The 72089-nt window shown below is 45.9% G+C and overlaps 1 protein-coding gene across 1 annotated transcript; it reads right to left on the bottom strand.

The window, feature by feature from the left end:
* Nucleotides 1-18793: 18793 nt before the first annotated feature.
* On the bottom strand, nucleotides 18794-21794 carry LOC123075196 (TBC1 domain family member 13). Its single transcript, XM_044497858.1, has 9 exons — nucleotides 21658-21794; nucleotides 21459-21551; nucleotides 20985-21089; nucleotides 20702-20854; nucleotides 20048-20146; nucleotides 19846-19974; nucleotides 19514-19693; nucleotides 19090-19206; nucleotides 18794-19016 (listed from the first exon to the last, which is right to left on the bottom strand). Exons 1-9 carry the CDS (start codon nucleotides 21727-21729, stop codon nucleotides 18867-18869), a joined length of 1098 nt encoding a protein of 365 aa, XP_044353793.1. The 5' UTR covers nucleotides 21730-21794; the 3' UTR covers nucleotides 18794-18866.
* Between the last annotated feature and the right edge of the window lie 50295 nt (nucleotides 21795-72089).

Raw genomic sequence — 72089 nt, 5'->3', positions numbered from 1 at the left:
GATACTCTCCGCTGATAACCCGAGAACTTGTGTTCATCGCTTTTGCAATTCCCTTTCATCGATAAACTCCTATGGATAACCACGTATACTCGCCATTCATACAATGTTTCCCAGTTGATCTTGTTATTACAAGATACCTCGAAATTCTCTCTGTTGTTCCGAGAATCCTTTGAGCTTACTACCTTGCTGTTCTTTGTCACCTGAATACCCCTACGGATAATTCTCGCACTTACCGAGTATCTGCTCATCCCCAGTTGATTCAAGTATTTCACAAAAGTGTTCAAAATACCATTCGATCTTCCGAAAATCCTCAGGAGCCTTTTGCTCTTGAAATTCTTGCTTACTTGCATTATGATTAATCTTAAGTCTCGTAATCTTATTGGCATCTCTTGTCATTATCATTTTGAGTCCGTTGATTCAATTTGTTGTGAATGCTCGCAATCCTCAATCAGAGCCTAGAATTCATCCTTCCGGCTCAGACGTCATTTGAAACGTGAACTGGTTATCGACCAATCAAATTGTCGTCGATTGTACCCCTAAGTCTATTCAACTTATCCATTCTTAATCAGACCATTGGCTTCTGATCCCTTGATTTGGAAATGATAATTCCTTTGCATTTGAGCTTTGAATTACTCAGTTGTTTTTATAGTGCGATGCCCTTTCGTTCCTTCTTCCTCTGATAGAGTACCGATACTCGCATTAGCTCCGTTGTAGACCACAAGACCCTTGTTGGGTTATTATCTGACAGTGTCCTTCATATTCAATAACCTTGTGATCATTTCCATGGATATATAATGCCTTTGGTAATTTGTATCCTCTGTTTGATAACCATACTCTACTTTTGAGCTGGTGATTTTACTCTTGAAGTTTGAGGTATATGTTTCTAAGATGCCCCGATGGATTGAACCTATACCTTCCCTAAAAACCGTATGAACCCGAAGGTTTTCACAAGCCATACCCTTCTGGTATTTTACCAGATAATTTTCTACCATACAACTTCATCGAATGCGAGAAGTGAATGAAAGGTTATGCATTGTAGAAGTGGGAGTCGACCTCGAACTTTGTGTTCATGCCCATGGACACAATGTAGATCTTATCATTAAAAGCTTCTCTTAAATTAAGTATTCCCTTGGTATAAGTTCATCTTATATCTGGGATCTGGCCTTTTGCAATCGTGGTTCCGACCATGTTCTCCTTTAAATACCATTTCTCGTACAAGTTGAGCACTTGTCTTCTGTAGAGCAATACCCCAGTCCAACCTCTACTTTGGTTTGTCGTCGAGTATTACCCCCCTGGTATCTCGAGATTATCATGGAACAGCATAACTTCTTATGAGTTCTTCATCAAGTACTACATTCTCACTGATTATAATTTTTCACGGGCTTCGAGTTATTAAACACTCAAGGACATCGATAACTGAATCGAGTCCGCATCGCGGTTAAACAACTCTTAGTAATCTTCTTTACTTGCAAGTTTGTACTCGATCACGTCATTCCTAGCCTGATTGGCTATATCATTATCGTGCTAAATTTTAACTGTGTTACCGGGTCCTTCTTCCCGGAGCACAATTTTCGACGATGAGCTAATCTTACGTCGATCTTCCTCGTCATACCATTTGTCCTTGAACAGCAAGCTTGATTTCGAGTTTGTGTCGTACTCGTGGTTCCAATAACCTTTCGCTTCATCATTCCTTTGACTTGATGTCATCACCGATTGATTACATCTTCATGAAATCTCTCGACAATTGTGTCGTGATCATCATCAACATTCTGAGCTCTTACAGGATATCAATCGAATTCATGATGAGAAATACCATCCTTATCCCTCGGTAATTTTTATTATCATCGACAACACCCTTGACTTCCTTTCATCGCGAACTTGTCCACATTATAAATACAACTTGCTCTCCAGCTAGTGTTGTGTTCTGCCTTGAAGTATTACTTTCTTTTCTGTCGAGAATGTTGTGGGGATTGCTCCACCTCTTAGAAATTCTCGGTATGATGATACTTCTCACCATCACCATTCTTTCTTGGTTCTCGTGTTGATTCCAACCGGGCTATCAACAAGTGAACGACGATGTTTGGATTCAGTACTTCTTGTAACCCTATTGCTTTGAAGTTAATGATCAATAGTTCATTTTAGCCTATCAGTTATTAAATCACCATTCTAACAATTGATCAGGCTACCTATGCCCATATTTCGGGCACACCTTTCAAGCAATGTTTAATTGTGTATGTTTTCCTCGAACATACATCATTATATCTTTCGATCCGACAAATGTTATCTCCTTGTTCACATAATTGTGGAAAACCATCTTTTGGAAATCACGATGAATTGTCCTTAGCCCATCAGCCACCTCCTTGTCCTCTCCTTGGGTTAATGATGAACTCTTGTTGACGAAAATCACTTCATAGTTCATTTCCTGAGAATCTTACAGTATCATCCCGTCAATTTGTCTGGCACCTTTTCTTCTCAAGCATCCTGAGTCTGAGGTTTCCTAACACCAATCAGATCTGAATCTCAGTCAGCTATGATGGTTGGAGCATATTTTCAAGAGTTATAACATTGGTCTTTATATGACCCGGTAAGGTGATGTCATGCCTAGCACACTTGACCGGAGGACCTATTGTTATAGTTCTTCCTTTCAGCAAGGTTATCCATTCTTCCATGAGGAAATTGTAAGACTTATTCTACAAGTTATTCCTGATGCATCCATTGAGTATCCAAAGTCCGACCCTTGCTTGAAGACCATGTCAATGCTATCCCGAAGCATGTCTGTGGTACTCCGATTTTCGACAAGAACATTTGAAGCCCAATGCTAAATGTTTTCTTGCTCAATTATCCAAACACCGTTGTATGGGTAATGTCATGAAATTTCTCTCCCCTTACCTAAAGAGTTTTCTACATTATATCATGTCATGGATATCATGCTCTGCTTGTCCTTGGGAAGGATATACCCTTGAAATATGTGTTTAAACACATTTTCCTTTCCATTGTTCTACTTAAACCTGATAATCATATTTTCCTTTCCATTTTTTGGTTTAGCCTTTCTTGTGATCTGTATGACCTAAGCAGTAATATTCTCCTGCTATTGTAAACACCTCAGTGTACAATTCTGTCAGAAAGACCCTGTTACTTTTGATTGATGACATTCCGGTAACCACCGATGGACGAGAACTTTGCCTATTGGTACGCCTCGTTCAACGAGCAGGAAGATGGTTCTCTTCGTCCCTCGCCCTTGGTACCGACGTTGTTGCCGACATAACTGACAGGCTATCCGCTGACATGTGTTGCCTACATGGTCATACAAGACGTCACCGCCCTTCCTACTTTTAACCCACATGGTGGGCCCATAACCCACAGTTCCACAGGATCGAAACCTGGCTCTCCTATACACCCCTGTTGCTAAAGTTATTTCTCGCGTTTGGCTTCGTATGTAAATCGCGAGCCAACTTCCTAGTGATCCATTCCGGTATCAGACACAATACTTATTCTCGTTGCTCTGGACCCCTTTCACACTTTGTTTCAGGCATCGAACGATTGCCTGCCCGCTCGAAACTTCCCATGATACCTCCTTGCCTTGCTCTCGATATTTTCATAAGTTTCAATTCGAGAGTTACTTTCGCCACCTTCCTCGATGTTATCGACCAGATAGTCGACCTTGCAGAGTTCTGTTCTCCCTGTATGCCCACCCTTTATTCTTTCGTAAGTACGATGGAGTTCCGGAAGAAAGGACGCCGACTTCATCATGATGACCTGAAGCGGAGAAATGAAGACATCAATGTATTGGACCGGCCTCTTCGAGAAGAGCAAGCCCTGATAAGAAGAACCGCTAGATTCGTTACCAAACCTTTCCCCCTTTCACTACCTCTTAAATCTCGGGACGAGATTTCTTGTAGTGGAGGAGAATTGTGACGCCTGGATAATTAGGCTACAGTAATCCAACGTTAACGATGCCACGTCACCACGGTTACTGTTGTTAATCTCGCGTTAGTTCAAAACTGATTTGAAATTCAAATTCAAAAATAGGCAAAACAACAAAAGTTTTCAAATATTAAAACTAAATTGTTCGGGTTGTGTCAAATAATGCATAGGTAATTATGATGGAGAAACCACAATTTTATAAAAGGTTTAAATGCACTTAAGTAACTAAAATAGCAGGTAAAACAATTAAATAAATGCGTTTTGGATTTTATAAAATACTATACTATTTTGTTCAGGGATAAAACCTTTTGTGGTAGTAGTTATAATTGTAACTCTATTTTAGGTAGGGTTTCACTTTTTGTAAAACTATAAAATATAAAACAGTAAAAGAAGGATAAATAAAATAATGAAGAAACAAAATAAATAAAAGGAGAAAAGTAAAGTAAAACAAAAATAAAGAAAAGGAATCCCCCTGCGCCACTGGGCCTGGGCCCACCAAGCCAACCCCAGGCCGGCCCGCCCCCACCACTCAACCCCCCACACCCCGAAACCCTAACCCCTCACCGCCCCCACTCGCCCCCTCGCACGACACCCCCTCACTACTCCCACTCCCCCCCTGATCTGGATCGGGGATCCACCCCGACGACCGCGCCCCGCGCTCCCCCCACGATGCCGGCGCCCGTTCCCGGCGCTGCCCCGCCGCCGCTGCGGCTCACGGCCTCGACACGCCGGGCCTCATCGCCGTCGTCTCCCCGCCTCGCCCCCGACACCCGCGGCGCACAAAGGCCGACGTCGCCGCGCGGAGCCCCCCCCCCCCCCCCCCGCTGGACTGCCTCCCCGCCGTCCTCTACGTCGTCGCCTCCTTCCCTGCGCCGGCCGTCCCCGTCCTCTTCCACAACTGCTCCCTCGAGCCTCGCCGCCACCCCTCCTCTTCAACGCCGGTGAGGGCCTTGCCCTCCCCCTTCCCTTCCTCTGCTCCGTGCCGGCCGCGCCGCTCGCTCCCTGCGCCGGCGTTGCACGTCTCCGCCCGCGCCCGCGAGTTTGCTTGCGCTCGTTGCGCTCACCATGGCCCTGCACCGTGGTCGCCGTGCCGACTGCGCCCTCCGCGCGCCCCTCGCGCGTCCGGGCCGCGCCCTGCCACCGCGCGCATGCGCACGCGCACCAACCCCCGCGTCGCCCCATTGCTCCCGCACGCACCCCGTCCAGCCGGCTCGTCGCCGCACCACCGCGGGCGACCGCACCTGCCCGCGCCCTCCGTCGCCTCCGTGCGGGTGCGCGGCGCCCGCACCCGATAACACCCGTCGCCCGAACCCACTATGGCCCTTAGGGCCTATGATAGCTGGGCCCCGCCCCCTATGACAATGACATGTGGGGCCCATGCCCAGAACGTTCTCCACCTACAGAACAACTTGGCATTAAGGGACTGAAATCAAGTCTGGATGCAATGCAATGCAAACGCTCTCCACCTACAGATTCATGCTCAGAATATGATCCTAACAGTGATTCTGAGCTAGAGGGAGACCTAAGTCAATGTAGCTCCCTAGTGGAGCAGTCAGAGGAAGATGCCCTATCTTATTCACCCATCAAGGTACTTGCTCTAACTTTCCAAGGTTACATTGCTCGCACATATCTTGCAACTGATGCTTTGCATTGCTTCTACTTTGTTGAACTGCCATTAGCATAGTTTACACATCGTGTATGTGAATACGCCCTGCCTATCCATTTTCAGTACATATTCCATCTGTCATCATACCATATTTATCCATTCAAATGTTGTTCTTGTGTATCAGACGTTCAAAAGGAAGAGGGTGATTGCTGATCATGGAGGAGCACAAGCAAAGTATTTGGAAAAGGTAGTGGCACCTGATAAATCAAATAGCCCATTAGGTGTAGTTGCAATATCACCTGACCCACAAAATACCCCAACTCTAGCAGACTCTAGCCCTACTACACTGGTCATTTCTAATGCCCCAACTCAACAGACCCCAACTGCAGCAAACAGTATGATTATGCCAGTTGACATAGCACCAGCTGTACGACGCAAAACCCCCATTCCAGCAAAGAGTACACCAAATCCAGTTGCCAAATCCCTTTTCGAACCAGAGAGAGCCCCAATTGCAGCAAATAGGACCCCTGTTCCATTTCTTCCCAGTTTAGAAGACGAAGCTTATGTTGTTGTCAGGAACTTTGTGCGCATCTTTCCTTCATGGAAAGATTATACCGCAGACACAGAACAATTTCCAGTCTTCCTCCGCAACTTACGCGTAAGTAATGTACTAATGTTATTCCTGGTCATTACTGCATATGTTTCTGCTGACAGAAGACACAAGATTTCATTCTTTTAAATAGGCGAGGAGCAAACTGGATTGTGATGACGAGCAAGGGTTGGTTGCACTTTTCAAGCACTCGTTGATGAAGTATCGTTCCTACCTGAGGCAAGCGCACTTCGATGGCAAGCCTCTGAACGAAATTTCTGTAAAGTCTCCGGTGCTACATTTATCCGACGGTGACTGGAATAATCTTGTTACACATTGGTCTCGGCTGCAGCGTAAGGTACTGTCTATGATATCACATCACAATTTGAACTACATTTCTGCATTTGCCTTAATGTCTCACTTCTACGAAAACTGTTAGCAGAAGAACATTCGTTCTCAAGGGACCACAGAATCTCGCAACTATACTGCACACTGCATTGCTCTTGTGAGTACCTCTTGCCCTGTATGACCATACTTACTTTCATAGTTGTTTGATTATGTAGCATCACTGCACATGTTAGCCTCGTAATCGTCCATTTGGTGGACATTATAAGATCCGTATGGACTCTTACATAAATTTAGAATCAACCCAATGCTTTTGAAGAGGTTTGGCTCTGTAGTCCTCTTGTAAGGACTGAACGTGGTCTATCACTGTACTTACATTAACAGCTACTCCCTCCGTCCCATAATATAAGAACGTTTTGTACAGTACACCAGTGTTCAAAACACTCTTGTATTATGGGAAGAGGGATTGGTTCATTTTGTAGCATTCTGCATCTTATCTCCCTCGCCCACCATTTACTAAAAAAGATCAGATCTATATTTAATCTTACCAACAAGTAGAATACACAGACAATGCGAGTGCAGAAGTGTAGCCCATTGCTCTTGTCAGTACATTTTGTCCTGTAACGCTTGTACTTCAAGGGATTGGTAGTTGATTATGTAGCATCAATCTGCATCTTATCTTCATTATCCTCTATCCCTTCCAGTATTATCATATCTATAATTACTCTCTACAAAATGTAGAGTACAGGCAATGCTTATGAAGAAGATTCTGTGTTGGAATTCTTGAGTTATCCTTCCCTTGACATGGAGAAGGGCATTATAAAGCCGGTGTTAACTGTTAATGTAAGTCAGTCCTTCTAAAGCCTTTATCCTCAACTCCTGTTTAATTTGCTCATACTCCCTATCGTTTACTGCTGTTTAGTTTGCTGTTTCTACCAAAATGCATGTTCGTAAGAACCGTAAGTTCTAAGTTTTACTTGTAAAACCAAATTCCTTATTCATACCATGCACATTACTTAATACTCCCTATATGTATGCTTGTTTTTGTGGATCTATAATCCAGTGTGTGGTGAAGCAGCCCACGTTTGCACCTTGTCATCTCCTGTTTTATCTTACTGATGTGGCTGATGATATGAACAACATGCCATGCACATTTTCCAAAATAGATACAATGATTTTCTTTGCCCTTCATCTATGCTTGTTATGTTGACATGGTAATCCAGTAGTGTGGTGAAGCTCCCCTCATTATGAACAATGCCAAATTATGCTATTGATATTTTGAACTTAATCTTTATTTTCTAATTTGAAATTGGATAGAATTGACAAAACAGTTATCATCTTTGTTTATACACGTGCAAAACCTGTCATCTCTCTGCTTTGTTTCTAGGTGATATGCCTGATGGCATGCACAAGTCTGCTGAAGGCTGTGAGACAAACCCAACATATATTGCAGCAAAGAAGGCAAAACATCTTGAAGATAGCGAGACAACCCCAAAGTCTTGTCTTGATGCAGTGTTCAAGTTACTTGAGACTAACAGTCAGACAAGCTCATAGAATTCGTTGTCTGAATCAGTTCGACTTCTTCAATCCCAAGTTCTAGCAGAAAGGCATTCTGCAACTCAACTTCGACTTGAAGTCCTATCTCTAAGAAAGATTGCGGAGAACACCAATGAGAACCTCATCGCTAAACAGCTACACCTGGAAGCTATGACCGACATGCTAGGCCGGTCTCACAGCCTTGCTCAGCAGCTTGCGCAGCAGTTCCCCTGCAAGGCTAACCTTTCTTGAACTGTCTTGGAAGTGGTCTCGGTTCAGTATTATTTTGTTACGTTGCAATGGTGCCCAGTTTTTGTAATCTGCTTCTTCGCTGCGCTTTATGATCACTGGTGGCGAACTTCGATGCCCAGTGGATGTAATATACCTTAAATCCTTTATTGTATAGTGTAGGTTTATTCTTAGTTACTATGCCGTAATTTCTTTATTGTATAGAGTAGGTTTGTTCTTAATTCCTACTAGTTACTGCCATCATTCGCTATCTGAAAAAAAATCAGATGTAGTCGACCGGACCAAAACATTCGACTCTAACGGGCCAGGTTTTTAGCGGGCCACAATTGGGCCGGCCTGCGTCTTTCTTGGGCCCGAATGATTGGGGCCTTCACACATTGCGCCAGGCCCAAACTTACACTGGCCTATATTTTAGTTGGGCCTTTTGTCGACCCAGCGCTTAGTTTGGCCCAGGTAGCGTTGGGCCATTAACAGGCTGAATATTATACTGGCCTATTACGGCCGAGATGAAACCACGGGCCTTTAGCAGGCCAAAATGCATGTTGGGCCTCAATTTTCACTAGTCGTCGACGGGCCTTCAGCAGGCCGAAATGTAGACCGGGCCGTTTTGGGCCCAGTTAGCTCACGGGCCGTTACCAGGCCGAAACATATCTCGGGACTTAGTTGGCCCACTGATATCATGGGCCTTTAAGAGGCCGAAAGCTTAGCACAGGCATCAACGGGCCGAATTATGCGACAGGCCTTTAACAGGCCCAAAGTCACGTTGGCCTTAACTGTTGCCACCTTTAGCACGGGCCCTTAGTGGGCCCGATGTCCCGTCGGACCATATATGGCCCATGGGCAGCACGGGCCATTCCCAGGCCGAAAGTCACACCAGGCTGAAATGGGCCCATGTCTACATCAAACCTCTAACATGCCGAAAGTCACTTGGCTGTAGTTGGGCCCAAATATTCGGCAAACAATTAACGGGCCAGATCTGGCTTCGGGCCGCAAATGGGCCCAAATATTGGGCGAACAATTAACAGGCCAGATCTGGCTTCGGGCCGTAAATGGTCCCAAATATTGGGCGAACAATTAACGGGCCAGATCTGGCTTCGGGCCGTAAATGGGCCTTTATTAAGTAGGCCGTTATTGGGCTAGCCCACTAGTACTTGATTAAGTTCTACGGGCCTTTGACTGGGCCGGCCTTTTTAACCTATATGGGCCTCTGTTGGGCCCAGCCACGTGTCGACGTATCATAGGCATGTCTCCTCCAATGGACGGGCGACGTCTGGCCCACTGACGAGCTGACAGGTGTTCCCTTCGGCCAATCAGAATTTTACACATGGAAATTTCCCATTGGTCAGGGCTGTTAACGGGTTATCGGATCCAAAATCCGACCCGATAGCTTAACGGCGTTCCGTTACGGTGGATGCCACGTGTCGGTCACCCTTGACGAAAGCACTTCTGTGACGCGCGATTTATCGTCATGGAAGTGGACACTTCCGTGATGATAATTTTGGTAATGTCATGGAACACTTCTACGACAGCACAGGTATGACTATCTTGATTCTGTCATAAATTTGTCACGGATGTACATGCATGACAAAAAACGCGACCTACTGTGACAAACACGTATCATCACGGAAGTGTTTTTTTTTGTAGTGTTATGACCGTTTTCGGTTTTTTTGTTGGTCGCTTCTCAATCTATTTGCTAGCCTTCATTTGTACTAAGCGGGAATGCTGCTTGTGCATCCAAATCTTTAAACCAAAGTTGTGCCAAAGCAGTCCACCATACCTACCTATATGCGGTATTTCCATGTCATTCCAAGTAAATTTGTACTCCCTCCATTCCTTTATGTAAGGTGTATTATTTTCAGCACGGTGACCAAGGCACATAATTCTACACATGTTAGGATGAAATTAACCTTGTCTAAATCATTGGTTAGCGGAAACTAAATCATTTATGCTAGGAAAGTAAGAGATGCACACAATCAAAAGAGAGATACTTTCCTTTTTTCTTTAGAAGAAGAGATGCATGCAATCAGGGAAGATATACTTTCTTTTATTTGAAGGGATGATGACGGAATTATGAGGAATTAGAAGAAATGCACCTTACATTGTGGAAATTTTTTCAAAAAACAAATACACTTTATATAAGGAACAGAGGGAGTATGTGCCAACTCTAATATTCAAAATTAATTTCCGTTTTCTGTGCCCGTGCCACTCATAAAGCGGCAAGGGGTGGCCAATATTTTCCATGATAGGTATGTTATTCTCAAGATGAGTGTTTATTCACTTGTCATTGCACGAGAGTGTGGTAGGTAACCGGGATGCCCAGTCCCGAAATGAAAAAAATTATATATGTTATTCATAATAAATTCCTTGGGAAGTGTTGGTATGGAAGGCACCCGTGGATACGGCTAGCCATGGATTGTGAAAGAATGGTGGAAAGGAAATAAACTTTATTTTATGTTTGGGAACCGCCTATGATTTATCTAGCATGGAAGATATTGGGAATTCTTCGTCTTTTTTGTTGACAGGAAAAGCATGCCTCTCAAAATATTTTTATCTCTCAATTTAAGCTATGATCTCTGGCACCTCTACAAATCTCTGATTCCCTCTGCGAAGGGCCATTCTATTTACTTTTATGCAATTTTTATTTTTATTTTGAGTCTCCATCTTCTCTTATAAAGCACCAACTAGGGAACACTAGTGTCATACTTGTGCATTGGATGTAGCTAATATTTGAGTGTGTTTCATGAATGGATCAATGACTGAGCATAATGGGCTAGGGATAAATTTCTTTAGTGTTGATATTTTGAAACATGGTTGCTTGTTGATATGCTTGAGTATTGAGGTCTTCATGTAAAATTATAGACTATTGCTTTGAATCATTTAAAGTCCAAATATCCATGCCACAAAAGAAAAGAATATGTGATGAACATGTTAGGTAGCATTCCACATCAAAAAAATCCATTTTTATCATTTACCTACTCGAGGACGAGCAAGAATTAAGCTTGGGGATGCTTGATATGTCTCCAACTTATCTATATTTTTTTTATTGTTCCATGCTATTGAAGTATCAATCTTGGATGTTTTATATACATTTACAAGTAACTTTATATCCTTTTTGGGACTAACTATTAACTCAGTGTCGAGTGTCAGTTGTTTTTTTGCTTGTTTTTGATTTCACAGAATATCAGTACCAAATGAAGTCCAAATGCCATGAAACTTTTTGGAGCTTTTTTTATGGACATAAGGGACACTAGAAGCTTCGGGAGAAGACCAGACATGGGATCATGGGCCCACCACCCACCAGGGCACGCCCTGATGGGTGGTGGGGCCCACGTGGCTCTGTTTGACCTAACTCCGCCTATATAAATACCCTAAAATCAGGAAACCCTCGGGGGAGTCCACAAAATACTTTTTCCGCCACGGCAAGCCTCTGTTCTCGAGAGATCCCATCTAGAGGCCTTCTTCGGTACTCCGCCGGAAGGGAACTCGATCACGGAGGGGTTCTTCATCAACCTTGTTGCCCCTCCGATGATGCATCAGTAGTTTACCACAGACCTACAGGTCCATAGTTAGTAGCTAGATGGCTTTTCTCTCTCGATGTTCTTAAATACAATGTTCTCCTTGATGTTCTTGGAGTTCTATCTGATGTAATTCTTTTTTTGCAGTGTGTTTGTTGAGATCCGATGAATTGTGAGTTTATGATCAGACTATCCATGAATATTATTTGAGTTTTCTCTGAACTCTTTTATGCATGATTAATATAGCCTTGTATTTCTTCTCCGATTTATTGGTTTGGTTTGGCCAACTAGATTGATTTATCTTTCCATGGGAAGAGGTGCTTTGTGATGGATTGATCTTGCGGTGCTCAATCCCAGTGACAGAAAGGGACATGACACATATGTATCGTTACCATTAAGTGTAAAAATATGGGGTTTATTCATACGTGAGTTTATCTTGTCTACATCATGTCATCTTGCTTAATGCATTACTCCGTTTTCCCATTAACTTAATACACTAGATGCATGCTGGATAGTGGTCGGTGTGTGGAGTAATGGTAGTAGATGCAGAATCATTTTGGTCTACTAATCTTGGACGTGATGCCTATATGTTTGATCATTGCCTTGGATATTGTCATAATTATTTGATTTTCTATCAATTTCTCAATAGTAAGTTGTTTACCCACCGTATGCTATTTTCTCCAGAGAAGCCTCTAGTAAAAACTCTGGCCCACGGGTCTATCTTTTATCATATAAAAATCCTAAAAGTACCTTGCTATAATTTTCTTTATCTTTTTTATTTTGTAGTTTTGTTAGATCTATTTATCAAATCCTGTACAATTTAATCATGCTCGTAACCGTTAAGGGATTGACAACCCCTTTACGCGTTGGGTTGCAAGTATTTATTGTTTGTGTGCAGGTGTTGTTTACATATTGTTGCTTGGTTCTCCTACTGGATTGATAAGCTTGGTTTCATAACTGAGGGAAATACTTATCTCTACTGTACTGCATCATCCTCTCCTCTTCGGGGAAATCACAACGCAGCTCACAAATAGCAGCATGTCAAAGTCAAAGATACTCACATGCATAGCAGGTTGAATCACGTCGCGCATGCATAGAAGGTTGAATCACGTCGCCCAAGTAGAGCAGGATGAGCAGGCTGAATCATCGAACCATGGCGCATTCGTCCTATGCATCCCAAATCCAACAAGCGAGAAAAAAAAGTTCGATGTGGCCCACTAGTCAGCAGTTAACGGTCAAACCATTGATCCAATGGCAACGTCCAATTTGAGCATTTGTCAGGGTTTCAGAGAAGCGAGTGGGGAATAGTGAGGAAAAGTTTAGAGCGTGGGAAAAACTGAGCACAAGGAACCAGGGGCTCAAAAATAGAAAACTCTTAAAAGGTTAGGATATTGATCATTACCGACTCTGAGTAGCAGAGGAAGTAGACAAATCGGTTTAGATCGTACCTGGAGTCCCTCGAACCATAGATCAACAATCCCACGAACCGTTCACGAACAATCCCTCGAACGAAAGACCGAAAGCACGGCCTCTCCACAGATTGCATGCGTACGGTATTCACGATCCGGCAGTGCTTCCCATCCAGAGCTAACCGTCGCCGGAGCATTAGAGGGAGGATATTGGAACCACAACGGGATTTTAATTATGAGGATTAGAGGATCTAGTTCAAGCTCTAATTGATCAACTAGGACCAACTAGAACTAGAACTAGAACTAGAGAACTAGAGGAGGCTCCAAAACTTGTGTGTTCAAATGTGCCCAAAGCCTCTAGTATATATAGGTTGAAGGGGGGAGGACTCCCCTCCCCTTGTGCTAGCTAGGGAGGAAGGAGGATTCCTTCCCCCACACTAATTCGGCCTCCCAAAGGGGGAAGGGGGGCGCCACACCTATTTGGCCTAGGTGGCCCAATTCTCCCTCCACCTCTTGGCCTTTTAAGGCCCATTGATATTAAATTAAATATAAAAGCCTCCTCAAAATTACTAGAGCCTTTTTTGTTAATTTAACAACATCGAAAAACATTTTTCACCTATATATAATTTATCGGTAATACCCGATAAACTCCGAAACCCTTCTAGTGACCCCGAAACGTTTCCGGTTCCTCTCGAAATTATTTCAAATATTAATGAAACAATTCAACAAATAAATCCTCGATACTCTTTCCCTACTAACATTCAGCAGGTTGTATTTACCTTAAGCTTGTGACTCTATGGGTTCGGTAAAACATAGACATGAACGAAACCCCTCGTTCAATGACCGATGGCGAAACCATGGACGTCAATATCGATCACTATGATTACACAAATGGCATTCGAGTGAACTTTTGGTTACCATGTGATGTTCCATTTGCTTCATGATACTTTACAAAACACGAGGTGAGATGTGTCGGTATCCTCTTGAGTCATACCCATGCTCACTATAGCGGTCTCCTTGTTGTCGGTTTTGTTCTTCTTTCTCGTTGGCATTTTCTGGCATCCCCGTGACGTAGTCACATATGTCTGGCCAGACGATGATGGACGTCGTCACCCTTGGAATATCTCTCCATCGCCAGAGGAAACAATTCCACTCTCGAGCTATCAAGTCCCTTGCAAACTTTCTGATGAACCTGTATGTTGTCGTCATGATCACCGTGTTACAGATGATGTCTGAGCAACCCCAAAGCTCATCGTATGGTATGAAGTGACTAAAATACTCTCATGGTCTAGGGAACTAAAACACATGCTAACACTCCGTGTTATAATAATTGACTTGTGACGGTATCATCTCAAAGTATAACAAACAAGTTTGGGTCGATTCAATATGATCGTTCTTCTAACGTCATACTCTCAATGTTGTAATAGGACTATTGTTACACTTAATGATATCTCAAGATCCGGAAAACGTGATCATAAACAACACTTGAGCCAGTCTTAAATGTGAGATTGGGAATCTTATTTTACCATTTATCGTTCCACACGTGCATATGAGTTTTCCACTGAATCATATATTCCAGGATAATAGCAGTTACAATATAGAATATAAACTCTTAATTATAAACACGGAAATATATTAATACAGTATTATTTCCTCTAGGGAATATTTCCAACAGATGGAGATTACCAACAAAGGTAAGGAGAGGGTGGATGGCGTAAATAATACCAATGACGTGGATGGAAAATGTGTAACCTGGCAGCCCCCCGATTCAGATTTCATCACGATCAATGTTAATGCAAGTTTTGTGGAGGCCATTAGTGCTGCCAGTGTAGGAATGGTGGCCAGAAAACATACTAGTGAAGTCATCATTTCTTCTTGGGACTATATTGGGGTTTGCAATAGCGTGGATGAAGCGGAACTGAGAGCGACACTTGCAGGGCTTTATACCAGTATTACCCTTCATAAACCCATCATCCAACAAGCTCACACATTTACCATATCCAGCAAGCTCCACCACATCTCATGTACTCAACTAGAGGCTGACGTGCACTTCGCGTCTTCGCCGCACCATTCTTTCCTCCTGGGATTAAGTCTTATTTCTCTCCCAATTGAATGCGTTTGGTTGTGTTTTTTTTGTTTTATCTGTGGGTGTTCAGCTTGGGTCTTAAAGTATGTTCTGATGGTGTTTTTTAGTTCGTATATCACGTTGAAAAGCTGCTAGAGATGGTATTTGTTTGGAGAGTAGAGTGAAGTTATTCGGTGCGTGGTTAAGGTGCCTTTAAACATTTCATCTTGGGTGTTAGTTGGTGGTCACTGTGTCAGCTCCTTGGGAGCTATCGTTCCACGCTGAAATCGTGGAACTCACATGAGTCGGCCCACGAAGCTCTCACCCACTCAGCTCAGCTCCTTCCTCCACTTGCTCGCTTTTTCTGCTCGCTCCACTAATATCTTATAAAATAGCCGGCTATCTTTTTTTACTTGAAAATTTTTGTTAAATAAAACATGTTCTAGGATTTTAAAAGAGTATTAAAATTTTAAATTGTTGTAAAATCGAAACACGATGCATATTAAAAAAAGTTAAAGAATTTTACAAATGATGGACTTCAAAAAATATTCACGATCTATTTAAGAAATAAATAAATATTCATGAAATTTCAAAATATTCAATAATTTTAAACATGTTCTTGGATTTTAAAAGAATCTTGGATTAAAAAAATGTTGCAAATTAAATAACCATGTAATTGGAAAAGTTTTGAGAACTTAAAAATATTCATGGATTCCCAAAAATAATATTAAAATTGAATTAAAATTGACAATAAAGCGATTGTGAACTTTTAAAACATTCATAGTTTTTAAAATCTTTATCAATTTGAAAACTATTTGGGATTTTAAAAATATTTACAAATTTTATTAATGTTCATGAATTAAAATAATAAAATATATATTTAGAAATGAAAAGATAACAAAAGTAAAAAGTAAAAAATAAACAAGAACCCTCAAGCAACGACACACTCCCTTCCAGGTAGCCCCCCGCGAGCCCATAGCCCCCGATGCCCTGGGGGCTTTGAATCTATGGAGCTTAATATCTTAATTAATAAATTAATAGCAAGAACAATAAATTTTTTGTGAAAAAATTGCATGATATAGAAGGCATGGCTTTATCATGCCATGATGCATCCATCCTACCAGAACTACACCATAGCACATATCATAAAAAAATTCCACGGCCCATGGCCTTGAATCTCGGTAGTTAGCTCGATTGGCGCACGGTCTGCGACACCTTGGTGATGAAGTGATTCACAAAATTTTGCAGAAGCATAATTTGCCTGCAAACCCTATACCTCACTTATAGAAGAGTACCTTTTATCTCGCTTGAAGTTTTTGTGTGTTGTACAGTACTGGGCCGGCCCGTTCTTAGCACTCGCTCGTTCTTTTTTTTCATTAGTTTTTTAGTTTTTCTTCCGGTTTTTTGTTTCTCCACGGTTTTCTTTTGGTTTTTTCACCATTTTTCTTGTTTTTATTCCCGATTTGTACTGGTTTATTTTTTCTTCATTTTTAGCTGGTTTTTCTTGTTTTCCTGTCCTTTTGGCACTAGTTTTCTCTGGGTTTTTTTTTTCTGGTTTTCGTTTTTTCTTCGTTATGCTTCAGGTTTCTTTTGTTTTCCCTCTATTTTCTTCCTTTTCTTTAGGTCTCTTTCTTGGTTTTCATCATTTTTTTATTTTTCTTCAACTCATGCCTATTTTTTTGCATTGCTTAGTGTACACGTGAAACACTTTTTTGATACGCATTGTACATTTTTATTGAAAATATGCTATGAACACTTTTTTAATACATTATCAACCTTTTTCAAAATACACGTTGGATATTTTTTATCATAATATTTTTTCCTAAACTGTGCATACTTTTTTAATACGTGATTACATTTTTTGCAAACATATATTTTTGATATCTACATCTTCTATCCACTAGGAACATTTTCTATACACATTTAGCATTTGCTTAAATACACAATCAAATTATTTCATACACGTTGTATATTGTTTCATATACATGAAAAATATTTTTTCTACACATTTACAATTTTTAGATGCTTGATTAACATTTTTTAAATAGATGGTCAACATTTTTAGAATGCATGATTAACATTTTTCAAATACATAATCAACTTTTTTTCACACACATTGTATAGTTTTTGTATACATTTTTCACATACATGAAAACATATTTTCTACACACATTTTACACTTTCAGAATGATTGATCAAAAAATTTAAATACCTGATCAATTTAAAAGAATACATGATAAACCTTTTTCATACACATTATAGTTTTTGTGTATACATACACATTTTACATTTTACAAATTCTTGATTAACATTTTTTGAATGCTTTATGCAGTGTTTTTAATAATATGTACATTTATATTTTTTTAAAGCATAAGCAAAAGTACAAAAAGAAAGCAAAAAGCAAAAGCAAAGAACGTGAAAAAACGAGAAAAAAAGGAGGCCCTGGCCTTTGCGTGCTGGGCCGGCCCAGTCTGGGGTTCCCTTCAGGCGAGGTTGCCGTACGTCTCGCTATAAGCGAGACATAGGTGCGCTCTAATTTGCCGAGCTGTGCAGAATACGGTTGGATGGATTTGGATTTGGGGCAAGGTGACGGGATCCTCGGTACTGAGACTATCTCGCTTCGCTGGCATGAGATTTTTCAGTTCCAAACTGGGCCTGGCTCGTTTCTGGCGAGCTGAAGTTCCTTCTCTACGTATTTTCTTCCTCGCCTAGGAAAATGCGTCCATCTGCTTGACTTAATCGCAGTGGTTTCCATCCATCGGCTGTTGGATAACGCCCGGATTGACGCGTGCAGTGCATCGATCACGAAAGCCAGCGGCAGTAGTGAAAATGGACGAAACTAGCCCCTTTGTAAAACTTCAACACAAAATAACCCAAATCTGAAAAAAATTCTAAAATGATCCTTTTTTGCATGACACCTGTTGCTGGGGTGTCATGGTAGCAACATGTAGGATGGCTCCCTGGACTAGGGCGTCATGCCAAAGGGTCAATTTTGTGAAATATTTTTAGATTGGGATCATTTCATGTTGAAGTTTTGAATAAGGGCCAATTCCGTTCATTTCCACGCGGCAGTAGCTGCTGCTGTAACTACTCTCACTCGTAGCTACAGGGAGCCTGCGCCCACGGCACCCCTGGTACGTCCCCTCGAAGTAGTAATCTCTTCTGTCTGTATATATTCTGCTGCAGAGATCGCGAATCCCTGCGCCTGACGCAGCCACCCGCTCCGTCGCTGCTGTAGACATCAGAGCATAGACCTCTCCCTCCCCTACGCCCCTACCCTGCTCCGCCACGGCCATGGACGACGTGCTCCGTTTCAATTCAGGGCCGTTGAGAAAATATATCGATCGTAACCGCGGGCATCAGTCTGTCACTCACTTTCGTTAGCCCGGTGCGGATTGCCCATCAGGGAGACTGTTTCGGAAACCAGGGGAAGGTGGAAAGAGCAGGTGTAGCCTTTCGGGCACCGGCGAAGCTTCTCCAAACTGTTCTACGCTTGGCCGGCCAGCATATATGGATTGCCCATCCATATATTATTAATGAACTTGGATGGATGTATGATAAAAAGCAATAACAGAAGTTCAGTTTTGCGGCGCCGAGTACGGTTACAGATTCCACTGAAGAAACATGTTCACTGCAACTTGTTTGCAACGTAGAGGAGGTGGCCGATGTTCGTCGGAGGGTAGCTCTGCAGAAGCTTCAGGTTGGAGCTGAAATCGCCGGCAAGGAGCCGTTTCCGGACCAGGATCAGCATTGCGCAGCATATTCTCAGCAAGGTTTCCTGCAGGCACATCCTCAGGCATCTGCCAAGAACCATTTGCAGAACAAACCATAGTGTGTTGCTTGTTTGTTACCTGAGGACCATCTGGGTCACTTAACAGAGTGTCCCATATATGAATAATATCGGCAAAGTTGAATTCCTGGGTTAACAGCAGTGTTATCCACCTGAACGCATAGAACTGGGGATTAACCTGCAGCAACCATGCTTCTGTTAGTTGTACTGCAGGCACTTTCTTCACTACTATAAGCATGGCATATCAGTAGTGTGCTACTGTCATAATGTTCCACACATCCAAACATTATAATAGAGCTACTGTAAAAATGTAGAACAGTGGAAGGTTCAGCTCAGATGAAGCATACATAATGTCACCGATAGCAATTGGCGTAGCAAGTCAAAGGACAACCCTACACACAGCACTAAAGATCTTGCAGTTTAGTACTCCATTTGACCAAAAAACTTCTTATATTTTGATACAGAGGGAGTACGTGAAGACTTACTTCCGTAGTTATTTCCAAGTGGTGCTGAAGTTCTCCATCATACTTCTTTAGCAGTTGTGATAGTTTGGAGAGCGTCCCTCGAATGCCGACAGCACTGTTGTCTAGCTTCTGGCAGAAGTTGTCTCTAAGCCCACTAAGTAACTCCACGAAGCAAAAGAAAGAATCGGCTTCGGCGAAGTTCTGCAAAGGATTCCAGGTACCAGCATCACGATATAGATAGTCTCAAAGTCATGACTCATGAGTATACAAAATAAGAACTGTCCCAACAGTCAACAGTCTGCTCTACAACAAATGGTATGACACATATGTCAAAATAATCGCTTACTCCATACAGCATTTTTATAATCTGGATCATTCCGAAATACAAAGAAGAGAGGCGCCAAAATTTCATTCATTCCTTGCACGTATCTTATCCCAGCATTCAGCTTGGCAAAGATAATTAATATATTTCTCAGAGAATCCTGGTCAGAATAACAAATGATCAGCCATGTATCCTAGCAGAACACTGTTTACACTTAGATACTGGAGATTTACCTGATTGGACTTTGCAAAAGAAGAGTCTCCACAGAAGAAATGTATGTCAGGGTGAGTGCGTTTTACATCACGGTCAACCTGCTCGATCATCTCCGAATGCTATATGAAAGATATATTCAAAGAAAAAAATACCAATGTTAGAGTCATGTGAAATGGTGAAATGACTCACCCGTGCACTCGACACCATATGCATTCGCAAACATTGAGAGCACACATATATACATACACTAGAAAAGGTTAATTCTTCCGAAACTGAAAGGTAAATCCACATGTTTTAATTTTGACAACAATTGCTTCAAACGGTTCACCAGATTTTTTGCAATTTAAATTCTTAAAACATGCCAATCGATGTCCTTCTTACGAAAATAAAACAAAAACGAGCATAAATACAATGCAGATATAATGATATAAGTGGTTTAAATTTCTTGCACTTGATCCTTATGTTTGTCAAAGCATAAATGCTCTAAATTGATGCTAATGCCTGTTTGAAGCTCTCAAAAACAGAAGCACAACCTCCAGTGCGAGCAGCACAGACTAGTACCAATATCCAAAAAATGAAACACTACCTGCAATATGTGTCCAGAATCTCTAAGTACGCCAAAACAACGTGTGCAACGCAGCCAGATCATAAAATCCAAATGCACTAGAGCATACCTCAGCGACCTGATTCCATTGGCTGGTCTTCCCAAGGCTCAAAGGATGATCATCTTGGGCTATCTCCGACCTGTCAAGAAACCCATTCTCAACATGCTCTGCATTTCCGTCACTGTGGCCTTCTGATCCCCCAGGCGTGCTACTTCCACCTACCTAGCAAAATTAGGATTCAGGATCTCTGTCTCCTAGTGAGGATCTACACTAGGTACAAATGTGATGTGAATCTATTAATTCGTAGAATCAAGCCAAAAAAACAGTCTAATCTGAGCGTGAAGTGACATACAGTGTTGGGAAGGAATTCGTCTTTGAAGGCTTCATATTGTGACCTCTTTTTTGCCAACTCCTGCTCCCACAGTGCACGATCCTTGGGCAGATAGCCCAGTAGCAGCTGCGCAACCAACACATGTACAGTGGGAGTGAGTCTGTGACCGAAGAGGGCAAAAATCAACACTTTTTGACTGCATCTTTCCCCTCACACTGACCATATAGGGACAACTGATCAAAAAAAGGTTAACAGTAGCACGTGGATGAACACAAGGGGACAAAAGGCAGAGGATTTCTAATCTGACATTGGCATCAAAAGGAAAAATAAACAAACTAAGCACATGCACGCACATTGACCAGAAACATCAGCTGCGCATACAGTAAATCAGTCGTCTGTCTGAACTTCTAAATTAAGGCAAGATACTAAATCTTCAGCTTGAGACTACAGAACAAATCTCGAAAGAACAGAAGGACGAGCCTGCCAATCGGGTACCTTCCACACAGTAGACCGGACGCCGGCGCCGTCGGGGACGCCCTGCGCAGCGAGCATCCGGAGCTCATCGAGATCTATCACCTTCTTCGACAGCTGCAGAGCTCACCGTCCGCCCCAAGAACAACGCATCAGGACGACACGATGGGCCAGAGGCCAAGGAGCAAAAGCTAGGGGGTGAGAAGGCAGAAGGTAGGCTCACCGCCGCGAGGATACGGGACTGCCGCGAGATCTCCAGCTCCGCCGGCTGCGGGGATCGCGGCGAGCTCGCCATGGATTTGGGATATCACAAGACGGGTACACACTCTGACACTGGTCCGTGGGTTCGGAACTGTTTGGGTCGCGTTGGGACATTATGTGATCTGCCCGCAACCGTCGATTTGCTAGGACCATCGAAATGGACGTCCCAGATTATGCACCGACTTTTCAGGCTCTATAACTAGAACCCGCATGTCTTTCACTGAGCTTTTGATCAATGGTCAACATTAGGGCCTCTTTCATTTATGGATTTTTCATAGAAATTTTGAAGGATTAAATTCAATATGAATTTCACATATATCTCTCTGGTACAAATTGGTTTGTTAGGTCATCACTAACTCACATCATGAGAAAGTCCTAAGTACTTCCATTCATGATCTCTCCAATAGCATTAGCACCATGGCACATGATAAACTGAATCATGCCCCATCCACATCGATCTAGACCATGTTCATGTCGGGGCGCAAACTCACTTCGCATATCTTTTCCTTAGAGGGCCCACTTGATTTATCTTCTTTTTTTAATTAGGAGACATATATTTAATCACAATATTTATGGATGCACAATAATTATAATGTAAGGGTTGATATAAACCACATGACGCTCCACGTCTCGGTGGGGAGATGCTTTTGTCAAAGTGTGGGCTTCAAAATTCATCTCTCCCCATTCATGCTCGGAGATCACCATGCCAAATTTGTGTTGCTTCATGTTGATTTTGTTCCGACTCACACTCTATGGGGTAAAGAGCCCAAGCAAGTGTTCTTCATTGGTGTGGAAAACCAAATGATACATGCCCAATTTACGTGAAGATAGGGTGTTCATGACAACGTTCACTATGGGCAAGAACTTTCAAAGTAGCTAGATGTGACATTCCGTTGTTTATTCTTACCGGATATCCATGATAAACGCCACATTCATCGCGACATATAGGACAAATTATTTTCGGCTTTTGTAGCAGATTCCCTGTCTACAGAAGGAAACTATAAAAGGAACTCGTCTCGCCCATATACTTTTCAAAAACTGTGAAAGAACATGCGGTGCCCCCATGTTTGGTTTTGGTAATTGATGACAATCTCTATGGACTAATGGTTGCCTTGAGTTATATTTGAAGATTTGTCCATAGGCGTTTCTTGGATTCCATGTGTTGGTTTCAAGGAGTTTATGTGATGACCAAAGTGTTTTTCAAGAAATTATCCAAAGATTGCTCATTGTATCGACCCGACCTCAGACGGTCAAGTCTCTGTGCTTCAGTGTCATCCCTAGATCGGTAATGCTGACACACACAGTACTCGAATGGATTTATAACAGAATAGCAATCACACAATTATTACATCGATAGTCTCAAGAGAAACTTAATACAATAAATATGGCTTAAGGCCATCTAATTAAGATAACAGCGGAAGGCTTGGAAGATAAAGTGAGTCCATCAACTCCAACGACATAGCTGGGTGCACGACAATGACCTAGCGCACCTTACTCTTCGTTTGAAAAGTCTGCAACATGATATGTTGCAGCCCGAAACGGGTTAGCACATAGAATATGCTGGCAATATAACACAATAGAGCAACGAACAGAATAAATGCTATCACTACATGCATATAAGGCTGGTGGAGGCTCTATGGTTATATTGTTTTGCAAAAAGCCGATTTTTCCCTACAACAAAGGAATATATTTTATTTAACTATCATGGTGGTTGAAACATTGAGAAGGTTCCTCCAATTCAATCCCAATTAAAAGTAATTAACAAACCCAACAAATTAATTTAGAGTGATGAGATCAAATCAATAATTCAAGTACCAGATACTCAAGATGTCCATAACCGGGGACACGGCTAACCATGATTAGTTTGTACACTCTGCAGAGGTTTGCGCACTTTTCCCCACAAGACTCGATCTCCTCCGTTGGATTTCTTGCACTGCATGGTGTTTGAGAAACGGATGACCGAGACACAGTCTTTCGGAAACATTAACTCTTTACTCTTGGTGGACACTTACACCTACTTTCCCCTACATCTGCTAGCCCACCACTGAAAGAGGTCATGCATCATACTCAACTATGCTAGAGCCCATTATAGCTTGTGGCTGCACACGGAAGTTTCTAGCATGAATAATCTTATGATCCCTTTGAGCCTGGGTGGCGAACCATAGGATGATCACACGGGTACTCCGGGATATCCTAGGACAACACTGGATTCTCCAGGTGCCCGCAACCAATCCACCCAGATGTGTATTTAAGTAGCCACCTTAAGTTAACCATTAATTATCAATCTCACATCTGTCATGGAGTACACTCAAACCCAATCCACGTCTACGAGCATAGCATGGCAATATAAGCATAACGTAGAAGTAACTCCCAAGGATTTGATAATAAAAGGCAATAGGTTCTACCTCATCAACTACTTCCCAAACCCACATGTTAAGAGATCCTACTCATGCAATGTTTGAGGGGTGTAACTAATGCATAAAAACTGGGTATGAAAAGATTATGATCAATGTGTTACTTGCCTTGCTGACTTCCGCAAATCCTAGAGACTCGTAGTAGCACGCTTCGCACTCCGGGAATTCTATCGCAAACAAACAATAGCATACATAAGCACGCAAGCAATGATGCAAGGGTAAAACTCAAATAAGAAGATCAAATCTGAAATTTCAACTGAAGAGATTCGATCTGCAAAAGGAATCAATCGAATCGGAGCTACGGAACTGAAACTATGGTCAAAAGAACTTTGAAAAAAAATCTGCTTGAAACCAAATTTTAAATTGTCAAAACCTTGTTCAAGTTGATTAAACAGAAAGAGGGGTTCAAGACGAAGATTTTGGCATTTGTTTCACTGGATTTGGACAAACGGTTTAGAAACGGCGAGGTTTTGAAGATCAGGGGCTAATTTGCGATAAAAATAATTGCGGATAGGTCCCTGGCCGAAAATAAAATAAAAAGAAAAGACTAACGAACGAACGTTCGCTGTCTGAACCTAACCGGCGAACAACGTTCGTTAAAACGAACGATCGGACGAACGTCCGCTAAATAAATAAACCGACGAAAAACCGATCTAAGAAATAAACCGGCAAACTAAAAAAACCGGGGTTAACCGAGAGAAAACCGACCGGTCAACGGGGTCAACGGCGGCGGCTCCGGCGAGATCCGGCGCGGCGGCGGCGGGATGCGTGGGCGGCACGGGACGGCGGCGGCGGCGCCGCGGCGCGGCTAGGGTTAGGGTTAGGGCGGCGGCAGGTGGGCTGGGGCGGCCTCGGGCCTCGCCTTATAAAGGCCTGGCCGGACGGAGTCCGGCTCGGGCACGGCCCGTAAGTCGGTCCGTTTTTTTAAACAGACGGAGTAAAATAAATAAAAGAAATAGCAAACGAAGTCCAAAAATCCTAAAATAAATTTTCACGGTCCTCTAATAATATTTCGGACAAAGTGAACATTTATTTGGGCTAAGAATGCAATTATGTAAAGTGCATATTTTACCTAATTCAAATAAAATAGCAATAAAATCCAAATAAAAATATTTATTTGATTTTAACATTTCCCCCCCAATATTTCATTTATTTTTGAGAAGTCATATTATCTCCTCTCATATATTTTAATTTGATATAGTTTTGGAGAGAAAAATAATTAAAATCAAAATGATCCATGTTTCAATATTTGAGAAAATTGAAATATGAAAAATAATAAAATCCCCAACTCTCTCCGTGGGTCCTTGAGTTGCTTAGGATTTTTAGGATCACACCCAAAATGCAAATAAAATATGATATGCATATGATGACCTATGTATAACATTCCAAATTGAAAATTTGGGATGTTACAAACCTACCCCCCTTAAGATGAATCTCGTCCTTGAGATTCGGGTTGGCTAGAAAATAGGTGTGGGTGGTCTTTCCGTAGATCATCCGCCGTGCCACGCCGCTCGACGCGACCGCGCCCGCCGCCGCCGTCCCGCGCCGCCCGCCGCCGCCGCGCCAGATCTCGCCGGAGTCGCCGCCGTTGACCGGTCGGTTTTCTCTCGGTTAACCCCGGTTTTTTTAGTTTGCCTGTTTATTTTCTTAGATCAGTTTTTCGTCGGTTTATTTATTTAGCGAACGTTCGTCCGATCGTTGTTTTAACGAACGTTGTTCGCCGGTTAGGTTCAGACAGCGAACGATCGTTCGTTAGTCTTTTCTTTTTATTTTATTTTCGGCCAGGGACCTATCCATAATTATTTTTATCACAGATTAGCCCCTGATCTTCAAACCCTCGCCGTTTCTTAACCGTTTGTCCAAATCCAGTGAAACCAATGCCAAAATCTTCGTCTCGAACCCCTCTTTCTGTTTAATCAACTTGAGCAAGATTTTGACAATTTAAAATTTGGTTTTAAGCAAATTTGTTTTCGAAGTTCTTTTGACCGTAGTTTCAGTTCCGTAGCTCCGATTCGATTGATTCTTTTTGCAGATCGAATCTCTTCAGTTGAACTTTCAGATTTGATCTTATTATTTGAGTTTTACCCTTGAATCATTGCTTGCGTGCTTATGTATGCTATTGTTTGTTTGCGATAGAATTCCCGGAGTGCAAAGCGTGGTACTACGAGTCTCTAGGATTTGCGGATCGTCAGCAAGGCAAGTAACACATTGATCATACTCTTTTCATACCCAGTTTTTATGCATTAGTTACACCCCTCAAACATTGCATGATTAGGATCTCTTAACATGTGGGTTTGGGAAGTAGTTGATGAGATAGAACCTATTGCCTTTTATTATCAAATCCTTGGGAGTTACTTCTACGTTATGCTTATATTGCCATGCTATGCTCGTAGACGTGGATTGGGTTTGAGTGTACTCCATGACAGATGTGAGATTAATAATTAATGGCTAACTTAAGGTGGCTACTTAAATACACATCTGGGTGGATTGGTTGTGGGCACCTGGAGAATCCAGTGTTGTCCTAGGATATCCCGAAGTACCCGTGTGATCATCCTATGGTTCGCCACCCAGGCTCAAAGGGATCATAAGATTATTCATGCTAGAAACTTCCGTGTGCAGCCACAAGCTACTATGGGCTCTAGCATAGTTGAGTATGATGCATGACCTCTTTCAGTGGTGGGCTAGCAGATGTAGGGGAAAGTAGGTGTAACTGTCCACCCAGAGTAAAAAGTTAATGTTTTTGAAAGACCGTGTCTCGGTCATCGGTTTCTCAAACACCATGTAATGCGAGAAATCCAACGGAGGAGATCGAGTCTTGTGGGGAAAAGTGTGCAAACCTCTGCAGAGTGTACATACTAATCATGGTTAGTCGTGTCCCCGGTTATGGATAAGGATGGCAATGGGTCGGGTTCGGCTCGGGTTGAACAATATCAAATCCATATCCAAATCCATGAAGACATTATGTGCCCGTCCACGAAAAAATCCATGGGCGAAAAATTATGTCCATGTCCAAACCCGATGAATAGCCACTGGGTATGGATATCCATCGGGTTCTCTTAGCACATATACATCAGACGAAGCACAACATTCACATAAGTTCTCAAATTCTCACAAAATGATGTAGCACAAGTTCATAACATCAAACAAGCTCTTAGATTCTCACAAAATGACATAGACAAGTCCACATCACCAAATAAGCTCTCAGATTCTCACAAAATGACATAACATCAAATAAACGTAAGTACACAATTCTCTATCCTCACAGAATGTCATATTAAGAACACAACATCATTTCTCAATCTCGATTTCTCACAAAATGGCATAGCACAACATCAAGTAAGCACATGTACAACCATGCGTCACCTCCCATTCTCCACCCCAATGTTCTAGGCTTCTGTTATGTTGAGCTACCAGCAGAGTGAACATTTCTAGGGCTAACTGCAACAGGGCCCTTTGCTCCATCATGAGAAGATATTGAATTGTACATGCAAAAAAAAGACAATCTCCAATTTCAGTTAAAGTGAGCCAAGTACATAATGTCTAAACTGTACAGATTTGAAAATATTGTGTTATCTAAATTGTAATTAATGGTAACTACCAACCTAAAATATTTTTTCTATCTTTCCTCTTTTAGGGAATATAAGATAGAATTGCCCAGATTACAAGTAAAATTCTAATGAATCTTAGACATTCACAACCCTGTAGGTTAAAATACACTGACGTGGTAAAACATAATTGCTAATTAACATGCATAGATACAGATCGCGCCATGTATCCCAATATGATATGTGCTCATTTGGTAACCAACGAAAATTACCTAACTCTATAAATATCTTCCAATTTGTACTGTGAATTGCAAGAAATACTTAATTTGCAAACATACAGGAAAGGTATTCAGGGAACACAAAAATTACTGCTGCTCCAATTACTGCTGTAAACCAAAAGAAACACTTAATTTTAGACAATCATGGGAGGGATTTTCAGGGAACAAAAATACTAATACTACTCCAATTACTACTATAAACTGAAAGAAATACTTAATTTGCAGACTTACATGAGAGGGATTCACGAACAAAAAAAGATCACAACTGCTCCAAATACTACTCTAAACTAAAAGAAATACTTAATTTGCAGACATGGTGAGAAGGATTCAGGGAACAAGCACATGTTGCACAACCACGTACAGGAACACCAGAATATGTGAGAGAGATTCATCAGCAAACAAGAAAACCTTACCCTGAATGATGTCTGTTTGGTGTGTTCATCACCTCCTCGGCACGGTCATGGTCATCTACTTGGTCTGCACCCGTATCCCTGCACCCCCGTGCTCCTGGTCCTGCACGCAGCAACGATTTTGTATGTCGTGCCTTTCCGCATAGGTGTGCTCTCCATCGCAGGTCGGAGACTTGCATCAGCCCGCCGCAGTACGCCTACGTGCGAGGAGAAGCCGATGGAGGGGTCCAGAGGATTTGGAGTTGGGCTAGGTGGCGCTGGATGCTGAAGTGTTGCACGCCTACACTGCACCATATGTAGAGGTAAAGGCTAGCGACACCGGCGGCTGCATCTTGGGCTGCGGGAGGAGCAAGTCGAGGAGACGGAGATTATGCTTAATGGTGAGACGTTTAACGAGGAGATAGAGGAATGAGAAGAGGCAGAGTAAGTTACGGTGGGGAGTGCACAATTTCTTTTCACTTTTTATAAAGAAAAAATACATTGGAAGATGGAATAGTGGGAATCACCAAATTTTGCCACACAAGTCATACTATCGGGTTGGGTTTGGGTATATCCACGGATACATAATTATATACATGCCCTACCCGGGAGTAAGCGGGTCGGGTATGGATGCTGCCCATGGGCGTATAAATGTACCCAAACCCTGTCCATTCGGGTCGGGTATCCATGTCCATGGATAAAATTTCCATCCTTGGTTATGGACATCTTGAGTATCTGGTACTTGAATTATTGATTTGATCTCATCACTCTAAATTAATTTGTTGGGTTTGTTAATTACTTTTAATTGGGATTGAGTTGGAGGAACCTTCTCAATGTTTCAACCACCATGATAGTTAAGTAAAACATTTTCCTTTGTTGTAGGAAAAAATCAGCTTTTTGCAAAACAATATAACCATAGAGCCTCCACCAGCCTTATATGCATGTAGTGATAGCATTTATTCTATTCGTTGCTCTATTGTGTTATATTGCCAGCATATTCCATGTGCTGACCCGTTTCGGGCTGCAACATATGATGTTGCAGACTTTTCAGACGAAGAGTAAGGTGCGCTAGGTCGTTGTCGTGCACTCAGCTATGCCGTTGGAGTTGATGGACTCACTTTATCTTTCAAGCCTTCCGTTGTTATCTTACTTAGATGGCCTTAAGCCATATTTATTGTATTAAATTCTCTCTTGAGACTATCGATGTAATAAGTGTGTGATTGCTACTCTGTTATAAATCCATTCGAGTATTGTGTGTGTCAGCATTACCGATCCAGGGATGACATTGAAGCACAGAGACTTGACCGTCTCAGGTCGGGTCGCTACAGGATGGTATCAGAGCACACGCTGAATGTAGGACACGACCACTAAGATGAGCCATAGGTTACTCTTCTCTACTTATTTCTGACTCCTCTCCATTTTCTACTCTTTAGGATGGCGGACTCAAGGAACAAGTTTGCACAACCGGATGAAGACACACCCTTTGGACGACACTTGAAGGAAGTCACTAGGTACCTGAACATCGGAATACCAAGCTTCACCGGGACCTACACCACCACTTTACCATAAGAGGAGCGTTGGATGATTCAAGTTCAAGTTCCAGGAAGGACGTTCACGCCAGTCACTGAGCCCATAGAGTTTTCCTTTGATGTACCAACCTGGAGTCTAGGTAAGAGCATGGCAGCCCACGTCGCCATGGGACGCATTGGCAAAGTTTACCACAAGGATCTTAAGGACACTATCTACCAGATATGTGGGCGCCGAGACGAGCAATGGGAGGTGATCAGCACCAGGAGGGACAGGTCCATTGCAGCTTTCATCCAGGAGTTAAACCAGCACATTCGTCGCCAGAAGAACCAGATGTGCGCAAGCATGATAGATTTGAAGAAGGCGATGACCAGGAACACGGAGCTAGAAGAGGAAATCAAGACTACACGTGACGGATATGAGGAGGAAATCGCAATACTTGTGGAGAAGAATGACAACCTGACAAGGAAGCTAGGAGTATTCATGGGAGACCCCGCGCCAGGAGGAGATGACGACTGATGTCTACTACACAACCTTCTTCTTGTAGACGTTGTTGGGCCTCCAAGTGCAGAGGTTTGTAGGACAGTAGCAAATTTCCCTCAAGTGGATGACCTAAGGTTTATCAATCCGTGGGACGCGTAGGTTGAAGATGGTCTCTCTCAAACAACCCTGCAACCAAATAACAAAGAGTCTCTTGTGTCCCCAACACACCCAATACAATGGTAAATTGTATAGGTGCACTAGTTCGGCGAAGAGATGGTGATACAAGTGCAATATGGATGGTAGATATAGGTTTTTGTAATCTGAAAATATAAAAACAGCAAGGTAACTAATGATAAAAGTGAGCGTAAACGGTATTGCAATGCTAGGAAACAAGGCCTAGGGTTCATACTTTCACTACTGCAAGTTCTCTCAACAATAATAACATAATTGGATCATATAACTATCCCTCAACATGCAACAAAGAGTCACTCCAAAGTCACTAATAGCGGAGAACAAACGAAGAGATTATGGTAGGGTACGAAACCACCTCAAAGTTATTCTTTCCAATCAATCCATTGGGCTATTCCTATAAGTGTCACAAACAGCCCTAGAGTTCGTACTAGAATAACACCTTAAGACACAAATCAACCAAAACCCTAATGTCACCTAGATACTCCAATGTCACCTCAAGTATCCGTGGGTATGATTATACGATATGCATCACACAATCTCAGATTCATCTATTCAACCAACACATAGAACCTCAAAGAGTGCCCCAAAGTTTCTACCGGAGAATCACGACAAAAACGTGTGCCAACCCCTATGCATAGGTTCATGGGCGGAACCCGCAAGTTGATCACCAAAACATACATCAAGTGAATCACGTGATATCCCATTGTCACCACAGATACGCATGGCAAGACATACATCAAGTGTTCTCAAATCATTAAAGACTCAGTCCGATAAGATTACATCAAAGGGAAAACTCAATCCATTACAAGAGAGTAGAGGGGGAGAAGAAACATAAGATCCAACTATAATAGCAAAGCTCACGATACATCAAGATCGTGCCAAATCAAGAACACGAGAGAGAGAGAGATCAAATACATAGCTACTGGTACATACCCTCAGCCCCGAGGGTGAACTACTCCCTCCTCATCATGGAGAGCGCCGGGATGATGAAGATGGCCACCGGTGAGGGATCCCCCCTCCGGCAGGGTGCCGGAACAGGGTCCCGATTGGTTTTTGGTGGCTACAGAGGCTTGCGGCGGCGGAACTCCAGATCTATTCTGTTCCCCGATCGTTTTAGGGTATATTGATATATATGAGGCGGAAGAAATATGTCAGGGGAGCCATGAGGGGCCCACGAGGGTTGAGGGCACGCCTAGGGGGGTGGGCGCGCCCCCCTGCCTCGTGCCTCCCTCGTTGCTTCCTTGACGTGGACTCCAAGTCTCCCGGGTTGCTTTCCTTCCAAAAATAACTTCTCCAGAAGGTTTCATTCCGTTTTGACTCCGTTTGATATTCCTTTTCTTTGAAACACTAAAACAAGGAAAAAACAGGAACTGGCACTGGGCTCTGGGTCAATAGGTTAGTCCCAAAAATAATATAAAAGTGCATATTAAAGCCCATAAACATCCAAAACAGATAATATAATAGCATGGAACAATAAAAAATTATAGATACGTTGGAGACGTATCAACGACCATCCAGAGGACTACATCATCATCGACGACACTGACTCCGACCCCGACGATAGTGATGATGATTATGAAGACGAAGCTGGAGCGGATATCATGGAGTATTCCACCGATCAAAATTTCTAGTAGACCACCATATGATTAGTAGTATTCCCCCATGTATATAGTAGTAGTCCGAGCACTTTTGTAACGATAGTTCTAGACCGATTGTATGCCCTTGCTTGAATTGATTTTGGTGTGATATGATTGTGTTTGTCTCATGTGCATATGGGTAGTGCTTTCTCACTAGACCTCACTCTATTCTAATATCTCCCCTCTAAACCCCTCAGATGCCTCTGAGACGTGACCCCGGATTTGTCTTCCCACCGGAGCTCACTCAGTTGATCCAGCAGCAAAATGCCTTGATGTAGCTACTAGTCCAGAACCAAGGCAACAACAACAACAACAACCCACCGCCACCACCTCCAGTTGACAACTTAGCCCGTTTTCTGAGGTTGCAGCCGCCGGTGTTTTCCAGTAGCACCAAGCCGATAGTTGCTGATGACTGGCTACGCAGGATAGGAAGGGAGTTGACCACCGTAGGTTGCACAGATGCTAAGAAGGTGCGTTTTGCCGCACATCAATTGGATGGACCGCAGCCTCATGGTGGGAGAATTACACAGCCACCTTCCCTATAGCCAATATCACTTGGGATCAGTTTCAGCAAGCATTTCGCACTACACATGTCTCAACTGGAGCTATGAGCATGAAGAAGCATGAGTTTCGCAACTTACGCCAAGGAAACCGTACTGTGGGGCAGTACATGGATGAGTTCAGCAAGTTAGCTCGCTATGCCCCAGACGATGTGGCCACTGATGCCGCGAAGCAGGAGAAGTTCATGGAAGGGCTGAATGATGAGCTGATCATGCAGTTGATGGTAGCGACATTCGCTAACTACCAGGAGTTGGTAGACAGAGCTCTTATGATTGAAGGGAAGGAGTAGCAAATTGAGAGCCGCAAGAGGAAGTATGGACAAGGGAAGTACAATTCAGGAGCCCAGCAGAAGCCTCGATATACCCCGAACTCGGGAGGATATACCCATAACCATGGAGGCCATACCCACAATGGAGGAAGTGCACACAACCACAGTGGCCCCATGAGTGGAAACGGGAATGGAGCAGGCAGCAATCAGAACCGTTCTAACCTAGCCACACCCGCCAAGAAGGATCTAAGTCACATTACTTGTTTCAAGTGCGGGAAGACTGGACATTACGCCACCGAGTGTTCTGTAGCAAAGAATGGTAACGGCAATGGAAGCTCTGGAAAGAAGCCCAACCCTTTCAACATGGGACAAGTGAACCACGTGAACGTGGAGGAGGTTGAAGAGTAGCCAGATGGAGTTATCGGTAAGTTTTTGGTTAAGTCATTTACTGCAATCGTTCTTTTTGATACTGGTGCATCGCATTCATACATTTCAAGGGGATTTGTGGATAAATATAAGTTGCCCACCAAAGTTCTTAGGACACCTATGTTAGTAAGCTCGCCAGGAGCAGAGTATATGGCAAGCCAAGGATGTTTTCAGATGCCATTGACCATAGGTAGGCATGTTTTCCCCTCAGACTTGATAATTTTGGAGTCACAAGGATTGGATGTGATACTAGGCATGGATTGGCTATCGATGTATGGGGGAAACATCGATTGCGCCAGTAGGTCAATTTTACTCACTACACCGGAGGGAAAAAGGATCAAGTATGTATCCAGGCATGCGCCAAGGAGAACCCAAGTAAATTCCCTCTCATGAGTTGTTCAGGAGGAAGTGCCTGTAGTGAAGGATTACCCAGATGTATTTCCAAAGGAGTTACCAAGCATGCCGCCAGATTGAGACATTGAGTTTTTGATAGAGCTGTTGTCAGGCACCGGACCGATATCGAAGAGACCATACCGGATGCCCGCAAATGATCTGGAGGAGATTAAGAAGCAGATTAAGGAGTTATTGGAGAAAGGTTACATTCGACGAAGTTCGTCACCGTGGGGAGCCCCAGTCCTCTTGGTTGAGAAGAAGGATGGAGCGTTGAGAATGGTTGTTGATTATCGGGCGTTGAATGAAGTGACGATCAAGAACAAGTACCCACTGCCAATGATCAATGACTTGTTTGACCAGTTGCAAGGAGCTAAAGTATTCTCTAAGATCGATCTTTGATTGGGATACCACCAGCTGAAGATCCGAGAACAGGATATACCAAAGACAGCTTTCACCACAAGGTACGGGCTATATGAATACACGGTTATGTCATTTGGATTGAATAATGCCCCTTCCTATTTCATGAGTATGATGAATAAGGTGTTCATGGAGTTCTTGGATAAGTTTGTCATGGTATTCATTGATGATATCTTGGTATACTCGAAGAATGAAGAGGAACACAAGGAGCATTTGCGTTTAGTTCTCGAGAACCTCAGAGAACATCAGTTATATGCCAAGTTCAGCAAATGTGAGTTCTGGTTGAAGGAAGTTGGATTTCTTGGACATGTTATATTAGGAGAAGGTATAGCAGTGGATCCTACCAAGGTTCAGTCAGTCACTGAGTGGTTGGCACCCACCTCAGTTGGAGAGATCCGTAGTTTTCTTGGACTCGCAGGATACTATCGAAGATTCATTGAGAATCTTTCCAAGATTGCGAAACCAATGACGGCGTTGGTGAAGAAGGATACCAAGTTCAAATGGACAGAAGAATGTGAAGCAAGTTTCCAGGAGTTGAAGAAACGTTTGGTTACAGCCCTAGTGCTAATTCTGCCGGATGTACGCAAAGATTTCCAAGTGTATTGCGACGCTTCTCGCTTAGGACTTGGAGGAGTACTTATGCAAGACGGAAGAGTTGTTTCATATGCCTCACGACAACTTCGACCGCATGATTTGAATTATGCCACACATGATTTGGAGTTAGCAGCCATAGTGCATGCACTCAAGACCTGGAGACATTTTCTTATTGGAAATCGTTGTGATGTGTACACGGATCATAAGAGTTTGAAGTGCATTTTCACACAAAAGGAGCTGAATCTCAGGCAGAGGAGATGGTTGGAGCTTATAAAGGATTATGATATGAAGCTGCACTATCATCCAGGCAAGGCCAATGTCATAGCAGACGCTTTGAGCCGGAAGAGTTATGCCAATACCCTCATAAGCGGAGGATTGCCTAAGGAGTTAGCCGACGATCTCAGGGAGCTTCATTTGGAGATAGTTCCTAGAGGTTATGTTGCAGCATTAGAGGTTCAGTCAACATTATTGGGAAAGATTCGAGAAGCTCAGAAGGATGAGACGGAAATTGCCGAGATAAAAGGGAGAATGAGCAAAGGAAAAGCCAAAGGTTTTCGTGAGGATGAGCACGACACCTTGTAGTTTGAGGACCGTGCTTATGTGCCCAATAATACCGAGATCAGGAAGTTGATACTTCAGGAAGCTCATGACTCGCCGTACTCGATACACCCCGGAAACACCAAGATGTATTTGGATTTGAAGGAGCATTTCTGGTGGACCGGTATGAAGAAGGATATTGCCGAGTACGTAGCCGTATGTGATGTATGTCAGAGAGTGAAGGCAGAAACATCAGAAGCCAGCAGGATTACTGTAGCCTATGCCTATACCCGAATGGAAGTGGAACAAGCTTGGCATGGATTTTATCACCGGATTACCCAAGACCCGATCGGGATACGATTCTATCTGGGTAGTAGTGGATCGTCTGACCAAAGTAGCTCACTTTACCCCAGTAAAGACCACCTATACAAGTGCGAAGTTGGCCAAGATATATATGACCAGGATCGTATGTCTGCACAGAGTTTCGAGGACCATCGTATCAGATAGAGGAACACAGTTTACTTCAAATTTTTGGCATCAGCTGCACCAGACTTTGGGTACCAGGCTAGAGTTCAGTACAGCTTTTCATCCGCAGACAGATGGACAGACCAAGAGAGTCAATCAGATTCTGGAGGACATGTTGAGAGCTTGTGCGCTAGATTATGGATCTAGTTGGGATGATAACTTGCCCTACGCGGAGTTCTCATACAACAACAGCTACCAGGCCAGTTTGAAGATGGCACCTTTTGAAGCCCTGTATGGAAGGAGATGCAGAACACCATTAATGTGGGATGAAGTCGGAGACCGTCAGTTGTTTGGACCGGATTTGATTAAAGAGTCGGAAGAGAAGGTTAGGTTGATTCGAGATAGACTGAAGGTAGCTCAGTCCAGGCAGAAGAGTTATGCCGATTCAGAACGCAAGGAGGTAGTCTACGAAATCGGAGACAGAGCATATCTTCGTGTATCACCTCAACGAGGAGTTAAACGTTTTGGAGTCAAGGGAAAGTTAGCCCCGAGATTTGTAGGACCATACCGAGTTTTGGAACGTATGGGAGAAGTGGCCTACAAGTTGGAGTTACCCGAAGGACTGTCAGGAGTTCATGATGTATTTCACGTTTCTCAGTTGAAGAAGTGCCATCCTGAGATGGCCGGTATTCCTCTGAGAGATACAGTACCTCTGGAAGCAATTCAGCTGGATAGTGATCTGACCTACGAGGAGAAACCAGTCAAGATCCTCGAGGTTGCCAGCCGAGTTACACGCAACAAGGTTATCAAGTTTTGCAAAGTTCAGTGGAGCCACCATACCGAGGATGAAGCCACCTATAAGGATGGAAATTTTATCCATGGACATGGATACCCGCGGATACCCGACCCGAATGGAAGGGTTTGGGTACATTTATACGCCCATGGGCAGCATCCATACCCGACCCGCTTAGTCCCGGGTAGGGCATGGATATAATTATGTATCCGTGGATATACCCAAACCCGACCCGATAGTATGACTTGTGTGGCAAAATTTGGTGATTCCCACTATTCCATCTTCCAATGTATTTTTTCTTTATAAAAAGTGAAAAGAAATTGTGCAATCCCCACCGTAACTTACTCTGCCTCTTCTCATTCCTCTATCTCCTCGTTAAACGTCTCACCATTAAGCATAATCTCCGTCTCCTTGACTTGCTCCTCCCGTAGCCCAAGATGCAGCCGCCGGTGTCGCTAGCCTTTACCTCTACATATGGTGCAATGTAGGCGTGCAACACTTCAGCATCCAGCGCCACCTAGCCCAACTCCAAATCCTCTGGACCCCTCCATCGGCTTCTCCTCGCACGTAGGCGTACTGCGGCGGGCCGACGCAAGTCTCCGACCTGCGATGGAGAGCACACCTATGCGGAACGGCGCGACATACAAAATCGCTGCTGCGTGCAGGACCAGGAGCACGGGGGTGCAGGGATACGGGTGCAGACCAAGTAGATGACCATGACCGTGCCGAGGAGGTGATGAACACACCAAACAGACATCATTCAGGGTAAGGTTTTCTTGTTTGCTGATGAATCTCCCTCTCATATTCTGGTGTTCCTGTACGTGGTTGTGCAACATGTGCTTGTTCCCTAAATCCCTCTCACCATGCCTGCAAATTAAGTATTTCTTTTAGTTTAGAGTAGTATTTGGAGCAGTTGTGATCTTTTTTGTTCGTGAATCCCTCTCATGTAAGTCTGCAAATTAAGTATTTCTTTCAGTTTATAGTAGTAATTGGAGTAGTATTAGTATTTTTGTTCCCAGAAAATCCCTCCCACGATTGTCTAAAATTAAGTGTTTCTTTCGGTTTATATCAGTAATTGGAGCAGCAGTAATTTCTGTGTTCCCTGAATACCTTTCCTGTATGTTTGCAAATTAAGTATTTCTTGCAGTTCACAGTACAAATTGGAAGAGATTTATAGAGTTAGGTAATTTTCGTTGGTTACCAAATGAGCACATATCATATTGGGATACATGGCACGATCTGTATCTATGCATGTTAATTAGCAATTATGTTTTACCACGTCAGTGTATTTTAACCTACAGGGTTGTGAATGTCTAAGATTCATTAGAATTTGACTTGTAATCTGGGCAATTCTATCTTATATTCCCTAAAAGAGGAAAGATAGAAAAAATATTTTAGGTTGGTAGTTACCATTAATTACAATTTAGATAACACAATATTTTCAAATCTGTACAGTTTAGACATTATGTACTTGGCTCACTTTAACTGAAATTGGAGTTTGTCTTTTTTTTGCATGTACAATTCAATATCTTCTCATGATGGAGCACAAGGCCCTGTTGCAGTTAGCCCTAGAAATGTTCACTCTGCTGGTAGCTCAACATAACAGAAGCCTAGAACATTGGGGTGAAGAATGGGAGGTGACACATGGTTGTACATGTGCTTACTTGATGTTGTGCTATGCCATTTTGTGAGAAATCGAGATTGAGAAATGATGTTGTGTTCTTAATATGACATTCTGTGAGGATACAGAATTGTGTACTTACGTTTATTTGATGTTATGTCATTTTGTGAGAATCTGAGAGCTTATTTGGTGATGTGGACTTGTCTATGTCATTTTGTGAGAATCTAAGAGCTTGTTTGATGTTATGAACTTGTGCTACATCATTTTGTGAGAATTTGAGAACTTATGTGAATGTTGTGCTTCGTCTGATGTATATGTGCTAAGAGAACCTGATGGATATCCATACCCAGTGGATATTCATCGGGTTTGGACATGGACATAATTTTTCGCCCATGGATTTTTTCGTGGACGGGCACATAATGTCTTCATGGATTTGGATATGGATTTGATATTGTTCAACCAACCTGAACCCGACCCATTGCTATCCTTATCCATAACCGGGGACACGACTAACCATGATTAGTATGTACACTCTGCAGAGGTTTGCGCACTTTTCCCCATAAGACTCGATCTCCTCCATTGGATTTCTCGCATTACATGGTGTTTGAGAAACGGACGACCGAGACACGGTCTTTCAGAAACATTAACTCTTTACTCTGGGTGGACAGTTACACCTACTTTCCCCTACATCTGCTAGCCCACCACTGAAAGAGGTCATGCATCATACTCAAATATGCTAGAGCCCATAATAGCTTGTGGCTGCACACGGAAGTTTCTAGCATGAATAATCTTATGATCCCTTTGAGCCTGGGTGGCGAACCATAGGATGATCACATGGGTACTCCGGGATATCCTAGGACAACACTGGATTCTCCAGGTGCCCGCAACCAATCCACCCAGATGTGTATTTAAGTAGCCACCTTAAGTTAACCATTAATTATCAATCTCACATCTGTCATGGAGTACACTCAAACCCAATCCACGTCTACGAGCATAGCATGGCAATATAAGCATAACGTAGAAGTAACTCCCAAGGATTTGATAATAAAAGGCAATAGGTTCTACCTCATCAACTACTTCCCAAACCCACATGTTAAGATATCCTACTCATGCAATGTTTGAGGGGTGTAACTAATGCATAAAAACTGGGTATGAAAAGAGTATGATCAATGTGTTACTTGCCTTGCTGACGATCCGCAAATCCTAGAGACTCATAGTAGCACGCTTCGCACTCCGGGAATTCTATCGCAAACAAACAGTAGCATACATAAGCACGCAAGCAAACATTCAAGGGTAAAACTCAAATAATAAGATCAAATCTGAAAGTTCAACTGAAGAGATTTGATCTGCAAAAAGAATCAATCGAATCGGAGCTACGGAACTAAAACTACGGTCAAAAGAACTTCGAAAACAAATCTGCTTGAAACCAAATTTTAAATTGTCAAAACCTTGTTCAAGTTGATTAAACAGAAAGAGGGGTTCGAGACGAAGATTTTGGCGTTGGTTTCACTGGATTTGGACAAACGGTTTAGAAACGGCGAGGGTTTGAAGATCAAGGGCTAATCTGCGATAAAAATAATCGCGGATAGGTCCCTAGCCGAAAATAAAATAAAAAGAAAAGTCTAACGAACGAACGTTCGTTGTCTGAACCTAACCGGTGAACAACGTTCATTAAAACGAACGATCGGACGAACGTCCGCTAAATAAATAAACCGACGAAAAACTGATCTAAGAAAATAAACCGGGGTTAACCGAGAGAAAACCGACCGGTCAACGGGGTCAACAGCGGCGGCTCCGGCGAGATCCGGCGCGGCGGTGGCGGGCGGCGCGGGACGGCGGCGGCGGGCGCGGTCGCGTCGAGCGGCGTGGCACGGCGACGGCGGGCGGCAGCGGCGGCGGGGCTAGGGTTAGGGTTAGGGCGGCGACTGGTGGGCTGGGGGCGGCCTCGGGCCTCGCCTTATAAAGGCCTGGCCGGACGGAGTCCGGCTCGGGCACGGCCCGTAAGTCGGTTCGTTTTTTTAAACGGACGGAGTAAAATAAATAAAAGAAATATAAAACAAAGTCCAAAAATCCTGAAATAAATTTTCACGGTCCTCTAATAATATTTCGGACAAAGTGAACATTTATTTGGGCTAAGAATGCAATTTTGAAAAGTGCATATTTTACCTAATTCAAATAAAATAGCAATAAAATCCAAATAAAAATATTTATTTGATTTTAACATCCCCCCATATTTCATTTATTTTGGAGAAGTCATATTATCTCCTCTCATATATTTTAATTTGAAATATTTTTGGAGAGAAAAATAATTAAAATCAAAATGATCCTTGTTTCAATATTTGAGAAAATTCAAATATGAAAAATAATAAAATCCCCAACTCTCTCCGTGGGTCCTTGAGTTGCTTAGGATTTTTAGGATCACACCCAAAATGCAAATAAAATATGATATGCATATGATGACCTATGTATAACATTCCAAATTGAAAATTTGGGATGTTACACTAATGTAAAAGACATGATACAAGGTTGATCAAGACCAAGTCAAAGAGTGAATCAAGTTGATCAACACACAAAGCATACATGATGTACCAAGAGGGATCAAGTGATCCCATGGTATGGTAACTGAAAGATCGAAGATGTCGCCTAGAGGGGGGGGTGAATAGGCGCTTTAAAATAATTACGGTTTAGGCTTGAACAAATGCGGAATAAACCTAGCGGTTAATTTGTCAAGCACAAAACCTATAACAACTAGGCTTGGCTATGTGCACCAACAACTTATGCTAAGCAAGATAAACAACTATGTGATAGCAAGATATGTAACATGAAACACTACGGCTACCACAAAGTAAAGTGCATAAGTAAAGGGCTCGGGTAAGAGATAACCGAGGCATGCGGAGACGATGATGTATCCCGAAGTTCACACCCTTGCGGATGCTAATCTCCGTTTGGAGCGGTGTGGAGGCACAATGCTCCCCAAGAAGCCATTAGGGCCGCCGTAATCTCCTCACGCCCTCGCATAATGCAAGATGTCATGATTCCACTAAGGGACCCTTGAGGGCGGTCACCGAACCCGTACAAATGGCAACCCTTGGGGCGGTCACTGGTACCCGTCAAATTCCTCGGGGCGATCTCCACAGCCTAATTGGAGACCCGACGCTTGCCGGAGCTTTACCCCATAATGATTGAGCTCCGAACACCACCAACCGTCTAGGGCGCCCAAGCACCCAAGAGGAACAAGCTCAAGGGTACCAAGAACCCAAGAGTAATAAGCTTCTCAACTTGTAACTTCCACGTATCACTGTGGAGAACTCAAACCGATGCACCAAATGCAATGGCAACGGCACACGGAGTGCCCAAGTCTTTCTCTCCCAAATCCCACCAAAGCAACTAATTCTAGGGAGGAAAATGAGAGGAAGAACAAGAAGGAGAACACCAAGAACTCCAAGATCTAGATCCAAGGGGTTCCCCTCACATAGAGGAGAAAGTGATCGGTGGAAACGTGGATCTAGATCTCCTCTCTCTTTCCCCCCCCCCCCAAAACTAGCAAGAATACATGAAGGGATTGAGAGGCAGCAAGCTCGAAGAAGGTTAACAATGGGGGAGGAACATGAGCTCAAAGGATAAGGTTCAATGGGGAAGAAGGCCCCCTTTTATAGGTGGGGAAAAATCCAACTGTTATGTGCTCAGCCTGCACATGAGCGGTACTACTGCTCCACCGAGCGGTACTACCGCTCGGGCGGCAGTAACAGGAAAAATAGAGCAAGGGATAGAAACCTTGGGCGGTAGTCCCGCTTGGAGCGATACTACCGCTCATCTGAGCGGTACTACCGTGGGAAAAGCAGAACACGGGAGCAGAGGAGGCAGGGCAGAGCAGAGCGCGACGACAATGCTGCAGTAGCGGTACTACCGCCCGACCAGGGCGGTACTACCGCTTACCGGCGGTACTGCCACGCACACTGCCGCCCTACTAACGCTGAACCCGAGACGAAAAACAGAACCCCCAGAATAAGCAACGGTAGAAACTGCGGAACTGGACAGCAGAAGTACCGCTTACAAGAGGTACTACCGCTGCCCAGAGCAGTACTACCGTAGGGGTGCATCAAGCAAGCCCCAAGCAAAGTAGATGCAACAGGAAAATCAGAACTGCCACAACTTATGCATCTGAGCTCTCAATTGAGCAAACTCAAGCTTGTTGGTTATAGTAAAAAGAGGCAGTAGAAAAAAGCCAAAGGTATAGAGATGTGAAACCTCTATGAATGAAGAACCAGCAAAAACCCCAACAACGAAAACATCATAAAAGATGCATGTGAACTCCATTTTTGATGAACTCGAGTTTGTCATAAAGATGACCATTGAAGGAAATATGCCCTAGAGATAATAATAAAGTTGTTATTTTATATTTCCTTAGTCATGATAAATGTTTATTATTCATGCTAAAATTATATTGATCAGAAACCTAAATATATGTGTGAATTCATAGACAAACATTGTGTCCCTAGTGAGCCTCTACTAGACTAGCTCGTTGATCAAAGATGGTTAAGGTTTCCTGACCATGGACATGAGTTGTCATTTGATAATGGGATCACATCATTAGGAGAATGATGTGATGGACAAGACCCATCTGTTAGCTTAGCATATTGATTGTTCAGTTTTATTGCTATTGCTTTCTTCATGTCAAATACAAATTCCTTCGACTATGAGATTATGCAACTCCCAGATACTGGAGGAATGCCTTGTGTGCTATCAAACGTCACAACGTAACTGGGTGATTATAAAGATGCTCTACAGGTATCTCTGAAGGTGTTTGTTGAGTTGGCATAGATCAAGATTAGGATTTGTCACTCCGAGTATCGGAGAGGTATCTCTGGGCCCTCTCGGTAATGCACATCATAAGAAGCCTTGCAAGCAAAGTGACTAATGAGTTAGTTGCAGGATGATGTATTACGGAACGAGTAAAGAGACTTGCCAGTAACGAGATTGAACTAGGTACGAGGATACCGACGATCGAATCTCGGGCAAGTAACATACCGACAGACAAAGGGAATAACGTATGTTGTCATAACGGTTCGACCGATAAAGATCTTCGTAGAATATGTTGGAACCAATATGAGCATCCAGGTGCCGCTATTGGTTATTGGCCGGAGAGGTGTCTCGGTCATGTCTACATAGTTCTCGAACCCGTAGGGTCCGCACACTTAACGTTCGATGACGATATTGTATTATATGAGTTATTTGATTTGGTGACCGAATGTTCTTCGGAGTCCCGTATGAGATCATGGACATGACGAGGAGTCTCGAAATGGTCGAGAGGTAAAGATTGATATATAGGACGATAGTATTCAGACACCGCAAGTGTTCCAGAATGTATCGAGTATTTATCAAAGTACCGGGGGGTTACCGGAACCCCCGGGGGGAATATATGGGCCATGAGAGGGGAGCACACCAGCCCACAAGGGGTGGCGCCCCCCCCCCCTTGGCAGGTGGCCGAATAGGAGAAGGAGAAGAGGGGGTTCGCCCCCCTTCCTTTCTTCTCCGGTGGAAAAAGGAAAGGGGGGCACCACTTGGGGAAACCCCAAGTAGGATTCGGATCCTACTTGGGGGCGCCCCCTGGCTGCCTCTCCTCCCCTCCCACCTATATATATGTAGGGAGGGGGCGCCTAGAACATACAACATCAACTATTAGCCGTGTGTGGCGCCCCCTCCACAGTTTACACCCCGAGTCATATTTTCGCGGTGCTTAGGCGAAGCCCTGCGAGGATCACTACACTATCACCGTCGTGCTGACGGAACTCGTCTACTTCCTCGACGTCTTGCTGGATCAAGAAGATGAGGGACGTCACCAAGCTAAATGTGTGCAGAACTCGGAGGTGCCGTACATTCGGTGCTCGATCGGTGGAGCGCGAAGAAAGTTCGAGTACATCAACCACATTGTGAAACGCTTCCGCTTACGGTCTACGAGGGTACATAGACACACTCTCCCCCTCGTTGCTATGCATCTCCATGGATAGATCATTACGAGTGCATAGATTTTTTTTTTGTTTTCCATGCAACGTTTCCCAACAAACATAAGCTCCAAATCTCATAGGGAGAAGAACCAAACAAGAACCAAGAAAGATGATGCAAGGATGCAATGGTTTGAGCTCTCTACGAACGATACGATCAAGCTACCAACTCGAGAGCCCCCCTTGATAGTACGGCAATCGATCCTATAACCCAGTCTCCCAACTACCACCATGAGACCGGTAAAATAGGAAACCTATCAAGGGCAAACCTTTGCCTTGCGCATGATCCACTTGAGCTAGATGATGACGATCTTGTCCTCCTCAAGATGGACCACCTTTCTTGATTGCGTTGGGTCGATGAAGACTAGTTGATTTCTCCCCCATACTCCACTATGGGTGAGCCACTCTTCAGCACAGCTTCACAAGTCCATTGTCACCACAATGGACGGCAAGCTTCAAGCACTTGATCTCTTCGTGATGCTCTACTTGACCTTGCACACCGCAATCTTGATGACGATCACCACTTGATGTCATCCTCTCGATGGGTTGTATGATATCTTCCTCTTGACCCAAGCCCATGGAAACATACCTAACCCCACATAGAACTCACACGTAGACCATGGGTTAGTACACAAAGCGTAATGGACAATGCTTACCATACCATGGGATCACTTGATCCCTCTCGGTACATCTTCTATGCTTTGTGTGTTGATCAATGCTACCTCTTGAGCTTGTGTTGTTTTTCCCTTGAAGAGGAAAGGGTGATGCAGCAAAGTAGAGTAAGTATTTCCCTCAGTTTGAGAACCAAGGTATCAATCCAGTAGGAGACAACGAACAAGTCACAGAATACCTGCACAAACAATCAACAACTTGCACCCAACACGATAAAGGGGTTGTCAATCCCTTCACGGTCACTCACAAAAAGTGAGGTCTAATAGAGATAGATAAACGGTAAAGTAAATATTTTTGGTATTTTTGGTTTATAGATCAGAAAGTAAAAGATTGCAAAGGAAGTAAATCGGAAACTATTATTGTAGATCGGAAACTTATATGATGGAAAATAGACCCAGGGCCATAGGTTTCACTAGAGGCTTCTCTCAATATAGAAATTATTACGGTGGGTGAACAAATTACTGCCGCGCAATTGATAGAAAAGCGCAAAGTTATGACGATATCTAAGGCAATGATCATGAATATAGGCATCACGCCCGTGTCAAGTAGACCGACTCCTGCCTGCTTCTACTACTATTACTCCACACATCGACCGACTCCTGCCTGCATCTAGAGTATTAAGTTTATGTAGAATAGAGTAACGCATTTGACATGATGTAGAGGAATAAACTCAAGCAATATGATGTAAACCCCATGTTTTTATCCTCGATGGCAACAATACAATACGTGCCTTGCTGCCCCTACAGTCACTGGGATGCCACTCGGGGGCATTCCCAAGCTTAGTTGGTTGCTCATTCTTGGATAATAGCTTGGGATGCCGGGGCATCGCCAAGCTTAGGCTCTTCTATCCTTCTTTCATCCATCGTAAGATAACTCAAAACTTGAAAACTTCAATCACACAAAACTCAACAAAACCTTTGTGAGATCCGTTAGTATAAGAAACCAAACCACTACTATAAGTACTGTATTAAACCAATTCATATTTTGCTTTTGTATTATATCTACTGTATTCCAACTTTTCTATGGCAAAAACTCATCAAAGAAAACCATAGAGCCATCAAAATAAGCACACAACACAAAGAAAACAGAATCTGTCAAAACAGAACAGTCTGTAGCAATCTGACTATTTCGAATACTTATGTAACTCCAAAAATTCTGAAAAAATAGGAAGACCAGGGTAATTTGTATATTAATGTTCTGCAAAAAGAATTGGCATTTTATCATGTTCTGGTGATTTTTAACAATTGTTTTCATGACTGCATAAGCTTCTGTTTTTCAGCAAGATCAAACAACTATCACCCAAGAAGATCCTATAGGTTTTACTTGGCACAAACACTAATTAAAACACACACAAAACACAATCATACCAGTAGCATAATTGTGCAAACACTCAAGAACAGAAAGCAAAAAGCAAAAATAAATTTTATTCATTGGGTTGCCTCCCAACAAGCGCTATAGTTTTACGCCCTTAGCTAGGCATAAAGCAAGGATCTAAGTTTTGTCATCTTTGGTTCGAGATCCATAAGATGCCCTCATGATTGATTCATATGGTGGCCTGATTTTTGTTCTAGGAAAGTGTTCTATACCCTTCCTCAAAGGAAATTGGAACTTAATATTGCCGTCTTTCATATCAATCACGGCACCAACAGTGCATAAAAACGGTCTACCAAGAATAATTGGACAAGACGGATTGCAATCAATATCAAGAACAATAACATCTATGGGCACATAATTCCTATTTGCAAGAATAAGAACATCATTAATTCTTCCCATAGGCTTTTTAATAGTAGAATCCGCCAAGTGCAAATTCAACGAACATTCTTCAATATTGGTAAGACCAAGCACATCACATAAAGATTTCGGAATTGTAGAAACACTAGCACCCAAGTCACACAAAGCAAAGCACTCATAATTTTTAATCTTGAATTTGATAGTAGGTTCCCATTCATCATGCAATTTTCTAGGAATTGAAACTTCTAATTCCAACTTTTCTTCCAAAGCTTTCATCATAGCATCAACAATATGTTTAGTAAAAGCTTTGTCTTGTTCATAAACATGGGGTGAATTTAACATGGATTGCAACAAAGAAATACAATCGATCAAAGAGTAACTATCATAATTAAAGTCTTTGTAATCCAAAAGAGTAGGCACATCACTAGCTAAAGTTTGACCTCTCCAAACCCACTTTCATCAATTTTCTCAACAAGATTTTCACCCTCCGAAATATTGGGACACCTTCTACCTAAAGTTGACTCTTCTCCAGTCCCTTTTTCATCAATCTTAACTTTACTAAACAAGGAATCAATAGAAGAAACACCAATCATTTTAAGATCTTCATCACTTTTGCGAAAGAAATCACTAGAAAACACTTTTTCTAAAAATTCTCTTTTAGCTCTAAGCATAGCGGTTCTTTTCTTACTTTCATCCATAGAAACATAAAGAGCTTTAATTGATTCATCAACTTTAGGCACAAAATTTTCAACTTGAGATTTTCCACATCAAGAGAAATTCTATCAACACTTCTAGACAAATCATCAATCTTATTCAACTTTTCTTCTATGGTAGTGTTGGAAACTTTTTGCGTGTTGATAAATTCTTTAATATTATTCTCAAGATCAGAGGTGTTCTTATTATTATAAGACTGATTTCCATAGGAATTACCATAATTATTAGAGGAATTACTAGGAAAAGGCCTAGGATTAAGATTACCTCTATAAGCATTGTTATTGAAATTATTTCGAGAGATAAAATTCACATCTATGGCATCACTATTTTGCTCAATCAAAGTAGATAAAGGCATATCATTAAAATCAATAGGAGCACTTTTACTAGCAACCATTTTCATAAGAGCATCAACTTTATCACTCAAAGAAGAAATTTCTTCAACCGAATTAACTTTTTTACTAGTAGGAGCTCTTTCGGTATGCCATTATGAATAATTTGCCATGATATTATCAAGAAATTTTGTGGCTTCACCGAAAGTAATTTCCATAAAAGTACCACCCGCGGCGGAATCTAAAAGATTACGAGAAACAAAATTTAACCCCGCATAAATTTTTTGTATGATCATCCAAAGATTTAACCCATGAGTTGGGAAATTCCTTAGCATCATTTTCATCCTTTCCCAAGATTGTGCAACATGCTCATGTTCAAGTTGCTTGAAATTCATGATCTGGGTTCTAAGGGAAATAATTTTTGCGGGCAGAAAATACTTAGTGATAAAAGCATCTTTGCACTTATTCCAAGAATCGATACTATTGTGAGGCAAAGAAGAGAACCAAATTTTCGCAGAATCACGCAAAGAAAACGGAAATAATTTCATCTTCACCACATCATTGTCCACATCTTTTTTCTTTTGCATATCACATAATTCCACAAAGGTATTAAGATGGGACGCTTCATCCTCATTAGGAGTACCGGAAAATTGATCTTTCATAACAAGATTCAGCAAAGCAGTATTAATATCACAAGACTCCGCACTAGTGGCGGGAGGAGCAATCGGAGTGCCAATAAAATCATTGTTATTGGTATTTGAGAAATCACATAACTTGGTGTTCTCTTGAGTCATGATGACCACACAACAAGATTGCACTCAAAAACAGATCCGGCAAGAAAATGGCGAACGGAAAAAGAGAGGCGAATAAAACGGCAAATTTTTGTGATGTGGGGAAGAGGAAAACGAGAGGCAAATGGCAAATAATGTAAATTGCGAGGAGATGAGCTTTGTGATTAGGAACCTGGTATATGTTGAAGATCCTCCTCGGCAACTGGGCCAGAAATTCCTTTTGATGTCGCTTGAAGCTACGTCGGTATTTCCCCAAAGAGGAAGGGATGATGCAGCACAGCGGCGGTAGGTATTTCCCTCATATATGAAACCAAGGTTATCGAACCAGTAGGAGAACCAAGCAACACAACATAAACAGCCCCTGCACACAAATAACAACACCTCACAACCCGACGTGTTAAAGGGGTTGTCAATCCCTTTTGGGTAACGGCGCCAGAAATTGCGTGTTGACGGGAGAAAGTTGTAATAGATTGAATAAATAGATCGCAAATAAAATAAAGTGCAGCAAAGTATTTTTGTATTTTTGGTTTAATATATCTGAATAAAAAGAGCAAATAAAATAGATCGCAAAGCAAATATATGAGAAAGAAGACCCGGGGGGCGTAGGTTTCACTAGTGGCTTCTCTCGAGAAAGATAGCAAACGGTGGGTAAACAAATTACTGTTGGGCAATTGATAGAACTTCAAATAATTATGACAATATCCAGGCAATGATCATTATATAGGAATCACGTTCAAGATTAGTAGACCGACTCCTGCCTGCATCTACTACTATTACTTCACACATCGACCGCTATCCAGCATGTATCTAGTGTATTAAGTTCATGGAAAAACAGAGTAATGCAATAAGAACGATGACATGATGTAGAAAAGATCTATCTATGTAGAGATAGACCCCATCGTTTTATCCTTAGTAGCAACGATACATACGTGTCATTTCCCTTTCTGTCACTGGGATCAAGCACCGTAAGATCAATCCCACTACCGGGCACCTCTTCCCATTGCAAGATAAATAGATCAAGTTGGCCAAACAAAACCCAAATATCAGAGAAGAAATATGAGGCTATAAGAGATCATGAATATAAGAGACCAAAGAAACTCAAATAACTTTCATGGATATAAAAAGATATAACTGATCATAAATTCAAAGTTCATCAGATCCCAACGAACATACCGCAAAAATAGTTACATCACATGGATCTCCAAGAGACCATTGTATTGAGAATTCAGCGAGAGAGAGGAAGCCATCTAGCTACTAACTACGGACCCGAAGCTCTACAAAGAACTACTCACGCATCATCGAAGAGGCACCAAGGGGAGGTGGTGAACCCCATCCGAGATGGTGTCTAGATTGGATCTGGTGGTTCTGGACTCTGTGGCGGCTGGACGAATATTTCGTCGACTCCCCTAGGGTTCTGGGATTTTTGGGGGTATTTATAGAGCAAAGAGGCGACCCGTGGGGGCACCCAAGGTGGGCACAACCCACCTGGGCGCGCCTGGGCCTCCTGGCGCGCCCGGGTAGGTTGTCCCTCCTCTGGACTCCCCCCATGTGCAACCGGGTCCCAATATCTTCCTTCTGGTCCATAAAAAAAATCTCCGTAAAGTTTCGTGGCATTTGGACTCCGTCTGATATTGATTTCCCGCGATGTAAAAAACATGCAAAAAACAGCAACTGGCACTTGACACTATGTCAATAGGTTAGTACCAAAAAATGATATAAAATGACTATAAAATGATTATAAAACATCCAAGATTGATAATAAAACAACATGGAACAATCAAAAATTATAGATACGTTGGAGACGTATCAATGACCGAGGTGGTAAACTGTGGAGGGGGGCACCACACACGGCTAAGAAACAACTATTGTGCTATGGGGTGCCCCTTGCCCCCGTATATAAAGGAGGGGAGGAGGACGCCGGCCACAAGGGGCGCGCCAGGGAGAGGGGAGTCCTACTAGGACTCCGGTCCTAGTAGGATTCGCCCTCCCCCCTTTTTTCCTTCTTCCGGAGGGGGAAAGGGGGAAAGGAGAGGGAGTAGGAGAAGGAAAGGGGGGCGCCGCCCCCTTCCCTAATCCAATTCAGCATCCTCCTTTGTGGGAGGCGTGCCAGCCCCTTGTGGGCTGGTTAGCCTCCCTCCTATGGCCCATATGGCCCATATCTTTCCCCGGTGGGTTCCGGTAACCCCTCCGGTACTCCGGTATGTACCCGATACACTCCGGAACCCTTCCGGTGTCCGAATACTACCTTCCAATATATCAATCTTTACCTCTCAACCATTTCGAGACTCCTCGTCATGTCCATGATCTCATCCGGTACTCCGAACAAACTTCGATGACCAAAACACATAACTCATAATACAAATCGCATCGAACGTTAAGCGTGCGGACCCTACGGGTTCGAGAACTATGTAGACATGACCGAGACACATCTCCGGTCAATAACCAATAGCGGAACCTGGATGCTCATATTGGTTCCTACATTTCTATGAAGCTCTTTATCGGTCTAACCGCAATGACAACATACGTCATTCCCTTTGTCATCGGTATGTTACTTGCCCGGGATTCAATCGTCGGTATCCTTATACCTAGTTCAATCTCGTTACCGGCAAGTCTCTTTACTCGTTCCGTAATGCATCATCCCGCAACTAACTCATTAGTCACATTGCTTGCAATGCTTATAGTGATGTGTATTACCGAGAGGGCCCAGAGATACCTCTCAGATACTCGGAGTGACAAATTCTAATCTCGATCTATGCCAACCCAACAAACACCTTCGGAGACACCCGTAGAGCATATTTATAATCACCCAGTTACATTGTGACGTTTGATAGCACACAAGGTGTTCCTCCAGTATTCGGGAGTTGCATAATCTCATAGTCAAAGGAATATGTATAAGTCATGAAGAAAGCAATAGCAATAAAACATAACGATCATTATGCTAAGCTAACGGATGGGTCTTGTCCATCACATCATTCTCCTAATGATGTGATCCCGTTCATCAAATGACAACACATGTCTATGGTTAGGAAACTTAACCATCTTTGATTAACGAGCTAGTCAAGTAGAGGCATACTAGGGACACTTTGTTTTGTCTATGTATTCACACATGTATCAAGTTTCCGGTTAATACAATTCTAGCATGAATAATAAACATTTATCATGATATAAGGAAACATAAAATAACAACTTTATTATTGCCTCTAGGGCAAATTTCCTTCAGTCTCCCACTTGCACTAGAGTCAATAATCTAGTTCACATCGCCATGTGATTTAATACCAATAGTTCACATCACCATGTGATTAACACCCAAAGGGTACTAAGGTGTGATCATGTTTTGCTTGTGAGATAATTTAGTCAACGGGTCTGCCACATTCAGAGCCGTAAGTATTTTGCAAATTTTCTATGTCTACAATGCTCTGCATGGAGCTACTCTAGCTAATTGCTCCCACTTTCAATATGTTTCCAGATTGAGACTTAGAGTCATCTGGATTGATGTAAAAGCTTGCATCGACGTAACTCTTTATGATGAACTCTTTATCACCTCCATAACCGAGAAATATTTCTTTATTCTTAGGTAACTAAGGATAGCTTTGACCGCTATCCAGTGATCCACTCCTGGATTACTATCGTACCCCCTTGCCAAACTCATGGCAAGGTACACAATAGGTCTGATACACAACATAACATACTTCATAGAACCTATGACTGAGGCATAGGGAATGACTTTCATTCTCTTCCTATTTCTGCCGTGGTCGGGTTTTGAGTCTTACTCAACTTCACACCTTGCAACACAGGCAAGAACTCCATCTTTGACTGTTCCATTTTGAACTACTTCAAAATCTTGTCAAGGTATATACTCATTGAAAAATCTTATCAAGCGTCTTGACCTATCTCTATAGATCTTGATGCTCAATATGTAAGTAGCTTCACCGAGCTATTTCTTTGAAAAACTCCTTTCAAACACTCCTTTATGCTTTCCAGAAAATTCTACATCATTTCCGATCAACAATATGTCATTCACATATACTTATCAGAAAGGCTGTAGTGCTCCCACTCACTTCCTTGTAAATACAGGCTTCACCACAAGTCTGTATAAAACTATATGCTTTGATCAACTCATCAAAGCGTATATTCCAACTCCGAGATGTTTGCACCAGTCCATAGATGGATCGCTGGAGCTTTCACATTTTGTTAGCACCTTTAGGATCGACAAAAAACCTTCTGGTTGCATCATATACAATTCTTCCTTAATAAATCCATTAAGGAATTCAGTTTTGACATCCATTTGCCAGATTTCATAAAATGCGGCAATTGCAAACATTATTCGGAGAGACTTAAGCATCGCTACGAGTGAGATAATCTCATCGTAGTCAACACCTTGAACTTGTTGAAAACATTTTGCGACAAGTCGAGCTTTGTAGATAGTAACACTACCATTAGTGTCCGTCTTTCTCTTGAAGATCCATTTATTCTCAATGGCTTGCCAATCATCGGGCAAGTCTACCAAAGTCCATACTTTGTTCTCATACATGGATCCTATCTCAAATTTCATGGCCTCTAGCCATTTATCGGAATCTGGGCTCATCATCGCTTCCTCATAGTTCGTAGGTTCGGCATGGTCCAGTAACATGACTTCCAGAACGGGATTATTGTACCACTCAGGTGCGGACCGTACTCCGGTTGACCTATGAGGTTCGGTAGTAACTTGATCTGAAGTTTCATGATCATCATCATTAGCTTCCTCACTAATTGGTGGAGGAATCACTCGAACTGATTTCTATGATGAACTACTTTCCAATTCGGGAGAAGGTACAATTACCTCATCAAGTTCTACTTTCCTCCCACTCACTTCTTTCGAGAGAAACTCCTTCTCTAGAAAGGATCCATTCTTAGCAACGAATATCTTGCCTTCGGATCTATGATAGAAGGTGTACCCAACATTTTTCTTTGGGTATCCTATGAAGACGCATTTCTCTAATTTGGGTTTGAACTTATCAGGTTGAAGCTTTTTCACATAAGCATCGCAGCCCCAAACTTTAAGAAATGACAGCTTAGGTGTCTTGCTAAACCACAGTTCATACGATGTCGTCTCAACGGATTTAGACGGTGCCCTATTTAACGTGAATGCAGCTGTATCTAATGCATAACCCCAAAATGATAGTGGTAAATAGGTAAGAGACATCATAGATTGCACCATATCTAATAAAGTACGATTACGATGTTCAGACACACCATTATGCTGTGGTGTTTCCAGGTGGCATGAGTTTGTGAAACTATTCCACACTGTTTTAATTGAAGGCCAAACTCGTAACTCAAATATTTGCCTCTACGATCAGATCATAGAAACTTTATTTTCTTGTTACAATGATTCTCCACTTCACTCTGAAATTCTTTGGACTTTTCAAATGTTTCAGACTTGTGTTTCATCAAATAGATATACCCATATCTGCTCAAATCATCTGTGAAGGTCAGAAAATAACGATACCCGCCGGGAGCCTCAACACTCATCGGACCGCATACATCGGTATGTATTATTTCCAATAAGTCAGTGGCTCGCTCCATTGTTCCGGAGAACGGAGTCTTAGTCATCTTGCCCATGAGGCATGGTTCGCAAGCATCAAATGATTCATAATCAAGTGATTCCAAAAGTCCATCCGCATGGAGTTTCTTCATGCGCTTTACACCAATATGACCTAAACGGCAGTGCCACAAGTATGTTGCACTATCATTATCAACTTTGCATCTTTTGGCATCAATATTATGAATATGTATATCACTACGATCGAGAGTCAATAAACCATTTATATTAAGTGTATGACCATAGAAGGTTTTATTCATGTAAACAGAATAACAATTATTCTTTGACTTAAATGAATAACTGTATTGCAATAAACATGATCTAATCATATTCATGCTCAACACAAACACCGAATAACATTTATTTTAGGTTCCACACTAATCCCGAAGGTAAAAGGAGTGTGCGATGGTGATCTTATCAACCTTGGAATCATTTCCAACACACATCGTCACCTTGCCCTTAACTAGTCTCTGTTCATTTTGCAAATCCTGTTTCGAGTTACCAATCATAGAAACTGAACCCGTATCAAATACCCTGGGGTTACTATGAACACTAGTAAAGTACACATCAATAACATGTATATCAAATATACTTTTGTTCACTTTGCCATCCTTCTTATCCGCCAAGTATTTGGGGTAGTTCCGCTTCCAGTGACCATTCCCTTTGCAGTAGAAGCACTCAGTTCCAGGCTTAGGTTTAGCTTTGGGCTTCTTCACGGGAGTGAAAACTTGCTTGCCATTCTTCTTGAAGTTCCCTTTATTTTCCTTTGCCCTTTTTCTTGAAACTAGTGGTCTTGTTAACCATCAACACTTGATGCTCTTTCTTGATTTCTACCTTCGCCGATTTCAACATCGCGAAGAGCTCGGGAATCATTTTTGTCATCCCTTGCATATTATAGTTCATCACGAAGTTCCACTAACTTGGTGATAGTGACTAGAGAACTCTGTCAATCACTATCTTATCTGGAAGATTAACTCCTACTTGATTCAAGCGATTGTAGTACTCAGACATTCTGAGCACATGCTCACTAGTTGAGCTATTCTCCTCCATCTTGTAGGCAAAGTACTTGTCAGAGGTCTCATACCTCTTAACACGGGCATGAGTCTGAAATATCATTTCAGCTTCTTGGAACATCTCATATGCTCCATGGCGTTCAAAACAATTTTGAAGTCCTGATTCTAAGCCGTAAAGCATGGTGCACTAAACTATCAAGTAGTCATTGTACCGAGCTTGCAAAATGTGCATAACATCTGCATCTGCTCCTGCAACAGGTTCGTCACCTAGGGGTGCATCAAGGACACAATTCTTCTATGCAGGAATGAGGATAATCCTCAGATCACGGACCCAGTCCGCATCATTGCTACTATCATCTTTCAACTTAGTTTTCTCTAGGAACATATCAAAAATAAAACAAGGGAGCTATACGCGAGCTATTGATCTACAACATAGATATGCAAAAACTATCAGGACTAAGTTCATGATAAATTAAGTTCAATTAATCATATACTTAAGAACTCCCACTTAGATAGACATCCCTTGAGTCATCTAAATGATCATGTGATCCATATCAACTAAACCATGTCCGATCATCACGTGAGATGAAGTAGTCTTCAATGGTGAACATCTCTATGTTGATCATATCTACTATATGATTCACGTTCGACCTTTCGGTCTCAGTGTTCCGAGGCCATATCTGGATATGCTAAGCTCGTCAAGTTTAACCTGAGTATTCTGCACGTGCAAAACTGGCTTGCACCCGTTGTATGTGAACATAGAGCTTATCACACCCGATCATCACGTGGTGTCTCGGCACGACGAACTGTCACAACGGTGCATACTCAGGGAGAACACTTGTACTTTGAAATTTAGTGAGGGGTCATCTTATAATGCTACCACCGTACTAAGCAAAATAAGATGCATAAAAACATCACATGCAATCAAAATATGTGACATGATATGGCCATCATCATCTTGTGCCTTTGATGTCCATCTCCAAAGCACCGTCATGATCTTCATCGTCACCGGCTTGACACCTTGATCTCCATCGTAGCGTCGTTGTCGTCTCGCCAACTATTGCTTCTATGACTATCGCTACCGCATAGTGATAAAGTAAAGCAATTACATGGCGATTGCATTTCATACAATAAAGAGACAACCATAAGGCTCCTACAATTCCCTCGGTCTCCGCTCGCCAAGGTCACCCGTCAATGGTTAGCAACAACTACTAAGGCGACAGATGGCTCTCTCCTCTCCTTTCCCACCTCTTCTCTCCCACCTGCTCTCCACCACCAACAATGGATTTCTCTAGCTGCTCTCAATATGGAAGAATTATTACATTGGGATTTTGCTCCTGGCCTTGCTTTGGCCGATCAGGTGAGAAGAAAGTTTGGATCAACGGTTCATTTTTCCCCCCTCTCAAGACGCCAAGGAGTTCTTTTGGTTGTTTCATTCTCTTCGGCCTCTTTCCCTCTCACGGTGGATTCTGTTGGAGTTGCATTACAATGTTGCATTGGAGGCATTTGCTCTGGCTTTAGAGTGGTTCCCATTTCTGCATGTTCTTTCCGCTTTTCTGTGGCCAATAACAAGGTGGGACATTTCATCTATGGGCTCAAGGATCGTATTTGGCCAGACTTTGTCTGCCATTTCCACTTGTTTAATGGTCGTTTTACCAAAGCTCTTCACGTTGATTCTCACTGGCACGTGGATAAGCAACTTGGGGAAATCTTAGATCGTCAACCTGTGGCGATTAAAGCTCCTTTGAACCTCTCAACTATGGGCCAACCTTTGGATCATTCCTCTGTCAATGAGCTTGCCAAATTTGGTTTGGTTAAATTGGATGCTTGGAACTTTTCCAACAAAAATGCGCATGAAGCTTCATCATCTGCTCCCGTTCATTCTGTTGCTCCGAATCAAAAATTTCAAATTCAATTTGGATCGTTGGAGCCAGTAACACAGCCAAGCATGATCAGCGCTAAGCGTAATGGCCGCATTTCTTTAATGAATTACTTTATTGCTCAGGAGGAGTCAGAGGACAATTATTCTTGTCAATGTCTATGTTTAGGGAGTTTTAATTGCCCTATTAATTTGCCATATCCTCCCTTGCCGCTCTGCTTCCTCAATTCGGCGCTGAAATATGCACCGCCACATGATTCTTGGCCACCTTTCCTCTCGGCCAAGCACAAAGCAGATTTGGCTCAGGCTAATTACCCATTAATTGATATCACTAATCCGGCCACTAATTGGGCGGCTCTCTGTAGCAGATGCCTTCAATGGGGGCATCACAGGATTAACTGCCAAGCTCGTCTCATTTGTATTAACTGCTCCAGCCCAGACCATAAGGCTTTGGCTTGCACCAAACACGCCACACTTGCATCTGTATCTGCAGCTGATTCAATTAGCACAGAGCATATCAATCGCCCAAATTTTGTGCTTCCCAACAAGGCAGCTGCCCCGGTCAATCGTCACCGCACCACCGTCCGATGTCCAACTTGCGGTTCATACGGACACGTGGATGCATCCTGCTGGAGACGTCGCTTCTCCTCGAAATAGCAATGGGTACCTAAGGCAATCCACCCCCACCGCCCCATTCACGCTTCGTCTTCGCCCTCGAAAACCCAAAAGCCCCAGCTCTGTTCCGTCCCATCGCCAGACCCTGTTCTTGCCTTGCCTTGCAGCTCCACTACAATGGCGAACTGACCCCTTAAGCCAGTCCCCTTCCTCCCGCCCGGGTTTGCCGTCGAGCCGGTCCGGCGAACCGTGTGGTGCGCAGCGGCATGGTGGTTGGCCCCATTGCCCCTCTCAGCCATGAATTCCTGGCTATCGCGGAGACGAGCCACAGTGTCCCTTTGCATCGCCGTGCTCTGATCCGCAACCAGATCGTGGCCCTCCTTCATGAAGCATAGCTCTTCACTACTGAGGTTAGTGATCATCCGTTTGGGATTGGAGTTTTTGGATTTACCGACTCGTTCATGAGAGATACTGTGGTGGCCACCCCTTTTGAGCTTGAGGATGAAGATCTGCTTGTCACTTTTGTTCCCCACAATGAAGCTCTTAACCGCCGTACCACCTCGTTTGGCCCTGAAGTTTGGCTGATGTTTTTTGGATTTCCTTACGACTATCAAACTGATTATTACATCACTAAAGCTTTGGGTGGTTATGGTTCCCTCGTCTCGTGGTACAATCCAAGGCAAGATCGCAGGTTTATGTTGCTCAAAGTCAGACTGCTCCGCATGAGTTTAGTCCCGAAAAGTTTTGTGGTGTGGCAACTCGGAGGTGCCAGGGACTGCTGGACCGTACAGATCATGATTCTCCGTAGCAATGATGGCCATGGTCTGCTACCTGAAGTTCCTCCCGCTGATGAAGAGCTGCCACCTCCTGATGGCGAACCGCACCCTCTGTTTGGCCCTGACCTGACTGCAGAGCAATTATATCAACAGCAAGTGCATAACGGGCTTGTGCAGAATGGCGCCCCTCCTCCCGGCAATGGTGGAGGTCAGGATGATGCTCCGGGTGCTCTTGACAATGTCAATGTTGGTTGGGGTGTGTGGCCTGCTCCTCCGCCTACAGCCAGGCCCCTGCACCTTGTCAACTTCTAAGCATGGCTGAATGCTCAGGGCCTCACCTTCCAGGCTGGCATAGTTCCTGAAAACAACCTGACTGACAATGCATATCAATCTTGGAATGACTGCATCACTGTGACTGATAGCTCAAGCTCCGCCTCCTCTGATCTGGGTGTTGTGCAACACACAATGGCCGGGGTGACAACTCCATCTCTGCCCTCTGCAGCCCTGTCCATCTCGGTGTCTCTGCATAACCAAGGGATCTCTTTTGGCATGTCTGCTCAAGGAGATGAGCTTCTTGTTATTCTGCTGGATGACCCAATCCCGCGCCAAAATTTGAACACCTTCATTTTTCATGCTCTGCGTCCGATGATTGCCTCATTTGGTCCCTGGAGTTCTAGTTATTGCCTGCGTTCGTCCCGTACTGAACTTACTATTCTTGTCACTGCTGACTCTTCGGGCATCAGTTTCATGCAACAGCCATCGGTTGCTCTGCCTGCATCTTCTACTATGCACATTGAAGAGATCCCCTCTGCTCCAGAGATTAATGGAGGTCTTGAGGTTGCATCTGTTGATGAGAATACTCTCCTGCTGGGGCCTACTATTGCAGACAGCTTCTCAACCCTGACAGTGTCTGAAAGTGGTAGTCTCACCTTGCAGTCTGCTGAGAATGTCAACCCCTCACTACCACCATCTTCTGATGCCGGTTTCTTAGAGCCGCATGCTACGCTTGATCATGATCAGGGCATCTTGATTGCTCCCCCACCCAGCCTCGTGCACGCCCCAGATGCTCAAAACCTGTTGCTCCTCTCTCCATGGTGGATGTTCGGTGTCGGGTGGTAGGTGCGACATATGCCAACGGGTGGCTTATCATTGTGGGAGCCAGTAAGACGTCGCCAGTGCCTGGAAACGGGATAAGGCAAAGACATGCACGCCGGCGAATCTTACCCAGGTTCGGGGCTCTCCGTGGAGATAACACCCCTAGTCCTGCTCTGCGGGGTCTCCGCATGATCACTAGATCAACACAAGTAGCTACAAGTGCTCCTTGAGCTGTTTGGCTAGAGGAGGAAGAAAGGCAAGGCTAGCTCTCCTCTTCCCTCTACGTGGTGGCTAAAACTATCTTCCAGATCAACCCTTTGCATGGGTGCCCCGGGGGGTTTATATAGGCCCTCCCCCCAGGGGTACAATGGTAATCCGGCTGGGTGCGGGTCCCAGTCGTCAGTGTCTGTGCCCGCCGGCTTCTCCGCCGGCCGTTGGGGCCTGCCGACTGGTGGGTCCCGCCGGCTGCCAGCCTCTTGGCCGATAGGCCGGCCCCATCGCCTGGGGGCCTTGTCGGCGGCTGGTTACTATTGCCTCGCCCCTGATGACGAGGGCTTTGTCGAGGTAAGCGTGGCTACAGTGCTGCCGCCTGGCGGGCTCTCACTGTAGCCTCACCTCGTCTTGTCTCCTTAATGATGCACATATTTCGAGGGAGGGAGGTAGCCGGCTATGGGGAGCTGGCTACGCCCCAGGCCGACCAGGGGAGGCCGGGCCGCCTTCGAGCGTCTCTCTGGCTGAAGGGGCCCGCCGCCCGCGGGACGTACTGGCGCCTGTCGTGGGTGACGTCGCGGTCAACATGGCTACAGTGCCACGCCAGACAGGGGATGGCTGACCCGTACGGCGCACTGTGGCCATGCATGCTCCGAGATTAGGGGGTGGCAGGTTGTACTGCGGCCACGCCCCGTCTTATCACCGTTATGTGGGTGCAGCCCTGGCGGGTGCAGTCTTGGCCGGCTTCTGGGAGTCGGCCTTCTTCATGGTCGGCTTCCTGGAGTCGGCCATCTCGTAGCTTTCTTCGGGAAGGTTTTTTGAGGCCGGGTCGCCTTCTGGTAGTCGGCCTTGGGGATAGCCGGCCAGAGGAAGGCGGCCCCGTGCCCTGGATGCTTGAAGGCTCGATTGGCCTGGTAATTTTTCGAAGAGCCAGGGGGAGTCGGTTAGGCTACCCATGGCCATTTACTCCGACAGTAGTCCCCGAAGCTGGTTGGGCTTCGAGGCTGAGAGGAGGTCGAGAAGCTCGGTCAGCTTCTTATCTTGACGAGCCAGCAGCTAGGAGCCGGCTTTGGTTGGGTGCGCCGTCTTGGCGAAATTTCTGATGTCTGAAGGCGGGAGTCGGTTGGTGCGCACGCCGGGTTGCGGGCTAGCCGCTCGCCGCCCGCGTAGCACGTGGCACCTTCCGGCTGAAAAAAGCCTGCCAACCCACGCACACGACAGGACGTCGCCGCAGGCCGGGGGCCCATCACTCCCACGCCTAGGCCCAGGCACGGATTCTCTATGGCCCAAAGCGGGCCGCACGCCTTTCGGCGGTAGTTTCTGCATGTTGTTAGGGCGCAGTAATCGCGGGACGTGGGGGTGTGGGCGCAGTTAATCCCACGTTCCCCCCACGCCTCGCCTCCTCGGCTTCACCGCACGAGGCTATAAGTAGGGGGAGGAGGGGGAGTGGCAGACGCTCGCACGCTCATCCTCTCTCTGCCATCTTCTTCCTCCTTCTTTCCATCGCAGCAGCATCTTGCCACCGCGTCGTCCCACCAATCTTCGCACTACCCCGCAGCTTCGCCGCCGCGGGGCCGTGCTTTCTCCGCCGCCGCACCCTTTCTCGCCAGCTTCTCGCCATCATGCAGTACGGCGGAGACTGGGACGGCTCCAACGTCCACACGGACCACATCGACTTCCTCCGCAAGACGCGGTGGTTGCCCGGCAAGGACCAGGTGCAGGTCCGTCTCACACCGGAGAAGGAGATCACACCGGCGCCGGAGGAAGGCGAGCGGGTAATCTTTCGCTCGCACTTCCTGCGCGGCCTCGGTCTGCCCGCGAGCACCTTCTTCCGCTCCTTCCTCGACTTTTATCAGCTCCAGCCGCACCACCTCACTCCAAACATGGTGGTGCTGCTGTCCGCCTTCGTCACTCTGTGCGAGGGCTTTCTTGGCGTTCTTCCCACCCTCGAGCTCTAGGGGGAATTCTTCCAATCCAAGCTCGGCACCCGCATGCAGGGCGTGCCGGCTCAGAGCGGTGCCTTCATCGCGATGCGGAGGCCGGCAGCCGACAACCCCTTCCCCGTCATCACGCTGATCCAGTCGGTGAAGTGCTGGCAGAAGTCATACTTCTACGTGAAGAACGTCGCCCCGCAAGGCGACTACGTCAAGTTGCCGGCTTACGTAGCCGGCCCGCCGGCTGGGAGGCGGCCCCAGTGGTCCTATCAGGCCAGGACGCTGTCGCTGGCTGGACCCGCCGCCGTCGCCCGACTCCGGGTAATGATCCAGTCGGAGGGCCTGACTGGGTCCGACCTGCTGGCCGCCTTCGTCGTGCGCCGGGTGCTCTCGCTTCAAAGCCGCCCTCATTTGATCAGTCAAATGAGCGGCCAACTCGATCCGAGTCGGATGTGCACCAAGGAGATGCCTCATGACGAGGTGGCTCATATGGTGAACTATCTCGCGAACTGCAAGCTCTCCGCAGAGTGGCAGTTTGGCAAGGAGCCGTACTCCCGTGCTCATCCCCCGCCTACGGTATGCTTTCTTTATCTTCTCTTCTTTTATTTTTGTCACCAAGTTTTTCTTGGCCGACTCTGACCAGTCAGCACGTCTTTGCAGAGCCCTCTCCTTCGACCTGCGGCCGGGACAGCGGGGGCGGATCGCCGATTTCTCCCCGACCGGGCGGAGCATGACTTGGAGGACCCCGACTTGGGGGCGGCTTCCATGGACGACAACACCGAGGCGGGAGGCGGCGAAGCAGGTGGCTCCGGGCTTGGAGCCAGCTTTGACGACTGGCCGGATGACGACGAGGCAGAAATCGTCCCGCGCTGCCAGCCGGCGTCCGACCATGGCGCGGGTTCCTCCGCCGCGCCGCCTGCTTGAGGCGGCGCGCAGAAGCGCCGGGCCACGTCGGGCTTGTTCGGCAGTCGGCCGAAGAAACCCAAGGGCGGGGCGGCGGCGACCAGGCGGGATGAGGCGGCCGCGAAGGTGGTGAAGCAGCCGCAAACGGTTTCGGCGTAAGTGTAGATTCTCTTGCATATTCCTTCTTCTTTTCTTGTCGATTTCTAAGTCCTTGTCTTGTCTCAAAAAACAGGGCTCTGCTTTCTCTTGAGCGGGTTGCTGCCGCCTCCGTGGTTGGATCGCCGGGAGGATCCGGGAGCACCCGTCGCGTGCACCCCCGCGCCGAGCTTCAAGCGGCAACAGAGCGAAATGCGCGGGAGGCGCGGGAGGAGCGGGAGGCGGAAGAGCTGAAGGCGGCTGCCGCCAAGGCGGCGCAGGAGGAGGCGGAGGAGTCGGCGAAGGCACAAGCCAACGCAGTGGCCAAGGCCCAGGCGGAGGCTGCAGCGGCAGCGGCAGCGGAGGGGGCCTTGCTTGTCACCCCCTTGCGTGTCGCGGCGCCCGAGATCCCGGAGCCCCCGCCGGAGGAAGCTGGCGGCGACCTGCCGGGGATGGAGAGGGAGGACGACGTTGTCGTCCAGGAGAGGGAGGCGGCCCTGCCCTCGCCGACTGGGGCGGCCCAAGGCAGCCGGCCTAACGCGCCGCCTGCGCAATCGGCTGGAGGCGAGCCGGCTGTGAGGACGGACCTGGTGGTCCGGTCGCCATCGCGCCAGCGCGCGGGGAAGGCAACTTCGGCTCCGGACCCGCAGAAGGCCGCGGGCTCCAGCTCGTTGGCCCAGGACGTGGAGACGGCCAGCGCCAGCTCGGGGTGGACGCCGGGTGGTGGGACGGCCATGGTGAATGTGGCGGCGCAAGAAGTCCGGAACCGGCTTCAGTCCCAGGCCGCAGTGCTGAGGCAGTATAATGACGAGTTCCTCGCGACACGGGCGGCCATTCGGGTGAGTCTTCCCGTTTTTTGCTTCTTGATCTTGGTTTCTTCCGTGGGGGCGCGTCAGCGCACCCACTAGGTGTAGTCCCCGAGTTCCGAGTCGGCTGCTGAGCAGGCGGCTTGGAACTTCTTGGTAGGCTTTGTTTGCTATCTTGTTCTCATTCGCTTCTCTATCCGACTTGCAGGACTACCACAACCTCTGTGCGGCTGCCTTCAACTCCCAGGCTCGGGAGCTGACCCAGAAGACTGCTGATCTAACTAAGAGCCGGAGAAGTGCTACATCTTTTATCTCACGTGGGGGCGCGTCAGCGCACCCACTGGGTGTAGTCCCCGAGATTCGGGCCGACTGCTGAGCAGTCGGGTCGGATCATTTCCGACGACTTCTTTCTTATTGCTCTTTTCTTCTCTACCATATCTGCAGCGGCCAACGCCAAACTGAGGGAGCAGCTGGGTGGGACCCAGGCCGCCCTTCGCGCTAAGGAAGCCGAGTTCGACGCCTTGGCTCAGGAGCGTGACCGCCTGGTCAAGAAGCTGGCCGACCAGGAGGAGAGCCACAAGGCGGCCCTGAAGGCGGTGCAGGATAGCAAAGCCGCCCTCCAAGCCGAGTACGAGACCGAGGCTGTGAGCTGGGCTGAGGCGAGGCAGTCGTTGATCAACGGCTACGGCCAGATCGAAGACTTGGTTGACGGTAGGCCGCCTTCTTCTTCGTTCCTTGCTTGCCGCTTGCCGTTTGTTTCATTCTCTAACTTTGTATTTTTCTATTCTTTCTCTTTCTTTCTTTCTTGTGCAGAGTACTTCCCTGGTTACTCTACTGCCGCCAACCAGGTCGTCGAGGCCCACCGCGAGGCGCAAAGGCAGGCTAGCGCTGAGATCGCGCCGAACGCTCGCCGGTCGCTTGAGGAACAGCTCCTGGCGATTCAAGCCCGCCTCCAGCCGGCTCACCGCATGCTCCGCCGGCTTCAACATGTTGGGGCGCAAGTGCTGGCCGCTCTCTGGCCTGGTGAGGTGATTCCCCACACCCCCAGTCGGACTGCCGACTGGCTGGAGGTAGCGGCCGGCCGCTTCGAGGCCTGGAAGGCTTCTGCGGCTCGGTCAGGCGCCACGCGGGCGCTGGAGTTCGTCAAAGCCTGGTATCCCGAGCTGAGCTTGGACCAGCTGGCCACCTGGCGGCAGGAGGCCGACACGGAGCTGGAGCTGGCGCGGCCGGCTATCATCCAGCGTGCCTCGGCGATCGCCGACTACATCGACACCAGCGCCTTTGCTCCTGAGGTGGATGATAACGGCGTTGCCCAGCCGGAGGAGTGGTTCGGGCTGAACCCAGTAGATGGCGAGGACTCGGCGGAGGAGATCGACTCCAGCGACGAGGGCGAGGAGGAGGAGGGTGAAGACGCCGTGCCAGATGGTGGAGCAGCCGGCCAGCCTCAGCTCGACCGTGCCTCCAGAAACAAGGCGCGTGCAAGCGCACCGCCTGCAGCCGGCGATGATCAAGCCGAGACTCGCCAGTCGGCCACTCCTCCAGCCGGCGCTGCCGTCTCCACCGACCAGCCCGGCTCGCCTGTTGCGCCCTTAGCCTAATCTGCCGCCTTTACTTTCCTGTTTTATTACTCTTTGAACGATATTTTGTTAAGTTTGCGCAGTTCCACCCACTGGGGGTGTATTCAAACTATATTGACTGTCGGCCTGTTGAAGGCCTTATGTGTAAATATAATCATGCATGTGTTTGGCTTCCCATTGTTCTTGCTTTTCGTCCTTTGGCTGTTTCCTTTGCCGCCCTCCCTTGGTTGCCACCTTCCCAGCCAGATAGCTGCTCTGCAGTCTGTGGCTGGAGAAGTGCTTGGCCGGTTGGGAGGGCAAGTACTCTAGCTTTCTTGGATTATAGCGAAGTGACTGGGAAGCCGGCCAGCCGGCTGTTCTGATAGCCGGTAGGTGTGGTGGGAGGCCGGCTTATGTTATATAGGTTCGTTAGTCCTTAGCCGTTTTTCGTGTGGGCAACCTTTCCTGCCTTTGGCTCTTGCCAGTCGGACAGTCGGTTCTTCGAGCTGCGACTTACAACAAGAGAGGGCTCGGGTGCTGGCACACTACTTGTCTGACTTCAGGTAGAACTTTTAATATAACTCAAGGCGGCCAGTCCCCGGGCCGACTAGTCGAACCCGGTGCCAGATAGAGAATCAAATGTAATAGTACATTCATGGGTATGACACTTGTCATTCATAGATAAAGGAGGGTAGTCCCCGAGTGCGCCTCGGGGGGGCCGTTGTCTTGTACTTAATACAAAAAGGTAGCGTGATACATACTGCTTTTAACTGTAAAATCTTCTCAGGAGATTGGCGTTCCATGGTCGCTCCAACTCCTTGCCGAAATCATCCCTCTTGCGTGCCCTCGGCTTCTGTGCGTCGACCAGGTAGTAGGAGTCGTTGCCTAGGGCCTTGCTAATGATGAATGGGACTTCCCAAGGGGCCGAGAGCTTGTGCTGGCCGGCTGTTCGCTGGATCAGCCGGAGCACAAGATCGCCTTCTTGGAAGGATCTTGGCTTGACCTTCCGGTTGTGGTAACGGCGCAAACCCTGCTGGTAGATGGCGGACCGGCTGAGTGCTAACAGCCGGCCCTCTTCCAGCAGGTCGACACCGTCTTCTCGCGCTTCCTTGGCCTCTGCCTCTGTGTACATGGTGACCCGAGGCGAGTCGAACTCGATGTCAGTTGGGATGACGGCCTCGACACCATATACAAGGAAGAAAGGACTGAAGTCGGTTGACTTGTTCGGGGTAGTACGCAGAGTCTAGAGGACAGCCAGCAGCTCATCGAGCCAGCAGCCGGCCGAACGCTCCAGTGGTACGACCAGTCGGGGCTTGATCCCGGAGAGCATGAGGCCGTTTGCTCGCTCGACCTGGCCGTTTGACTGCGGGTGGGCAACGGACGCTAAGTCCAGTCGGATGCCCTGTGTCGCGCAGAAACGTGCCAGTGCTCCCTTGGCATAGTTCGTGCCGTTGTCGGTGATGATGCTGTGTGGTATACCATACCGAGTGGTGATATCTGCGATGAATGTCACGGCAGTCGGCCCGTTCAGCTTCTTGATTGGCTTCGCTTCAATCCACTTGGTGAATTTGTCCACGGCGACAAGCAGATGTGTCATGCTGCCGCGGGCTGTCTTGAATGGGCCCACCATGTCCAGCCCCCAAACGACAAAGGGCCAGGTGAGGGGGATGGTCTTGAGTGCAGAAGCCGGCAGGTGTTGCTTGGAGCTGAAGACTTGGCATCCTTTGCAGCATTTGACTAATTCCTTGGCGCCTTCCAAAGCAGTCGGCCAGAAGAAACCATGGCGGAAAGCTTTGGCGACAAGTGATCTTGAGGCCGCGTGGTGGCCGCATTCGCCTTGGTGGATATCCTTGAGGATTGCTATGCCCTTCTCTGGCTCGACGCAGCGCTGGAAGACTCCAGTGATGCTACGCTTAACAAGTTCTCTGTTTATTATTGCGTATGCTCCGGCTCGGCGTTGAGCTAGTCTTGCCGAGATCTCATCAGTCGGCAGCTCTCTGTTTACTAGGAGTTGAGGATGGGCTAGGCCCATGATGGAGCTGTGACTTCTTCTACTGTTAGTACAGCCACTGTGACTCGGGTGGGTGGGTTGGGTGGTGAAGAGTTGGAGTCGGCCACCGCCTGTTGTGTCGTTGCAGTCCCTGGGCCGACTGCTGCGGTCCCCGGGCCGGGTTCTGAAGTCCCCGGGCCACTTGCCGAAGTCCCCGAGCCGCCTGCTGGGTTCCCCAAGTCGGATCCGACTGCATCAGGGGCAGGCGGTACGAAGATGGAGTCCGATTCTGGAGACGGCTTGACAGACGGTTTGAGGAGGCGCTGGAGAGAGACGCCAGTTGGTATAGCTTGTCGGGTGGAGCCGATCCGTGCCAGGGCATCTGCTTGCTCGTTGTCGGCCCGTGGCACGTGGAGGAACTCACACCCTTCAAAGTATCCGCTGATTTGCTGGACGATGAATCGATAGCTCACCATGTTTGCGTCCTTGGCGTCCCAGTCGCCAGATGACTGCTGGACCACCAAATCCGAGTCGCCATAACACAGGATCTGGCGTATGCCGAGTTCTTTGGCTAGCCGGAGCCCGTGTATGAGCGCCTCGTACTCGGCCACATTGTTGGAGGCGGCAAAATGGATTTGCAACGTGTATCTGAGCTTGTTGCCCTTGGGAGTGGTGAGGACGATGCCGGTTCCCAAGCCGGTGCGCATCTTGGATCCGTCGAAGTGCATCCGCCAATGAGTGGAGTCGGGAGCCGGCGGTAGGTACTGGGTCTCGGCCCAGTCGACAAGGAAGTCGGCCAATGCTTGGGACTTGATGGCGGTGCAGGGCTGGTAGAAGATCGTGTAAGGAGCCAGCGCAATGGCCCACTTAGCCACCCGACCGGATGCATCCCGGCTGCCTATGATCTCGGCAAGCGGGGCAGTGCATACGACCGTGATGGGATGCTCTTGAAAGTAGGACTTCAGCTTCTTGGCGGCGAAGTACACTCCATAGCACATCTTCTGGTAATGCGGGTAGTTTTGCTTCGAGGTGGACAGTACTTTGCTCGAATAATATACCGGCCTCTGGACCAACTGAGCTCGGCCTTCTTCTGGGCGTTGGACCAGGATGACTGTACTGACCACTCGGCTAGTCGCAGCAATGTAAAGGAGCATGGGCTCTTTCTCAGTCGGCGCTGCCAGGACAGGTGGTGTGGTCAGCATCTTCTTCAACTCGTGGAAAGCTTGGTCTGCTTGGTCGTTCCACTCGAAGTGGGTGGACTTCTTCATGAGTCGGTATAGGGGGAGAGCCTTCTCCCCTAGCCGGCTAATAAAGCGGTTTAGGGAGGCCAGGCACCCGGTAAACTTCTGAACGTCTCGCAGCTTGGTAGGAATCTCCATTCTCTCTATGGCCTTGATCTTCACTGGGTTGCACTCAATGCCGCGTTCGGAGACCAAAAAGCCTAGAAGTTGGCCGGCTAGTACTCCGAACACGCATTTCTCAGGGTTGAGCTTGATCTGGAATCGGCGCAAGTTGGCAAATGTTTCTCTGAGGTCTTCCAGCAGGGTGCCGCGCTTCTCCGTCTTCACCACAATATCGTCTACATAGACGTGGGCATTTCTACCGAGTTGCTTGAGGAGGCATTTCTGCATGCAACGCTGAAAAGTGGCACCGGCATTTCTCAAGCCGAATGTCATAGTCAGGTAGCAGAAAGCTCCGAATGGTGTGATGAAGGCGGTCTTCAAGCGGTCGGCTGGGTCCAACTTGATCTGGTGGTATCCTGAGTAAGCATCCAAGAAACTCAACAGCTCGCATCCGGCTGTTGAGTCTATCACTTGATCAATCCGTGGTAGGGCAAACGGATCTTTGGGGCAGGCTTTGTTGAGGGTGTAATCTATACACATACGCCATTTGTTGTTCTTCTTCAACACCAAGACCGGGTTGGCAAGCCACTCTGGAAAAAGCACTTCCATAATGAAGCCGGCGGCCAGGAGCCAGGCTATCTCTTCTCCTACGATCCTTCTCTTCTCCTCCGACAGTTGGCGGAGAGGCTGCTTGACTGGTTTCGCGTCCGCTCGGACGTGTAGCTTGTGCTGGGCGAAATCCTTCGGAACACCCGGCATGTCCTTTGGGGAGCATGCAAAGATGTCCCAATTCTCACGGAGGAAGTCGACGAGCTCGCCTTCCTATTTACTGTCCAGGTTTGCACCAATGACAGCAAACCTCTCCGGGTTCTCCGGGTCCAGAGGCATCTTCTTTGTTTCCTTGGCCGGCTGGAAGGAGCCCTGAGCATCATATTCCTTGGGGTTGGGGGACAGGGCCGGCTGCTTGCCGGCCATGGCCACGAATCGGTCCAGCATCTTATTCTCTTCAGCAATCACGAGGGACTCGGCCAGCCGGCTGCTGGCTGTAGCACACTCGGTGGACTTCTTGTAGTCTCCGGCTATGGTGATGATCCCCTTTGAACTCGGCATCTTCATCTTGAGGTAGGCGTAGTGGGGCACAGCCATGAACTTGGCCAGGGCAGGTCGGCCAAGCAAGGCGTGGTAAGGGCTCTCTAGATCCACTACTTCAAACCAGATCGCTTCTCGGCAAAAGTGATCCTTGTCTCCGAAGAGAACATCCATCTTGATCTTGCCGATTGGGGAACAGGACATGCCGGGTACGATGCCATGGAACACAGTCCGGCTTGGCATGAGCTGCTTCGCCTTTAGGTTCAACTTCTCCATGGTGTCGCGGTACAGTATGTTGATGCTGCTTCCACCATCAATCAGCACACGGGAGAAACGGGCAGCTCGCCTTTCCGTCGCGAGGGTGGCGTCCAGCACCAATGCATAGGAGCCCGGAGACGGCATCACCTCTGGGCGATCGGCCCGGCTCCAGCTGATAGGCCTTTCAGACCAATGCAAGAACTCGGGGTTGTTGGAGGCGACCGCGTTGACTTCTTGGTGCTGTCGGCGCCGACTGCGCTTGTCTTCAATCTGGCTCGTGAAGACGACGTAGGCGGCGTGCTCATCTGGGAACTCATCTTGAATGGCTCCGACTGCTGGTCGAACAGCCAGCTGCTGAGGGGCTGGAGGCGGCGGGCCAGGAGGTGTAGACGGCACCAGCCCCTCGCCGTTGGAGATCCGCGTGAGCCAATGGCACTTTCGGGTCATGTGGTTGGACGGCTTCGCGCTGCTATGGAACTTGCAGGGGCATCAAGAGTTTGCTCATAGGAGAAGGCCGGCTGCCAAGCCGCCCTGCCGCCCTTCTTCTTAGGCGCGGGCCGCTCTTCGGGCTGTTTGTCTTCAACGGTGGCTACTTGCCGACTGGTGGAAGGCGGCATAGGGGCCTTGCGCTTGTGGTCGTTCTGGTAGGGGCGTCGGTTGGAGTCACCAGCCGGCGTCTTGGGAGCCGGAGCGAGCACCTTTCCAGAGGCGTCCACTCGGAGCTCGGTCTTCATCGAGGAGTCGGCCGTGGCGTGCTTGTCTGCTGTGATCAGCAGCTCGTCGAGGGTAGTCGGCTCGTCGCAGAGGAGTCGGTGCTTGAGGATGGTGCCCTCTCGGCACCCGGCGGTGAAGTACTCTATGGCTTGAACCTCGTGCACCCCCACGCAGGAGTTGCGGAGCTTGGCCCAACGCGTGAGGTAGTCGCGAGTCAATTCGCTGGGCCCTTGGACGCATAAGGAGAGCTGGCGGGGCTTGGGAGGCCGCTTGTATGTGCTGGTGAAGTTGCGGACGAAGACTTCCGCGAAGTCTAGCCAGCTGTTGACGCTGTAGGGCTTGAGGCTGTTCAGCCAGATGCGTGCCATGCCTTGAAGCATGAGAGGGACGTACTTCACGGCAACGCGCCTCACTGTAGCCTCACCTCGTCTTGTCTCCTTAATGATGCACATATTTCGAGGGAGGGAGGTAGACGGCTATGGGGAGCCGGCTACGCCCCAGGCCGACCAGGGGAGGCCGGGCCGCCTTCGAGCGTCTCTCTGACTGAAGGGGCCCGCCGCTCGCGGGCCATACTGGCGCCTGTCGTGGGTGACGTCGCGGTCAACATGGCTACAGTGCCGCGCCAGATGGGGATGGCTGACCCGTACGGCGCACTGTGGCCATGTATGCTCCGGGATTCGGGGTGGCAGGCTGTACTACGGCCACGCCCCGTCTTATCACCGTTATGTGGGTGCAGCCCTGGCGGGTGCAGTCTTGGCCGGCTTCTGGGAGTCGGCCTTCTTCATGGCCGGCTTCCTGGAGTCGGCCATCTCGTAGCTTTCTTCGGGAAGGTTTTTTGAGGCCGGGTCGCCTTCTGGTAGTCGGCCTTGGGGATAGCTGGCCAGAGGAAGGCGGCCCCGTGCCCTGGATGCTTGAAGGCTCGATTGGCCTGGTAATTTTTCGAAGAGCCAGGGGGAGTCGGTTAGGCTACCCGTGGCCATTTACTCCGACATTCGGCGTAGTTTGCGCTCGAACAAGTATAATGGCTTCAAGGTCCCAGCGCTAACGACACTCGTGTGCACACCTCCAAGGTCAAGCCCAGGTTGGTTCCCTCGATTGGGTCCTCAAGTTCTGCCCCCAATGCGGCTGACGATATTCCTCCTCCAACCCCGGTTTCAACCCTGCAAGACATTGGCATCAACAGGTGCGCCATCCCAGAAGCAGAGCTTACTACTGAAGCACTTCTTACCACACCGGCTGCTGCTGCACCAACGCCACCAGGTACCACTTCTGTGCCGGATCAAGAGGAGGGTCTCACTGCCCCTCTGGAGTGATTTCACCTCTTCTTCATGCCTTCTTTGCGTTGCTGGAATGTTCTCTCATGGAATATCAGAGGTTTAAATTCTGAGAAGAAACGCTTAGCTCTTAATAATGTGATTATCTCAAGTGGCTGTGCTGTAGTCTATCTTCAGGAGACTAAGTTGTCTGACGTTACCTCTGCTTTTATTAGAACTTGTTGTCCGCGTCAGTTTGATCAGTTTGCTTTTACTCCCTCTCGTGGTGCTTCAGGTGGGATTCTCACCATTTGGAAAAGCTCTGTTTTCTCTGGCACCGTAGTTTCAAATGACACGCATGCGCTAGTTACCACTTTCGTCGGCACACAATCCTCCCAGTCCTGGACACTAGCGAATATTTATGGCCCTTGCACTGGCGAAGAACGCGACATCTTTACTAATTGGCTC

Source organism: Triticum aestivum, chromosome 3D (genome assembly GCF_018294505.1).
Source record: "Triticum aestivum cultivar Chinese Spring chromosome 3D, IWGSC CS RefSeq v2.1, whole genome shotgun sequence".
Taxonomy (NCBI): domain Eukaryota; kingdom Viridiplantae; phylum Streptophyta; class Magnoliopsida; order Poales; family Poaceae; genus Triticum; species Triticum aestivum.
This window is presented reverse-complemented; position numbering and strand designations above follow the sequence as displayed.

What these genes read in the sequence shown, in the direction of transcription:
- LOC123075196 (XM_044497858.1), bottom strand. Translation starts at nt 21,729, where the DNA reads ATGGCGAGCTCGCCGCGATCCCCGCAGCCGGCGGAGCTGGAGATCTCG. An exon ending in AGTCCCGTATCCTCGCGGCG is followed by an intron (nt 21,552 to 21,657) that starts GTGAGCCTACCT and finishes TGAGCTCTGCAG; the next exon opens with CTGTCGAAGAAGGTGATAGA. An exon ending in AATGGAATCAGGTCGCTGAG is followed by an intron (nt 20,147 to 20,701) that starts GTATGCTCTAGT and finishes TCTTTCATATAG; the next exon opens with CATTCGGAGATGATCGAGCA.